Here is a 68154-nt window from a genome sequence, read left to right as displayed (position 1 = left end):
TAAAAACGGCCCCCGTTGCGTATCCGTCTAAACTACCCAATACGCGAAACTCCGCTCGGATCTGCTCACGTCGGGTACGCGTTTACGTCATACGTGTGTCATATACTGTACATGCCAGCCCGGGAAGTAAGAAAGTAAGTAAAAAAGTAAGAGCATGTCTGATTACATCGATCCAACGGACCTTCAAGCTGCTCTGTGTTTTAATGCAGTAGATGTGTTTTCCTGCTCACCCGCCCAGCTGGAGCTCCTCAGTTTGGTGTCGCCAAATTACACACGCACGCGCACGCCGCCTATTCAAGCCGCTCGTGAAACCATAAACCCGAGACTGAAAACAAAACTAGCAGCCGAACGGGTTTATTTTGCTGAGACGGACACTGCCTTTTCTCTTCTTCACCGAAACAAGAGTGAGTGTTACTTAATAAAGGCAGATTAAAAGAGTTTCGGTTTGCTCCTGCTCCTCCCTCGAGCACTACAGTACCTCAGCCGGTGTTCTGAAATTTCTTCCTACCTATAATTTCTTCCTACCCGGTGTTCTGTAAAGTTATCCTAGCAAGTTCTCATACAGACCGTTTTATTATTCAAAACAAGTCATTACAAATTATTTGACTCGGCCAAAGACTCGACCAATACGCACAAAACATAAAAATCGGCAAATGCGTGAAATTCTCACCGATTTTCTATCAGCCCAGCTGATCGGTGGGACAAAACTACTGTTGAATTTTCCTACCCTCCTGGATTTCGCGCATGCGCAGTAGGCTTGGTAGGATAACTTGACAGAACAACGGCGCAGATGTGCAGATCAGACAAGACGGAAGACGTTGCGCATGCGTGCAGACATAGCGGAGGCATTTATGCGTCACCGTATAGACGCAGATTTCCTCCTTGAAAACGGTCGTGTAGACGCGGAAAAAAGTGAGAACAAAAACGGACTTTTGCGTTTTTGTTTTATACCGTCCCCGTGTAAAGTGGGCCTTAGTCTACTTTTCTTTTTTGATTAATCTGGATTTGATATTGTAAATTTAAATGTGAATCAATGTATATTCATCGGACATGAACAAATGAATAAATCTTGAGTAATCTTGAGGGGCGTGTGTGTCCGGGGCGCGGTGTCGCGGGGGGGGATCGAACGAACCCTCCGATCCCCCCTGGCTACGGGCCAGTTGCTCATCCTACCAATGTTGAAAACTGGCCGGCAAAAGTGACGATGGTTCAACGTCGTATATTCAACCTTCTCTGACGGTCGACAGATCAACCTTTACCCACGGTGATTCAACGGTGATAAATCGACCCTCTCAGACGGCGGAGAAATCGACGTTTCACGGCGCCGTTTCAACGTTGATTTTCTGACATACGACGGAAACCGACCATTCTGACCAAAACTCTACGTCGTTTCAACGACCCTCTGCTATCGGGGCTAGTACCGTATGTTCCAGATGTTATTTCATAGTTTTGATGTCTTCAGTATTGTTCTACAATGTAGAAAATAGTCACAGTCCAGAAAAACATATGAATGAGTCGATGTGTCCAAACTTTTGACCGGTACTGTGTGTGTGTGTGTGTGTGTGTGTATAAATCATATTTGTTGTAATATCATTTTCCCCTGTTGTTTTCACACCAGGACCAGTCTAAGCTAATTAGACCTTCTGAAATAATGTCTGGGGAGTGTGAGGAACTCAGAACATCTGAAATGAGTTAAGATGAGCAGCACAAAATAGATAGATAGATAGATAGATAGATAGATAGATAGATAGATAGATAGATAGATAGATAGATAGATAGATAGATAGATAGATAGATAGATCAATTGATCTTTTGGAGAGTTCCCTCAGGGAAATTAAAATTCCAGCAACATCATTACAGAATAAATAGAGAATAGAAAATAGAAAAAGCTTCTGGATAAATTAAGTATTAACATATACAAATTAAAAAATGAATAAATATATATATATATATATATATATATATATATATATATATATATATATACACACATACACAGGCAGTGTTCGAACTATGCCGATATTTTTGGGGGGTCAGTTTTTTTCCCTTGGGGGGGGGGGTGCTTGAGCTTGTCTCAGAGCGCGGATCTCCAAACACATGAGAAGCCTATCTTACGCACATATCACGCGGACTCCACACCTGAAAGGAAGTGTGTTGGCACTGTTGGCACACTTCCTTTCTACTAGTTTGTGTCCCCAACCTGGCAGCAGCAGTCGTTGTCATATCGGTTTATTTTATCTTTGATGTAAACACAACACTTCGGATATGCAAATGCTTCCCGTTACACACGATTGCTATGTGAAGAAACATCATTTTGCCAATATTTTAGAGACCCCCCCAACATTTCCCAAATCATGTTTTCAAGGGATCTCATGTCTGCTTCAGGGGATCTCGGATCCCCCAAGTACCCCCGTAGTTCGAACGGTGTATACAGGTGTATATATGAAAAAAGTCCAGCAGGAGAGGTATTGCACATTATATTACACATTGTCCAGTATTGCTTTTTGTCAGGCTAGGCTACTGCTGCTCCTTCCCATCCTCTGTCCTCCTGTTACCCCTCCTCCCCCCAGAGAGGAGTTGTACAGTCTGATGGCGTGAGAGACAAAGGAGTTTTTGAGTCTGTTCATCCTGTATTTGGGAAGGAGCATTCTGCCACTGAACAGGCTCCTCTGGTTGCTGATGACGGTGTCCAGAGGGTGACTGGCATCGTCCATGATGTTCAGTATTTTGTCCATAGTCCTCTTCTCTGCCACCGTCACCAGAGAGTCCAGCTTCATGCCGACCACAGAGCCGGCCCGCCTGATCAGTTTGTCACAAGACACAAACGAAAGCATGTAGAATGCAAAAATGTGATATAACCTACTGCTCCCTATGTTCTAAATTAAAAGAAAAAGGAAATTTACATGCACTAACATAAACTTATAAAGGATTTGTTAGAAGTTCTGCATGGAGGCTCTGAATGAAGTATTGTACAGAATGGAATATTTTTTTTTACTGTTTTTTTTAAGCAGTGTTTAAAATATTAAAAATGTGTAGTGTGAGAAGTTTACTATGACCCATAAATGGAACTAAATCTGAAAACTAGGGGCCCGTTTACACGAGGACGCTGTCGGGTAAAAACGACTAAATATTTTATCGGAAGTGCCTTTCGTTTACACGGGGACGGTGTTTCCGAGGCTGAAAAACGGAAAAAATTGAAAACGTCTTCCAGAGTGGATAAGTTAAAAACAGCCCCCATTGCATATCCGTCTAAACTACCCAATACGCGAAACTCTGCTCGGATCTGCTCACGTCGGGTACGCGTTTACGTCATACATATGTCATATACTGTACATGCCAGCCCGGGAAGTAAGAAAGTAAGTAAAAAAGTAAGAGCATGTCTGATTACATCGATCCAACGGACCTTCAAGCTGCTCTGGCAGCTTTAATAAACGTCCAGGAGTCCTTCGAACATCTATACCGAATCTGCACATATACCGTTAATGAACAGAGGCGGGTATAGTATGCTCTTACTTTTTTACTTACTTTCTTACTTACCATAGCCAGAGTAGTCAAAGTTTTCGCGGCGCAGATGTGCAGATCAGACAAGACGGAAGACGTTGTGCATGCGTGCAGACATAGCGGAGGTCTTTCACAGCACCACCTAGCCGCCTGGCATGCACATCCAATTGAATTCCACACATTTATGCGTCACCGTATAGACGCAGATTTCCTCCTTGAAAACGGTCGTGTAGACGCGGAAAAAAGTGAGAGCGAAAACGGACTTTTGCGTTTTTGTTTCAGACCGTCCCCGTGTAAAGTGGGCCTAGTAGTGAATTAGCAACAAACTGGTAATGGTTCAGGTTTCACATATTGTTGAAATGTTCATGAGGAAGAAGTCCTGTATTTCTAGTGGGAAAAGGGTACGTTAATGGAACACAGGCATGGGGGGGAGACAGGTATACTGAAAGAACTGCTCAGAAATTCTTTGTGAACAGAACCAACAGAACCAAGACCATTAATGTTGCGTGATCGTCAGAAAAATATCTTAAACAATAACAACTGTCTTGAAAGAGACAGAGTAACACTCACTGTCACCAGAGGTCTCTGTCTCACTTTTCTCCTTTTTCAAGTTAGATTAGATTAGATAGATTGGATCAATGAAGTTTTATCTAATCTATCTAATCTAATCTAACTTGAAAAAGGAGAAAAGTGAGACAGAGACCTCTGGTGGCAGTGAGTGCTAGTCTGTCTTTTTCAACCTGGAATGGAGAAAATCTTTTTAAGAGATCATGAAATATTGTGAAAGATAAAATTTGATTTTGTATATTGATGTATTTACTTTTAAAACAGAAAGTTTTTGTTTGTTTTTTAGAGAATTCTCTCTAACACACATGTTTTACACACACACACACACACACACACACACACACACACACACACACACACACTTGGGACTACGTGAGCTTTACTAACAAGCTCATTTCTTCCTTGCCTAGCTTGAACTCTCATGATCTAATTTTAGGTGGTGATCTGAATTGTTACTGACCCAGCCTTAGACTGATCAAACCCTAAACTTTTGACTTTCTCTAAAATGGCTACGACCTTATCTGTATTTATGAACCAGGTGGGGTGCATTGACCCCTGGCAGACCCTTTTTCCTTACAACAAAGAACTTTCCTCTTTTTTCCCCCATGCACACAATACATATTCCAGAATCGATCATTTTTTCATAGATAAGACTTTTCTCTCCTCAGTTAAGAACGTTGTATATTCAGGGTCATTACTGAATACTCTAAGTGATGATAAAATACTCAAAGTGACAATATTTTTATGTGTAATTTGAGGGAAATGTTGTCAGTAATTTTTGGAATAAATAAAACAAAAATGTTCAATTTCTTCAAACACAACTGTAAATCATAAAACGAGAGAAACTGATCATTTTGGTATTTTTTTTCTTTATAATTGTTTATTTTTTATATATTTGTGTGGGTGGGTGTAGGTGTGTGTGTGGGTGTATTCCTCTTTTCCCTCTCCACTGTAATTGTTTATTTTTTATACTTATCATCACTTATGGTTCTCAAAGGTGATGTGGTGTGTGTGGGGTGTGTGTGGGGTGTGTGTGTGGGGGGGGTGAATCAGGGGTGAAAAGTCAAAAAAGTATGTTCATATCACATGTTCAGTCCTTTTACTCAGTGTCTCCTCATAACTAGCTGCTACTTTGTAGCCAAGCTACAAAGCCCCTGTTGGTCCGTCAAGCAAGGTCTTTATTCTGCTCTGTTCCAGAGGTGCAGTATAATAATCAAATTAGGATATGCAAATAATTATGAAACTCTGGAGCTATATATACATAATGGCATCTTCAGATATAAATCACTATATTTTATAGATAAAAATCTAAAACTACTTTCTCTTCATTCTAGTGAAACGAAGGAAAGGCCTGTCTCACCTGGACCCAGCTGTGTGTCCTTTCAGAGTGACGGCTCAATGGTGCAGCCTCTCCGTTTTACAGATGGAGCATCCTCTGTGGAAAGGTATTCCTCTATCTTCCTCTCACTCAGTTCTCTGAATATCTGTAGAAATAACTCCCGACAGGGCAATTCTTGTTCGCTTCAGTATAAAATGTGTTGTGCTAAATTTTCTTGATTAAATGACTGGTATCATATTCGAAGTTCATATGAACCGTTATGAACGTGTGTTCTAGTCATATCACTACTCATAACAAGCCCAAAATAATTCTACCCTAATAACTTCTGGGTAGAAAAGGAAAAGTTTTTCCAGAAGGGAATCTGCCAATAGCCCTTGGTAAACTCCAGGAGGGGGTGGGGGGGGGATGGGGTTAGTGGTCGGAGGAGTCTCTGTGTTGTCTTCCGTTAGATCAGTGCAAAACCCAAACCTAACCAAGTAGGTCAGGGAGCAAATGTCCAAAACATTTATCTTGCAATTGGGCAACTATTGCTCCATAGGAGGGTTAGAGATGGTGTCCCAGTGGGTTCTGAGTGAGATTCTGTCAGGGAAAGTGAACAGCACGTGGATGCAAATGCAGAATGTTTATTAATGGTGAAACACAGATAACACAAAGACCAAGCAACACGAATGAGGCAAAACCATAACAGGAACATGGTACACATCAGGGTGGAGAGACTAAAGAACGACAGTGTGGACAGTCGTGACTTAAATAGTGTTGCTCATTAACCAAAACGTGAAACAGGTGTGGTGCAGTGCCTGATGGGAAACATAGTCCAGTGCTGTTTTCAGCACTGCCATGATAGAGTTGATGTTTTTGCCCTGAGCCACAGCTCATCTCTCTCTGTCACTATCATTGCCAGAAAAATAGGAACCACCAGTTTGTTAAAATTGTGGTGGTAACCCACCATGTTTTCCCTGGTGCAGTACCTCATAGTTGACTTCCCCAACCCACCATGTGACCTTGAAGGGCTCTTGTTGGTTGGCAGTAATCACAAGTTATTGCAAGCTAGAGTTGGGGGTTCCAAGTGTTTTATCTCCTGGTACAAATGAAGAGTTTGGTTCCAAAACACTCCAAGCGCCATTAAAATAAATTGAGTTTCTGCTAAAATAAGCTTGGCATTTGATCGCAATTCAAAGTTCCAAAATCAATTTTATACAAAATGTGATATCCACCACATTTTTCTGCATTGAATATCTCCTTTCTTTTCAAAATATGACAAACGCCACTACTGATTTTCAGCAGAACGTGTTATCTCTGCTCTCAACCAATCACAGCGCACCATTCAAATACGGAAACAGTAATAACCCCTCCCACCGACTGTCAACATCATGGAGAATCCCTGTCTTTTAGTGAGATTTTGAACTCGATAAATGAATAACGGTGATGGAATCAAACATTTCTTATTTTAATGTTTTATATTTTTATTCCAGTAGAGAAAGTGGTCCAGTGTTATTTTCTGATTTGAGCCCCTGATTCCTCCTGGGTGGAGATATGACACTGTATATATATATTGATGCACTGCCTAAAAACGCAGCTCCCGATGAGTGTGTAATGTGTGTAAAATAGATTGTTGCTTGTAGATGACGAGATGAATGTAATGTGGGACAATCTGTGGTCCAATAGAAGAGATTGTCCAAGTTCAGAGGCTGTCATATGTGATCAGCTCTACTTCTTGTTTCTAGTTATATTTAAAACTAAAAAAAAAATAATGTTTTTATTGATGTAATGGATATATCGCATTTTGGGGGAAAAAAACAATTAGTTTTTGAAATAAAATTTAAAAATCAAAATCTTGATTTGTATTTTTAATGTTATTATAGCTTCTTAGTGTTATATTAAAGTTTCAAACAGAACATCGTGGTTTTCCTGCAACTACTTTTTTGGGAAAGAAAATACCTTTTTCTCAAAGTTTCTTACAGTGGATTTATCGCGGTTTGGAACTCTTCAGATTGTCTCAACAGGAAACGCCCTTCATGTTGCCATTGGAGCCAATTCTCCCATGATAAGAGACTCGCGTGTGGAGTTCCAGAGGTTTATATATCACAGCTGTGTGGACCAGATCTACAGGATGTGTTCTGATATTAAAATTAAAAAAGTAATTTCCAATGTTTGTTTATCTACAGAACCCCAAAACAGGAACCAGAAAACAGCTGCAGAAATTTGATAGAGTCCGTATTCCAGGTGTGTTTGTATGTGTTTTGTTGTGTAATTAATATACACAATTTTTAATTTGAAATGATGGCAGTAATTTACAGTTAACAGTTTACAGTTACAGCAGCATTATGGGTAATCGGACAAAACTGCATTTCAGTCTGTTTCAAAATCAGCTTCTGACTTACAAAGTACTGATAATGGAGACTCCTTATCTACATGTGAAATAAACATTTGTTTACTGAAAATGTCACCATATTAATGATTACTCACAGTTTTAATTGATTTAGTTGGAGTGTTTGCTGTACAGGTCCCTGTGAAACAGCTGTACATCAGCTATAGAAATGTATTAGAATGAGAAAATAAATCCAGTTAACCCCTTCTGACCAGTCAGAATCCAGAATTCAACAGCAACGTGGTGTAAAATCAGGTTATGTCCCATTTTTATTGATTTATTTAATTTTATTGCTTTTTTTTAAAATCACAAGCTGGAGCACAAAGTCATCACATTGGTGAAGAATGAACTGAACAATTTAAAGAAGCTACTGAGTGCTGATTACCCAGCATGCTCTGAGAGGGAGGAGAAAGCGGAGGAGGAGGATCTGGACCGTATTAGAGAGAGTGTGCTGAAGATCACACTGCGTATCCTGAAGAACCTGAAGCAGAAAGATCTCGCTCACCAACTGCAGATCAGTAAGAGCTTTAGATTATTACAATATTCTCTCAGTTTAAAGGAAACACACTGGGCCACTGGTCGATATTATCATACTGCTGTTTATCCTAATGACTACAGTTATTTCAACAAATAAACAACTCCAAGATAATCCGAGTGTTTTGGTTCTTTTCCATAATATTTATGTATTTATTAGGAATGTATGACAGTTCTTTTTTTTAATCGATATTGACTTTCACACTGTGTATATTGTTTATACATGAAAATAATGGCCATCACATTGTTCTGTTTGTTAGAGCTGGCCTCTGTATATCAGCGAAAACTCAAATCCAGACTTGGAGATAAATTTAAAAGGATAAATGAAGGAATCTCCCAGCATGGGACATCAGTACTTCTGAATCAGATCTACACAGAGCTCTACATCACAGAGGGCTGGAGTGAAGACATCAGTGATGAACATGAGGTGAGACAGATTGAGACAGTGTCCAGGAGACCAGTAACAGAGGAGAAACCCATCAAATGTAATGATCTCTTTAAATACACGTCCATCAGAAGTGTGCTGACTAAAGGAGTTGCTGGAATTGGAAAAACTGTCTCTGTGCAGAAGTTCATTCTGGACTGGACTGAAGGGAAAGTGAATCAGGACGTCACCTTTATGTTTCCACTTCCCTTTAGAGAGCTGAATCTGATGAAGCAGCAAAACCTCAGTCTGATGAATCTTCTTCATCAGTTTTTCCCTGATATTAAGGACCTAGAAGTAATAGACAGTGATACCTACAAAATCTTGTTGATCTTCGATGGTCTGGATGAGTGTCGATTTCCTTTAGATTTCCAGAACAATGAGAGATTGTGTGATGTGACCGAGTCGGCCTCAGTGGATGTGCTGCTGACAAACCTCATCAAGGGGAACCTGCTTCCCTCTGCTCTCCTCTGGATAACCACTCGACCAGCAGCAGCCAATCAGATCCCTCCTGAGAGTGTAGACCAGGCAACAGAGGTACGGGGGTTCAGTGATCCTCAGAAAGAGGAGTACTTCAGGAAGAAGATCAGTGATCAGAGCCTGGCCAATAAAATCATCACACACATGAAGTCTTCAAGAAGCCTCGACATCATGTGCCACATCCCAGTCTTCTGCTGGATCTCAGCCACTGTTCTCGAAAGAATGTTGGGTGACGCAGAGAGTGGAGAGATCCCCAAGACTCTGACTCAAATGTTCACACACTTCCTGATCTTTCAGATCAAACACAAGGGACAAAAGTACCATGGAACATATGACCCTGATCCTCAGCAGACCAGAGAGAGTATCCTGGCACTGGGAAAACTGGCTTTCCAACAGCTGGAGAAAGGAAACCTGATCTTCTATGAGGAAGACCTGAGAGAGTGTGGCATTGGTGTTCGAGAAGTGGCAGTGTACTCAGGGGTGTGTACTCAGATCTTCAGAAAAGAATCAGGACTCCACCTGGGGAAGATGTTCAGCTTTGTGCATCTGAGCATTCAGGAGTTTTTGGCTGCGTTGTATGCATTTCTCTGCTTTCTTGACAAAAACTCAACAAAAGAACAAACTACTGCTCTGTCTGGTCTTTTCAACACATCAGAAATGTCTGACTTCCTCAAAAGTGCAGTGGACCAGGCCTTACAGAGTGACACCGGACACTTGGATCTTTTCCTCCGCTTCCTTCTGGGCCTCTCAGTGGAGTCCAATCAGAAGCTCATTCGAGATCTGCTGCCACACACAGGAAGCAGCTCTGACTGCCAGAAGGACATAGTTGAGTACATCAAGTTCAAGTTTGAACAAAATCCATCTCCAGAGAGATTAATAAACCTTTTCTACTGTCTGAATGAGTTAAATGATGATTCACTCGTGAAAGAGATCCAAAGTTACATGAGCTCAGGACGTCTCTCTGAAGCTGAACTCTCACCTGCTCAGTGGTCTGCTCTGGTCTTTGTGTTGCTGACATCAGATGAGGATCTGGAAGTGTTTCAGCTACAGAAGTTCATAAAGTCAGATGAATGCTTTAAGAGGCTGCTACCAGTCGTCCAGCAAGCCACAACAGTTCTGTAAGTAAAACCCTGTGACACTTTACGGGGTTTGGGAGACTGTTGGGATGGAGACAGGCTGATTACTTTTGCTTTATTCAAAGTAGATTGCCTTTCAGATTTTCAGGTATAGGTCATGAAAAGAATTTTCCCGACACCCAATTATTTTTGTTTAGTGATCGAAAGCTACTGAATTCAAATCACAGACTTCCAATTTTATTAGTTTTTTTTAAAAATAGAACAATTAATGCATTTATCTCCATGTGTCCCTAAATTCTCTGCTATTTTTTCCTGCTTCACCATGACCCAATACGAGATACTACATAATGCATCATGTGGTGGGCTTTCCCCGTTCATGCAAGGCATTGTGGGATACAAATTTGAAACAGGAGAGGAAAACGGAGGACGTGAGTGTGCGAATGAAATGTGAAAGAGCGACTACAGTAACGGAAAGTGAGAAGAAAAGACGTTACGTTGTATATGAAGGAAAGGAAACGCAGGACCAAACTAATAAATATGGGCGCTCAGCGAGCACCTCGGTGTGATCAGCTGTTCGTTTAGCGACAGAATGATGGAACTGTCAGTGCATGCTCAAAGGTAAACCTGTAGATGGCAGTAATGCAACACTGTGGATGCCAGCTGCCGTAAAACCCAAAAGAAGAAGAAGGTAAACCTGCGCATGCGCAGACGGACTTCCTCTGTCTGCTTGACTGCGCCAAGCGAGCGATTTCATGCACATTATCTGCTTTAATCCCCTCAAATTAAATAACTTCCCAGCCACAGAATGGCCTGATATTTTGTGGGATATTACAGAAATAAACATATATCACAATCACCACATTTCAGACGGAACTAAATTTCACCGAGTTTATGAAATTGAAAGGCCGTCTCGCTTTAACTTTCAACTTGCACTTTTCAGCAGCTTTATTGTTTCACAGTCTCACTCTGACACACACACACACACACACACACACACACACACACACACACTCATCACTGTTAATCAGTCCCAGGTGTCCCTTTGCCACTCACCTCCCGCACCTTCACTCTCCATTCCCAAACTGATGCTTGACCACGCCTTCACTTCCACAAACTCAGTTCTCTATTAAACTCAGGTTTTGGGAGGGAGAGGAGCTGTTCTGATTGCATTTCACAGCAATACACCAAACTGCTCGTGATAATTTATTCTTCCTAAAGGATGTATTCGGGATGCATTGTTATTGATACTGGTATGCGGTGGCTACAATTATCGACAGTCCATAATTATCGACACCTTTTCAGATTTACCAATAAAAAACAAATTTTACAAAGGTGAGTTTCAGTTCCAACAGTTATTATTGGTTAATTAATTTTTTTTCAGTTTGTTGTAAATATCTACCACATATTACAGTATCAGTAGACATTTTTTTTTTTTATTTTGGTTCAAGGAATGAGATGCGACCTTTGACCTGGATGTTAATGTGGTTACAGTGTCGATTGCCTGTTGACATTTATTATTAAACGACAAAACTAGAAATTAATACAAACAACAATGAATGATTAACAAAATGTGATCTACGAAAATCCTGAGAAAGTGGAACAAAAAGATTTTCTGACGCAGGTTAAACATTATCAGTTCATTTGTTTACAAACATGAGAATTACTTCCTCATTTACGTAAACACCGACATCCATATATTTATGGGTGATTCTTAGATTATGTGCACCTTTGGCCTTGTGAAGTTGAGTGAAAAAAAGACTATCCAATTTGAACTCACACAGATTCATATGTTTAAATAACCATTATAGTATTGAGATCCATAAGATTTCAAACTAAATTTACAAGAATAATTGTTATTTTTCACATTTTACCTGACCCGGAATAAACAACTGTCATTTCCACCACATTTCAATTAACAGAAATAAATAAACAGTGCAATAATTTAAACATCCCAGGATCCTTCTAGGACCATTAGTTTAACTAGTTGTACCAGTTACCAGTATTTACAACAATCATTAATTTCTGAATGATGTAAATTAACAGTTCTAAGGATCAAATGCTGAAAGGTACATTTTCCACAGCGTGAAATTCAATATTACTTTGAGGAGGTCCTTGTAAATAATGAATAATCTGTCTTGTTACATAAAGTAAGGCAAACCATCAAGAAATGTATATGTGATTTTAATATGAACTGACTAGTTTTTGGAAATTTTCTGAAAAATATGTGTGGTGATGGAAATGACAAGCTGTGATGGAAATTACATGGTGTTGTGGAAATGACAATGACTTAACACATAGAGAACATGTAGATATATTTATTAGAAAAAAATGTCAATCATTCAACTTCGTTTTACAACACCATGTGAAAAAACTGAGCACACCTGTCCACTTCAGTGTTGCGGTTAACATTTAAATTATGGCTTGTTCAAAAAATCTTCAAACTTTCACAGAACCGTAACAGTACATGCTGTAAATAACCCAAAAACAGGGGGTTGGCAGCAGTACTTCAAATAAAAGATTATTTCAGTAACTTTCGTGTCATAGACAACTGTTTTTTTGTTCTCAATCTGTGTGTGTGTGTGTACTGAGGAAATCAATGAACTCTTGACCTTAATTCTTAACAATACAAAAAACTTTTAACTGCAGTATAAACTACTGTATTTTGCAACTGTGTGTATGAGTATGTGTGTGAGTGTGAGTGTCTGTGTGAGACAGGGAGAGAGAGAGAGAGAGAGAGAGTGTTTTATCTCTGTTCAGAGCTCCATTTTATGAAGTGCCTCACAGATTTCTTTCCAAACGGGCACAAATTAAAGGAATATATTCACTTTCAAAATCTACACCACTCATTTATAATCTGAAATGTCATTTCCACCACATACTGTCTTTTCCACCACAGATGGCAGTGTGGTGGAAATGACTGTGGTGGAAATGACATTTCTACATTTTTTTCATGAAAAATGGATGATGGCTTCATTGATTAGCTTTGAATTGATAGTTAGCATTTCATGCATGCAACATTATTCTTTTTATGCAAAAATTGCAATCTTTTTCAAAACAACAATGGAACTACAGCATGTTTGGAAATGACATACAATAAATATATTTGCTGATCAAGCAATATTTACCTTGATTTTTCTTCAATAGTTATGGGTGGAAATTTAACTGGCCTCCATGTCCAACATGTGCTCTGATGTCACTTCACATTTCCATGGAAACTACCCAAACAATCTTTCACAATAACTTTTTTAAAGGGAAAGTAGGCATTGTGGTGGAAATGACGCCAATGGTGTGTGACAGGTACATTTTGTATAAAATATAATATTGACAGTGGACTTAAATGAAATATTACACTATATTTTATTTATTTTAGTCTTTCTTAATTTAACTGCATCAACATTTCTCATATAACTGATACTTTTAACCTTTTTTTGCATTGTTGAGGTTGGAAACTCTGGGGGTGTGACAAGGGAAAAACAGTGATTTTGCAACTTCCAGGGGGGTGAAAAGTATTAAATTGTATTTAAGAGGTGGTAAATTTTTTATAAGAGTTTATTATTATCTTTTTCACATAGAAAGAGGAATTTGTCCAAAATTGCTATTATTTTTAAAAATATGACCAGAGACTCTAAAAGTGCACAAATTCTAAGAATCAATCAGGAATCAACTCTTTTTTTTTTCAGTGGAAGTTTGAGGAATTATTCATGCACAATTTATGTATTGAAAGTCTTCTACTTTTGCAACGGCCAAAAGATCGTTAAGGTGTCGATAATTGTAGCCGCCGCTCCAGTCTGATACTGTGTTGAGTTACATGTACTTGTCAGGGTGCAGGCACTTCCGGATGCAGTCGCAGGGGAGAGCGGGTGCATCGCGAACTGTGAACAAATCCAAATCGGGAAACTAGAAACGTAGTCAGGGACGAGTAAGAGTCAGTCAATCGGTGAACAGGATATCACAGATAAGGCAAGAGGACGAAGTTGAAAGTAAACGTAAACAGAGTTCAATAACGGGAAGTCAGGCAGATAGTCAAACGGCTCAGTAAAGTCAGGCACAGGGACACAGAACAATACTTCACAAATACTGAGAGTGAGAGCTGAGCTTACAGTGGGGCAAAAAAGTATTTAGTCAGTCACCAATTGTACAAGTTCTCCCACTTAAAAAGATGAGAGAGGCCTGTAATTTTCATCATAGGTACACTTCAACTATGAGAGACAAAATGAGAAAAAAAATCCAGAAAACCACACTGTCTGATTTTTAAAGAATTTATTTGCAAATTATGGTGGAAAATAAGTATTTGGTCAATAACAAAAGTTCATCTCAATACTTTGTTATATACCCTTTGTTGGCAATGACAGAGGTCAAACGTTTTCTGTAAGTCTTCACAAGGTTTTCACACACTGTTGCTGGGATTTTGGCCCATTCCTCCATGCAGATCTCCTCTAGAGCAGTGATGTTTTGGGGCTGTCGCTGGGCAACACGGTCTTTCAACTCCAAAGATTTTCTATGGGGTTGAGATCTGGAGACTGGCTCGGCCACTCCAGGACCTTGAAATGCTTCTTACGAAGCCACTCCTTCATTGCCCGGGCGGTGTGTTTGGGATCATTGTCATGCTGAAAGACCCAGCCACATTTCATCTTCAATGCCCTTGCTGATGGAAGGAGGTTTTCACTCAAAATCTCACGATACATGGCCCCATTCATTCTTTCCTTTACACGGATCAGTCGTCCTGGTCCCTTTACAGAAAAACAGCCCCAAATCATGATGTTTCCATCCCCATGCTTCACAGTAGGTATGGTGTTCTTTGGATGCAACTCAGCATTCTTTCTCCTCCAAACACAACAAGTTGAGTTTTTACCAAAAAGTTCTATTTTGGTTTCATCTGACCATATGACATTCTCCCAATCCTCTTCTGGATCACCCAAATGCTCTCTAGCAAACTTCAGATAGGCCTGGACATGTACTGGCTTAAGCCGGGGGACACGTCTGGCACTGCAGGATTTGAGTCCCTGGCGGCATAATGTGTTACTGATGGTAGCCTTTGTTACTTTGGTCCCAGCTCTCTGCAGGTCATTCACTAGGTCCCCCCATGTGGTTCTGGGATTTTTGCTCACCGTTCTTGTGATCATTTTGACTCCACAGGGTGAGATCTTGCGTGGAGCCCCAGATCGAGGGAGATTATAAATGGTCTTGTATGTCTTCCATTTTCTAATAATTGCTCCCACAGTTGATTTCTTCACACCAAGCTGCTTACCTATTGCAGATTCAGTCTTCCCAGCCTGGTGCAGGTCTACAATTTTGTTTCTGGTGTCCTTTGACAGCTCTTTGGTCTTGGCCATAGTGGAGTTTGGAGTGTGACTGTTTGAGGTTGTGGACAGGTGTCTTTTATACTGATAACGAGTTCAAACAGGTGCCATTAATACAGGTAACGAGTGGAGGACAGAGGAGCCTCTTAAAGAAGTTGTTACAGGTCTGTGAGAGCCAGAAATCTTGCTTGTTTGTAGGTGACCAAATACTTATTTTACCGAGGAATTTACCAGTTAATTCATTAAAAATCCTACAGTGTGATTTCCTGGATTCTTTCCCCCCATTCTGTCTCTCTCATAGTTGAAGTGTACCTATGATGAAAATTACAGGCCTCTCTCATCGTTTTAAGTGGGAGAACTTGCACAATTGGTGGCTGACTAAATACTTTTTTGCCCCACTGTATATGGAGAAGGTGATAGCAGGTAGACTGAAGATAGGTGATGTTGTTAGAACTCTGGTGACGAGGGTCGCTGTGGATCTTGGGAAGTATAGTCCAGAGTGGCCATGTGTGGAGGCTGCTCTGAACTCAGGTTTTCAGCGCCGTTACTGACAGTACTCCTAAAAAAGTGTCCAGTCCCAACATCTGATACCATGTGATGTAAGTTGTAGCACTAATGAAAAGATTAACAGGAAATGACTGTTCTTGACGCACTAAAATGATGAACGCTCAAAGCAAATCAGATTGAAAACCATTAAATATCAGGAGGCAGAGCTATCACATCTTCCTACAATACAAGTAACGCAATAAAAACATCTTTATTGTGTATAAACAGTGTATTAAATAGAGAGGACGGCTGAGCTGAGCACACAGAGCAGTATTGGCGAGTAGATCATTAAAAATGAGCACAAGCCGCTGGGAATTGAACACATACAAAGATATTCTGAGTATGGATTATTAACGTGAGCGGGCTGAATAAATACCGTGTGTGTGAATTACTAATACACTGAGTACTGAGAGACACACTTCCTTTTGTCAGGGTCGATACCTTGCTAGAGAGTCATGGTTCAGTTCTCCCTCACACTATCGATTAAATATACTGTTTAATCATCAAAACTCATCAGGAGTTCATTCTGAACAGGATATGACAGCAACCAGCACAGAGTGAAACAGTCGTGACGCTGTGGTCGTGGTAATGCCGTGAATATTCTGTGTACAGCAGTGATTTTCTGTCTTACAGCACAAACAGTTTTGTGTTTGTGTTCATGAAGGGCTCAGTGTTTTATGAGTTCCTCTGATATTTTCAGCTTTCAGGTGGGGATGGGTCAGGATTTTCAAATATTCACATCATTAAAATATAAAAAATTGAATAGTTTGTCATCATTGTCTTTCAAAATATATTTTCCCTTGTTTTTACTAGCACCAGGTAAAGTTAACATTCAATCTCTCTCTCTCTCTCTCTCTCTGTTCGTTCGCATGTTGGGGGGGGTGTTGGTGGTGAATCATTCTTTAAAGAATGGTCGAATAGTATTTTTGTTTGAAATGTCTCTCCCTCCTTTCAGGCTCAGTGATTGTAACCTGACAGAGAGAAGCTGCTCAGCTTTACACACAGTTCTCAGCTCTGAATCCTCCAAACTGACTGAGGTGGATCTGAGCAGTAACCATCTGGAGGACTCAGGAGTGAACCAGCTTTGTGTTGGACTGGAGAGTCCAAACTGTAAACTGGAGAAACTGAGGTGAGTTCATCTCTCCTATTGGGTCGACTTGATCTGAAGAATTGCTTATTGCAACTGATACACAAAGAATAAAGAGGAAAATAATTACAGAAATGTTTATTTTTAGATCTGTATTAGTGCATCTCAAACAATTAGAATTTTCGTGAAAAAGTTCATTTTCACCGATATTCACTGAGCCTGTGACTCATTGTTTTATTGTAAAATACATCTGATTATTTTTTTTAAAAATATTGGAAAAAAAAGTATTTCAAACTTCAAAAGCGACAAGTAAATGTAATAACTTTGCAGCGCAGACTTGTGTCACTTATTTAAGCCGAGTCACATAAAATACTTTTGTTTTGAAATCGATAAAATAAATCACAATTCCACCTTACCTTTGAATAGTTTTAGACCAAACTGCGTATCATCTTTAGTGCTTTTAGGAACAGCATTTTCTTTCAGCATTTGTAATTCTTCCTCACTTACAGTGACAAAGTCTATTATTGCAGGTCTATTATTGCTTCCATGAGCTCAAACAATTCTGACATAACAGCCTCTCAAGTCAAGAAAGTCAAGACTCTCCAGATAAAGTGGCGCCTGGAGGGTCTCATATTAATGCACATTGTAACACCTTCAATGCTAACACACTGCACCTCAGAAATCATGCAAAAGAGCTTGCATCAAGAATGCAAGAACACAAGATTGACATGTTTGGTATCCAGGAGCATAGGAGAGTCCACCCAAGTGAAGAGCTTAAGTTTGAAGTAGTTGAAGGTTTTCACCGAGTCACATCTGTATGGAGAGAAATAATCACAAATTCATCCCAAGGAGGGGTTGGACTAATGCTCAGCATTAGAGCGAGAAAGTCCTTCTGAAGCATAACCTCTGTCTGCAACTGTATTTTAGTTACTGAATTTAAAGGGAATCCTACTTGTACAGTCATACTTTGTTACTGTCCACACTCTGGACTCAGGAGGATCGGTCCACCCTGACTAAAAGCCAACTAGACTATATCATTGTCTGAAGAAAGTGGTGGAACAGTGTAATCAATACTGAGGCTTATAACAGCTTCAGCACAGCGGGCTCAGACCGTTGGGTCATCAGTATGAGTTTTAGGCTCAGCCTACACCAGCCAAAGACAATCCCTGCACCAAAGATTGACTGGAAGGCCTTTGCGGGAGATCCTACACTCCAAGCCCAATATACCATCGAGGTAAGGAATCATTTTGAGGCTCTTGACCTTGAAGAAAGCTCCACTGACTGCTACTCCAGATTTATTGATGCAAACAGAGAGGCAATGAAGCTTTTACCAACTGTTAAAAGCATCCTCTGACCACCCTAGCATACAAACAGCGAGGAAGGCAGTCAAAGAATGTCAAGTCAAGTTTATTTGTATAGCGCTTTTAACAATAAACATTGTCGCAAAGCAGCTTTACAGAATTTGAACGACTTAAAACATGAGCTAATTTTATCCCTAATCTATCCCCAATGATGAAGCCTTTGGCAACGGTGGCAATGAAAAACTCCCTCAGACGACACGAGGAAGAAACCTCGAGAGGAACCAGACTCAAAATGGAACCCATCCACATTTGGGCACCAACAGACAACATGACTATAACATTAACAGTTTTAATATGAAGTCAGTTTTGTTGATGTTTTAAACTCTTCACTGATGGAAACTTGAGTGCAAAACTCTTCATGACAACTGCAGTCCTAAAGTTAGCAAGTCAACTGTAGTCCTCAGCCATAAAAGCATTACTGTAAGAGTCCAGAGCATCCTCCAGGTGTGACTTTCAACTGTCACATGGGGCCGTCCTCCACAGGAGCGATGTGATGAGACTCAAACCAGACACAGGGCACCAGGATGGATCAGGCAGGTCCGAGGAGCAGAAGAGGTTCAGCATCTCGATCCCAGGACCGATATGTAACTCAGAGGGACAGATTTGAGGGGGAGGAGAGAGAGAGAGAAAACACAGGTTGTTAGGTATGCCCAATGTCACCTCAATAAGTAGGAACAGTATACATATTGCACCGAGTACAAGCAGGGACTCCGGCAACTAACTATGACAGCATAACTAAAAGGGGAGAGCCAGAAGGTAACACAGGCATGAGGGAGCCCTGGGACATAAAGCAGCAGCCACTACACCATCAACAAACTCGAGTGAGCAAGCGAGTGGGGGACTGACAGCATCCATACATCCCAGTTTACCAAAACACTCTGTCTGAGGATCCTCCAGATCTACACCTTTACCTGATAAACACCATTAACACAAGGCTTGACTAAACAGATATGTTTTCAGCCTAGACTTAAATGCTGAGACTGTGTCAGATTCCCAAACATTACTTGGAAGGCTGTTCCATAACTGTGGGGCTTTGTAAGAAAAGGCTCCGTCCCCTGATGTAGCCTTCACTATACGAGGTACCAGCAGATAGCCTGCACCTTTTGATCTAAGTAGGCATGGTGGGTCATAGAGGAGCAGAAGTTCACTCAGGTACTGTGGTGTGAGACCATTCAGTGCTTTAAAGGTCAACAGCAGTATTTTATAATCAGTAATAAATTTGATTGGGAACCAATGCAGTGTGGATAAGACAGGGGTGATGGGGTCATATTTTCTAGTTCTAGTAAGGACTCTTGCTGCTGCATTTTGAACTAACTGGAGCTTGTTTATGCACTTCTTGGGACATCCAGACAGTAAGGCATTACAATAATCCAACCTGGAGGTAACGAAAGCATGAACTAGTTTTTCCATGTCATGTAGTGACATTCAATTTCTTATCTTAGCAATATTTCTGAGATGAAAGAAAGCTATCCGGGTAATGTTATCAATGTGAGTTTCAAATGAAAGACTGGGGTCAATAATCACTCCGAGGTCTTTTACTGCTGCACGCGAAGAAACAGAAAGGCCATCCACACTCCACAACCTGAAAAGAGTTTGGACATCCAAGTTATCAAGAGGGTTAAAAGCCAGGATATTCACAGCAGCCATTAAATCCATCCTGCTCTATGGCTGGGAGGTCTGGACCCTGACCACTCCCCTTACGAAGTCCCTGGACAGGTGTTATACAAGAATGCTGAGGGCCATTCACAATATCAACTGGCAGCAACACATCACCAATCAAGAATTGTATGGAGACCTCCCTAAGGTCTCAGAGAAAATAGCGGCAAGGTGACTCAGGCTAGCCGGCCACTGCTTCCAATATCCAGAGATCCCAGTATCTGTAATGGTATTATGGGAGCCCACACATGGCAGAAGATGCCCTGGGCGGCCACTCAAAACAGTGGTGGATGTCCTCAAAGAAGATGCTGGAGTGGTCGACACCACTGAATTGAGGACCCTAATGATGGATAGGGAGGAGTGGAGAGTCCATTATTACAGTGGTGCTTGAAAGTTTGTGAACCCTTTCTATATTTCTGCATAAACATGACCTAAAACATCATCAGATTTTCACACAAGTCCTAAAAGTAGACAAAGAGAACCCAGTGAAACAAATGAGACAAAAATATTATACTCAGTCATTTATTTAATTATTGAGGAAAATGATCCAATATTACACATCTGTGAGTGGCAAAAGTATGTGAACCTCTAGGATTAGCAGTTAATTTGAAGGTGAAATTAGAGTCATGTGTTTTCAATCGATGGGATGACAATCAGGTGTGAGTGGGCACCCTGTTTTATTTCAAGAACAGGGATCTATCAAAGTCTGATCTTCACAGCACATTTGTGGAAGTGTATCATGGCACGAACAAAGATTTCTGAGGACCTCAGAAAAAGCATTGTTGATGCTCATCAGGCTGGAAAAGGTTACAGAACCATCTCTAAAGAGTTTGGACTCCACCAATCCACAGTCAGACAGACTGTGTACAAATGGAGGAAATCCAAGACCATTGTTACCCTCCCCAGGATTGGTCAACCAACAAAGATCACTCCAAGAGCAAGGCGTGTAATAGTCGGCGAGGTCACAAAGGACCCCAGGGTAACTTCTAAGCAACTGAAGGCCTCTCTCACATTGGCTAATATTCATGAGTCCACCATCAGGAGAACACTGAACAACAACGGTGTGCATGGCAGGGTTGCAAGGAGAAAGCCACTGCTCTCCAAAAAGAACATTATTGTTCGCCTGCAGTTTGCTAAAGATCATGTGGACAAGCCAGAAGGCTATTGAAAAAAATGTTTTGTGGACAGATGAGACCAAAATAGAACTTTTTGGTTTAAATGAGAAGCGTTATGTTTGGAGTAAGGAAAACACTGCATTCCAGCATAAGAACCTTATCCCATTTGGGCCTGTTTTGATGCATCTGGGCCAGGACGGCTTGTCATCCTTGATGGAACAATGAATTCTGAATTATACCAGCGAATTCTAAAGGAAAACGTCAGGACACCTGTCCATGAACTGAATCTCAAGAGAAGGTGGGTCATGCAGCAAGACAACGACCCTAAGCACACAAGTCGTTCTACCAAAGAATGGTTAAAGAAGAATAAAGTTAATGTTTTGGAATGGCCAAGTCAAAGTCCTGACCTTAATCCAATCGAAATGTTGTGGAAGGACCTGAAGCGAGCAGTTCATGTGAGGATACCCAACAACATTCTAGAGTTGAAGCTGTTCTCTACGGAGGAATGGGCTAAAATTCCTCCAAGCCGGTGTGCAGGACTGATCAACAGTTACCGGAAACATTTAGTTGCAGTTATTGCTGCACAAGGGGGTCACACCAGATACTGAAAGCAAAGGTTCACATACTTTTGCCACTCAAAGATATGTAATATTGGATCATTTTCCTCAATAAATAAATGACCAAGTATAATATTTTTGTCTCATTTGTTTAACTGGGTTCTCTTTATCTACTTTTAGGACTTGTGTGAAAATCTGATGATGTTTTAGGTCATATTTATGCAGCAATATAGAAAACTGTAAAGGGCTCACAAACTTTCAGGCACCACTGTATGCCCGACTGAGGTCGATGTTGTAGTAGTAGTAGTAGTAGTATGGTGACAAAGCGATTGGCTGCCATTTTGCCACATCACTCGAGGTGATTATCATTCCAGGTGACTATCTCATGAAGGTGGTTAAGATAATGCGAATAGTGTGCAAAGCATCAAGGTAAATGGTGGCTACTTTAAAGAATCTAAAATATCACACATTTTGTTTTTTAACACTTTTTATTTTCAACATAATTCCACATATGTTCCATTTGTTATTTCATAATTTTGATGTCTTCAGTATTGTGTTTAATATAATATTATGAATAGAAGTGCCATGTTTTCCAGTGTGCCAAATAGCTTCTTAATTCTATATTGTTTTCTAAGATGTTCACCCTTTTTATTCTCGATCCTCTTTGGCAACATTTTACACAGACTTTCAGACTGCAGTATAACAGAGGAAGGATACACTGCTCTGGCTGAAGCTCTGAGACGAAACCCATCATCACACCTGCTAGAGCTGGATCTCAGAGGGAACGACCCTGGAGCATCAGGAGTGAAGCTGCTCACTGATTTACTCCAGGATCCAGACTGTAAACTAACAACACTGAGGTGATTCTTCTATAAACTAACACAATTATATAAATATTAAACATAAAGGAATGCTGTACAAAAACTTGGATCGTTTCTTTGAAAAAAAAAGGATAAAGTTGATAATTGACTGTAATTTATGGTTTATTCGACTGGTCCTAATTTTTTCCCAGTGTGTGACAGACATTGGGCACTATCATTTAAATTTAAAGAGAAGTCATCAGGAAATAAGCAAAAGCAGCCACACTGTTCTGGTTAATGTGGGTCTATTATTCTGGAAACACCAAGTACAAAAACATTTTACTTTCTGCAGTTTGTTGAAACATCCTGCTGCACAAGAGGCCTGTACTTGGCTAAATTCAGTTTTAGATGAAAACCCTTTACTCCTAAAAGAGCTGGATCTGAGCATGAAGGAACCAGGAGACTCAGGGGTGAAGAAGCTCTCAGCTCTACTGGAAGACTCTCACTGTAAATTTCAGAAAATTCGGTAAGTATTTTTATTTATGCATCACTGTCAGCTGAGTTTTACTCACAGAATGTTTTCTAGTGGGACCTGCCATTAAGGATGACCCAAGTATGCACAAATATATTTTTAATTATAGATTTGTTTTTTGTTTTCTATAAGTGCTGACATAACATAATATCCTGTGTTTCTCCAAAGAAACCTCATAGTCCTTCTAGAAACACCTGGGTTCTGTTCCATCACTGGAAAGTGTTAAGCTCCTGAAACTAGAAAGGAACAGAAGAGTAGAAATGATCAACACGTTTGACCTTTTCAAATAAATCACTTGATTTAACCACTGAGACATAACAGACAAGACAAATTAAAAGAGGAATAAATGAATAGAATGATGTTAAAAATAACCTCTCATGACCCCTTATGACCCAGATGAACCCAGAATATGGACTTCAGTGCACATGAAAATAAAATGTCTTGTGTTTTCCATAATATCTGCACAATGAAGTATTAAGATTGAGTATAAAGCTCTGTCTACATCATATTTCATATCTAGGCTGAATAAAAGTAATCTGACTGTGGAGAGCTGTTCAGCTTTAGCCAGCGTTCTCAAATTAAAGTCCTGCAGTGTGAGAGAGCTGGACCTGAGCAACAACAGTCTGCAGGATCCAGGAGTCACTCAGCTTTCTGCTGGACTGAAGAATCCACAGTCTCCACTCAGAACACTGAGGTGAAGGAACATCTGAAATGATGTCTAATCCTTCAGTGAAGCATCAATTCAGTATTTTAATCTCTGAGTTTAAACGACTGCAGAATTATGTGTCATTAAAAAAGCAGTACATGTTCTACAGACTTTAATGCTGTTAATACATTTCTGAGTCTCCATATACTCTGTGTCCAAGTCTGGCAAAGAGATCAGGAAAAAAATAACTAAACTAGAACACAATATAATTAAACAGCATGTTTTGATTAAAAAATAGATTATTAGTTTTATTATATTTAACTAAAAGGTGTTTAAGTGTGTAAAAGTTCTATTCCAATGTAAACGTCTAATTGTAATTCTAAGGTAACTGTTAAAGAAAAGAATGAAAATATTGCGTTCTTATTGAACAAATGAGATGCGATCTGTTCATTGTGCTCCTTCTTTCCTTCTGCAGACTGTGTAACTGCAGTGTAGCAGCTGAAGGCTGTGCTGCTTTGGCTGCAGCTCTGGAAGAAAATCCCTCACAGCTCAGAGAGCTGGATCTGAGCGGGAATAAAGCAGGAGACTCAGGAATAAAGCACATCTCGAACCTCCTACAGAATTCACACTGCCTCCTGGAAACACTCAAGTATGTCAATGTCATTTCTTAAAAACATGACAAAGTGTCATGAAATGCTTTTATCCTTCAACACTATTTCTTTTACTTTTGAAGTCGTGCTCAGTCAAGCACTGAATTATTATAATATCAGTTTTTAATGACAACCCAGTAATTTGTACACAATCCATTAAGTGACCATCTAGAGTTAATAAATTAACAAGAAAAAAGATTAAATTCTCAATTTGTATACAATATCACATCTTCATTAATTTATTTTGTACATAAAATCAGAGAGTTGTGTGTTTTTGTGTAGACTTTCAGACTGCAGTATAACAGAGGAAGGATACACTGCTCTGGCTGAAGCTCTGAGACTAAACCCATCATCACACCTGAGAGAGCTGGATCTCAGAGGGAACGATCCTGGAGCATCAGGAGTCCAACAACTCACTGACTGCAAAACTAACAAACTGACACTCAGGTGATTCTTGTACAAGTAAACATCATATTAAATAAACAAATAAATAAATAAATACTGTGAAAAGAACCTTTCTCTTCAAATCCCTACAGGTTGTTGAAAAGTGCTGAAGCAGAGGAAGCCTACAACCTTCTTACTCGAATGTTCAGTAAAAACCCCTTACTGCACACGGAGCTGGATCTGAGCTACAGAAAATTAAAAGTCGTCAGAGTGGATCAGCTCTCGGCTCTGCTGCAGGATCCACATTACAGACTGCAGAAACTTACGTAAGAAACAACTATATACACATCGATCTCTATTTTCTGTTTTCACTCAGTTGCTGTTTTTACAGCCAGAAGCGACTGTATCCTTGCGGACTGTGCCTGTGCTGATTGGAAAGCCGCTGACAGTGAATTGTACTCACCTTACAACCTGCCGAGTCCCTGCCTCTTCGAGAAAACGCTGTTTTCATTGAAGCCCAGGCTTAAATATTCCATTTCTTACAGCTCAGTTTTGTAGATATTCACTAATTATGTCACACGGCTTTTATAGTAGGCCACAGCACTACAGCCACATTTCACCTCAACTCCTAATTATACACAACTGACTCAATTATTTTAAACATTTTACAGATTTTATATATTTACATTATTTTTCAGAAAAAATAAGAATAAACAGGTCAGTTGTAACCACTAAATGTGAATCACATGAATTTAACAGGCTACTATTTCATTTATCAAGACAACGTGACATCACACATCAGAGCTGATGCGAATATCCAATGAGGGAGGTTTCTGCTGCACAGAACCATTTCTTTGTTCGCTGGGAAAGAGAAAGATTCGGCTAATCCAGTGCTAGGATTAGCTGTGCTATAATTAAGCACTAAATAAATAAACTGAAACTAAAGACATGTTGAACACCTGAAAGGCTCCCAAAACTTCATTAGATATTCTTCACGCATGTTTACAAGCAGTGGTGAACCGTTACTATTAGAGCTGGGACTTCAGACACCAACACAGCAACAGGGTAAAGGATTCTGTAAGGGATTAGCGTCAGGCTGCCAGGTCGCTCTGTTGTATGAAGCTGTCGATGTTGATTTTAACTCAGTAAATTCCACAGGGGAATAAATCCTTAAGTCTGAGTGAAAAATACTGTAGTGAGCGTGCAGTGTGGAAGAAGAGTCTGGAGACAGAAATCTTAGTTTATTGGTCGTTAGCCTGTGCTACTTGCTCTCGATAGCACTGACTGCTTTATTAGCTTTCGCTAACACTACTGATGAACGCTACACCGGCTGGAAGGTGACTTCACTGCTGCGCTGATGGCGCCGATTCATGGTTAAATTCGCGTTGGCCTTCAAGAATGCAATTAAAAAGCAATTAAAGAATGAAAGAAATGAAATATAACATTTGAAATGCTGATATGTTTGGGCTTCTCTGAACGACTGGAAGGCCCTGACGCTTCCCCTCTGTTTACAAGAGAAAACCACACGAACCGACATTGAAAAACTAGAAGAGTGTGCATGTAGAATGATAATAATAATAATAATAATAATAATAATATTGGCTAACTAACTTCTTTCTTTGATGTTCCGCAACATTTAATGTAACTACAAATTGTTTTTTTTTTTTTGGCAAATTGCTGTGGTATGAGAAGAATAACACTCCAAGATGTGCTGTTATAGAAAAATAATCAACTTCAGGGTGAGAACAGTAACTCCACTTCATCACACCACCTTTGGCCCTTTTCCACTACCCTTTTTCAGCTCGCTTCAGCTCGCTTCAGCCCGACATGGCTCGCGTTTCGACTACCAAAAAACAGCACGACTCAGCTCGCTTCAGCCCTGCTTAGCCCCTAAAACTCGCACCGTTTTGGAGTGGGGCTGAAGCGAGCCAAGCTGTGCCGAGTGAGGCTGGGGGCGTGAGCAGACACACCCCTGTGCACTGATTGGTGAGGAGGAGTGTCCTCACATGCCCACACACGCCCCGCGAGCGCGCTGGGATCTGTAAACACCGTAAACCCGGAAGAAGAAGAATTACGAATTACGAGAATTTCTGAAGCCTTATGCGCCTCGCCTCATCTATACGCTCTTGCCAGTATCTGTCCGCGTTGTCGGTGACAACAAGCCACAGCACCAAGACCAGCAACACTAACGACTCCATGTCCTCCATGTTTATTGTTTACTATTCGGGTCGTGAGACTACCGCTTAAAAGATCACTGATGTCACTGTTTGCGCTGCTTAACGACATCACCTGACGTCCACCCACTTTCGCTAACTCCACCCAATGTGTCCACCCACTTCCAGCCAGCACGGTTCAGCGCGGTTGTAGTCGAAATGCAACTCCAACAGCCCCGCTCAGCCCGACTCAGCACGGCACGGCTCAGCCCGACTCAGCCGCGTTTGTAGTGGAAAAGCGGCACTTGTGTGTCTCTCTCTCTCTCTCTCTCTCTCTCACACACTCACACACACACACACACACACACACACGCGCACACAGTGGTTTATTCTTTAGTTATTGACCTTAATACTGTAACAGTGTTGAGTTCACTCTAATAAAGGACTAAATATCTTTTCTGTCTCCCTCTGCAGACTGTGGAACAGCGTCAGTGAGAAATCCTGCACTGCTTTGGCTTCAGCTCTCTGTACAAATCCATCATACATCAGAGAGCTGGATCTGAGTGGGTGTAAACTGGGAGACTCAGGAGTGGAGAAGCTCTGTGATCTACTGAAGAAACACGAGTGTAAACTGGAGACACTGCGGTGAGTAACTCAGGCTACGTTTACATTACGTACTGAAAAATGCTACCGTAGCGCTAATCGACAGCAGAGTCCATCGATTTATGCTACTTTGTCAAAAACTGCTCCCGTTGATTATCGGTATGATTTTTGTATATCTCCTAAAGATATAACTCTCAACAAGTTACGTTACATATTTATTTACATTACAAACCAGGTCACGTGTACTGTCCGAGCTTGGCTTGCATGTTTTTATTGACGTTTTTAAAGTAGCACATTTTGATCTACCAATATTCTCCATCAAATAATGCTCCCAGTAGATACACATTCTATTTTACACCTCCAGTCCCTCCAAGGGCGCTGTCAGAGCATGGGGAGCATGTTTTGATACTCTATTCTCATATTCTGAAATATACATTTCAGATTCCAGCAAAGTCACTCCTGCAAGGTAGCATGAAATGATGGGCGTGGAAACGGAGCTAAAAAAAAATGGGCCTGCGCAAAGACGCAGGGTAGCACATCTCGATAGGTAGCACAGTTTGATAGAACAACGGTACATTAAAGAGAATCATACTGTAATTCAACACAAGTTTTCTGACAGTAACACACACTGGCTCAGCACTAGTAAACAGCTGTAAACATCTGTCAGCACTAATACTGAACAGATGATGAAAACGTAGTTTAAAAACTGTCGTTATTTTTAACAGTTTTAAAAGAGGCTAATCTCATCTCATTATCTGTAGCCGCTTTATCCTGTTCTACAGGGTCGCAGGCAAGCTGGAGCCTATCCCAGCTGACTACGGGCGAAAGGCGGGGTACACCCTGGATAAGTCGCCAGGTCATCACAAGGCTGACACATAGACACAGACAACCATTCACATTCACACCTACGGTCAATTTCGAGTCACCAGTTAAAGGACCCATGGCATGGTGGTTTGTTGATGCTTTAAATGGGATCGTGGAGGCTTCCGGATGTTATATCCGCAGCCTTTCTCGAAATGAACCCTCAGAACGTAGATATAGCCTCCTGGAAGAAAGCCCCATTTCAGCGCTTTTCCCAGTGCGTCGTTTTGCTAATGAGAAGCATGGAGGCGGGGAAGTGTAGAGGGTGGGGGCATGCCATGGGGGGAGGGGCTGCCGTCTGCCTCCCAAGCCAGCCGAGAGCGCTCCTCGTCGGGCACGGCCAGGCGGGCGAATGCCCTGGTCCATCCAGCCTGTCTAAAAAAATGGTACAACTCGAGCCCATGGTAAAACTGGGACTTTGTCGGGGTTTTTTCAGCCTGAGGCCCATGCACTGTAAAAAATGTAACTTGCAAAATTGTTGAGTGAAAAAAGGATTCGAAGTTGAATGAACAAATTTCCCATCTAATTGTTCAAGTAACTAAAAAAAAATAGTTGAGACGCCTTTCCTTCGCCACAAGTTCATAGGAATTGGAAAATTAAGTTAAGTGAACTTATATATTCAAGTGCTGATTGACACCCCTTAACCAATGCCACTGCGCATGCGCACTTCACAAGTTCGAAAGTTTCAATGGTCAGGTGGAGGGAGAAGTCCGTGGAAACTGACACGAGACGTTGTATAGGAGTATAGACTAAGGTTTCCTCAACAGAGGCCAGGGAATTCCCTCCTTGTATGTCGGTATTTGTTTCTGTTTGTGTTAATAATAGGCAAAGTGAAGTAGAACTTGTGTGTTGAGAGGTTTGTGTTAACTAAAAAATCTAATGCACACTAAATCTCATCTCATCTCATTATTTCTAGCTGCTTTATCCTGTTCTACAGGGTTGCAGGCAAGCTGGAGCCTATCCCAGCTGACTACGGGCAAAAGGCGGGGTACACCCTGGACAAGTCACCAGGTCATCACAGGGCTGACACATAGACACCCATTTACACCTACAGTCAATTTAGAGTCACCAGTTAACCTAACCTGCATGTCTTTGGGGGAAACCGGAGCACATGCAAACTCCACACAGAAAGGCCCTCGCCAGCCACGGGGCTCAAACCCAGAACTTCTTGCTGTGAGGCGACGGCGCTAACCATTACACCACTGTGCCACCACACACTAAATCATTGTTAAAAAAAAATAGTCAAGCCAACTTAAAAATGTAACGCAACCTGCTGCCAAAGGATTTTGAGTAAACTCAACTTAGAACCATGATGTGCCAACTTGCTCTTCTAAGTTAATTGCCATTATTATTTCAATTTATTTCAACTAAACAATTTGTTGGACTGAACTTCTAAAGGCAAGGCAAGTCAACTCAACATAAAATACTCTTCTATGTGAACTTAAAAGAGCACTTTGGGGCATCGTGGCTCAGGTGGATAAGGCGCCATACCATAAATCTGGGGACCTGGGTTTGATTCTGACCTAAGGTCATTTCCCAATCCCTCTCTCTCCCACTCATTTCCTGTCTCTACACTGTCCTATCCAATAAAGGTGGAAAAGGCCCCCCAAAAAGAATAATATTGGATAACAATGTTTTTTGTGCCAACTTGCTTTTCCAAGTTAATTGTAATGATTATTTCAATTTATTTCAACATCACAATTTGAGTGCACTGAACTTGCTAAATAAAGTAAGGTCAACATAAAATACTCATCTGTGTCAACTTCAAAGAGCAAGTCAGCACAACTATTTGGCCCAGAGTTGAGTTTACTCAAAATCCTTTGGCAGCAGGTTGCGTTACATTTTTAAGTTGGCTTGACTAATTTTTTTTTTTTTTACAGTGTGGTAAAACTGAGCAGTTTTACCATGGAGGAGTGGGGACTTTGCCGTTTCCTCCCCCCAACTTGCCCCTGGGAGAACCGCTGCCTCCACGGGCGGCCGGTACCGCTGGAGGGCCGCCCGCGCGACCTCGGCTCCCGACAAAAGATTGGATCTAGGGCTGACTTTCAATGGATCGCAGCGATGGAGCTGCTCTGCCACTCACGACACCCCGGCCCAGAATCAGGGAAAAATACCGCGCGCTGACGTCATTAAGGTGCGACGCGAGGAAATAAAATAAATTCAACAAATGTTTGGGTTTTTACTGAACAAACAAATAAAATGAACGAGTGACTTAAAAAAAAGAATGTGGGTGTCTTTGTAAAAACTGTTTTGATTGGCTATTATAATAGAGGTAGCACAGAGTACCTGGCTAACTGCAGGAAGCGGTTAGCTGCACAGCTAATGTAGCCATTGCAAACGCACCGATTTTAAAACACGGCAAAACGACGTAACAGTTATACACTTACTTGTTCGGTGTTTGTGGCTGATGCGGCAGGGATGCTTGGTACGGACCCAGGCTTCAGTGACAGTTGATGTGCAAAACCTGCCCTGTACTGTCCCAAGTTGTGGAAACATTCCTCAGGAAAATGCTTCCGACAAACATACACCGTCTTAGGTAGACTCGACGGCGTATTATTGAAGTAAATAAAATTAAGCCACTGCGTCTTCAGGGGCTCTCCCGTCGGCAGTAAAAACAGACTCTTTTCTGTGTTGTCACATCCATGTACAGCGCAATTTCCATGTTTCGCTCGCTTAGGTGATGCCATGTTGTGTCCTCTATGGTCTCCTCACTACAAGTGGGCGGGCAATCCATACAGTGGGTGAGAATCCAGAGGGGGGGCGTGGGGATCATCTCCCTTGCTGACGTAGTAAAGGGAAGAGCTTATCAACGCGCCGTTTTGATGCGCCATTCTCAAATGTTGGGCATAGTTTGGTTTACACATTATGAAATTTCTAGCCACTGGGGCGACTTAAGAAGGTCAGAGGAACTCATTTTAACGTTAAAAACCTCAGAAAGTGAAAATTTCATGCCATGGGACCTTTTAACCTAACCTGCATGTCTTTGGACTGTGGGGGAAACCGGAGCACCCGGAGGAAACCCACGCGGACACGGGGAGAACATGCAAACTCCGCACAGAAAGGCCCTCGCTGGCCACGGGGCTCGAACCCGGACTTTCTTGCTGTGAGGCGACAGTGTTAACCACTACACCACCGTGCCGCCCAAAAGAGGCTAATATTACCCAAAATAATATTTACATTTATTTACATTTACGTCATCATTCCATCCTTTACACTTCTATCTTACAAATAAGAAAAGTCACAGCAGCTCATGTGGCAGAGTGTGATTTGACAGATAGGAAAAAGACTTGATTTAGAGAAAAGACTGAACACGTCATTTATATTATAGAACTGCCACTTTATAGAAATTTCAGTGATCTAATTCACTCCTGCTGAGAATAAATTCACCAGCAGATGGCGCTCTCACATAGGAAGCTTGCAAAGAGCTGACATCAGAACGAAGTGTTGCCAATGAATGAATGTCCGTGAATGAGAGCGCTATCTGACCTGCTGCATCTTTGTGTATTCCCAACAGGTAAATACACTCAAAACATAATTCTGTAAACAGTAACACTTATAGGAGCGCAGATAGCGGCCTGTGTAATGGTTGTAATGGGATTAGCAATGAGTTTTCCTGTCAGTTGTTTGTGGTGCAGCGAGGGCGGCCAGTTAACGGTCACCAGTGAAGCCACTGAGTGTTTGGTACAAAATCACCTGTCAGCTAAATGAGGAATGCAGTTTGGAGATGGATATGTAATGTATGAGGTTTACTGTGAAATGTGCTGGTAATGAATATGTTTACCGTAGCCTAAACATGCTAGTAATGAATAGTGCAGGTAGTTGGGTTTGGTTCTGTGTTTCCCTCAGCCCGAATGAACGAACGTTAGCTAGCCTAATGCTAATCGCGATTGCTAACTCTTAGCATTTAAGCATTACAGTAGAGGGAACTGGTCTGTATGTGGTTGCTGAGGGAAGGATATACCAAGACACGATTGTTCTTTAAAGTGTTATGTGTCACACTATTTCTGTATCTATTTTATTGTTATTCCCTGTTGAGTGAGAAATGTAAATTGAATGGCAAGAATATAAGCGAGACACATGCTGTTCCGTGGTGGGAACGTTACAAATGCGCGTGCAGGCACAGGAACACACACACTCACTCACTCACTCCGCGCGCACACACACACACACACACACTCACTCCGCACACACACACACACACACACACACACTAGATCTTCTCCCAGTAGACACTAAGATTGATCTGCATGTTTACTATGTAGAGAGAGACATGATTATTGATTGAAATGCAGACTGTTATTGTTGATGTAAGATGTTGAATTTGGTTACTGGTGAAATACTTCCTTTTAATGGAATACATGTCCATAGAGAGTGAATGCACACACAGTATTTTGTCTATTGTAAGGGACCAGAACGTGGCATATGATCAGTTGTATGTTAAGTAACACCTATGTTATTATTTACAGTTAGTATGGAATCCAATATGAAAGAGCTGACATCAGAACGAAGTGTTGTCAATGAATGAATGTCCGTGAATGAGAGCGCTATCTGACCTGTTGCATCTTTGTGTATTCCCAACAGATGATATTTCATTAAATATGTTACTCCAGACCACAGTGTCATTTTTTGGGACCCGTAACACTCACAAAATACACTGAATTATCAGTCTAGTGATTGGCATAAGGTCCAAATAAGTCAGAAAAAGGCAGCATGCAGCTTCAATAAGTGTGTGTGTGTGTGTGTGTGTGTGTGTGTGTGTTTTCTGGGGGGCAATGTAACCACTGAACAATACTCCCTTACTGTACAGTACATGAGATAACACTTGGATAAAAGGAAATCAGAATTTAAAAAAAAATTCACCTCAGGTCTCTTTTCTTTTTTTCTGTCCTGATGGACTAAATGCCGTTTCCTTTCTGCAGACTGAGGAACAGCATCAGTGAGAAATCCTGCACTGCTTTGGCTTCAGCTCTCTGTACAAATCCATCACACATCAGAGAGCTGGATCTGAGTGGGTGTGAACTGGGAGACTCAGGAGTGGAGAAGCTCTGTGATCTACTGAAGAAACACGAGTGTAAACTGGAGACACTGCGGTGAGTAACTCAGTGATAAAACACACGAAGTTTTATAATAATGCAGAACAAGGGCACCTGCTAGTGGGGGGACTGGTGAAGATAAACTGCCCTTTAGGTGTGAATGAGTGTGTAAAAGTGTGTGTTCATGGAGCCCTGCAATGGACGGTACATTAAAGAAAACCATCCTGTAATTCAACACAAGTTTTCTGACAGTAACACACACTGGTTCAGCACTAGTAAACAGCTGTAAATATCTGTAAACATCTGTCTGCACTAATACTGAACAGACGGTGAAAACTTAGTTTCAAAACTGTCGTTAGGGGGGGATGACGCACTGAGACTATCGCGAGACTCCGGGTGAGATCCAACATGGCGGCGCACTGAATACCGTTTGTAAACACAGGACTACAGAAATACTTTCAATCCAATTCCTTCCGCATAAACTGGATATAACATCTCAACAAGAACTGAACTGTCTACCTACCTTTTCCGATGGCCACCTCTTCATTCCGGGCAACATGACATCTGAACCGACCAAGAAACGTCCAACACGCGACTGGTCTACCGAGACAGACTCAGACACGGAGCACCACGCTACCACCGACAGCAATACTACAGCTATCTACACATCCATCGAGGTCAGTCTACTGGAATCCATCAACAACAAACTTAAAATTCTTGAACTCCTCCACGCAGATATTAAAGACCTAAAAGCAAGTCTAGAATTCTCTCAGTCACAGATCGACACACTTGTACTAGAAAACAGTGAACTCAAAGGAAACGTCACTAATCTATCCACCCAAATAACCCATCTAACCAACGAAAACAAAATCATGAAAGAACAAATATTAGACCTACAGTACCGTAGCATGCGTGACAACCTTATTTTTTCAGGAATACCACTACCAACAGCCACTCCCGACAACCCAGAGAAAGCAATCCAAGACTTTATGCAATCATCCCTAAAAATTCCACCGGAGACAGTTAACAGGATCACTTTCCACCGTGTCCACCATCTGACCTCCAAAGACAGTAAGAAACCACCTCCAATAATAGCCAAATTTGAACATTATAAACACAAAGAACTGGTTAAAAGCAATGGAAAGGAATTGAAAGGCACATCATTCGGACTAAACGATCAATTCCCCAAAGAAATCCAGGAACGAAGAAGAGCCCTCTTGCCCATAATGAAACAACTCGGGCAAGAGGGCAAACGCGCCACACTGTCTGTCGATAAACTGTATGTCAATGGAACAATCTACCGCAACCGTAATATCACTACCTGGCTATAGCAGCTCACTCGCCATTATCCATTTAGATTCAATTCACTCACCCCTCTTGCTTACATACTGCTGCTTACTGATGCTAACGTTAATAATATTGCCTATAATTGCCTTCTGCCTCTTTCTCTCTCTTCCTCAAGCTCACTCCATCTCTTTTTTCTCTATCTCTTTTTTGATCACTTTGCTTAATGTTATTTGTTTATATGTGTTAGCTACATGTATGTCTTGTCTATTTATGTCCATTATGCATTTAGGCTCAGCCAATACTGTGATTCTTATGTCTATAATGCTAAACAGAAAATGACTTCCATTTCATTCATATTTTCTACTTTTCTCCCTCCTCCTCCCCCTTACAACCCAAATACTTTCTGTTATACACACCTACCCCTTTCCCTCCACCTCTCCTCCTTAGCTCGTATCAAGGCCTGCACATACACCCTCACACACTCACAGCTCCACCTCTCATCTCACATTTTTATCTTCAAGACCATAACATGGCACCACTTACAATCTTGACTTGGAACATTCGTGGGATTGGGTCTCAGGCAAAGAGAGTCAAAGTCCTAAATCATTTGGAAAAACTACAAGCTGACATATGCCTCCTACAAGAAACTCACCTCTCAGATTTAGATTACACCCGCATCAAATCGGCACAATTCAGTCACCTATATTCAGCACATTACAACTCAAAACAGAGGGGAGTTTGTATTTTGATTAATAAAAAAATCTCATTTACTCATAATACCACTATCACAGACACAGAAGGACGTTTTATCATTATAAACATCTCAATTAAAAGTGCCCCTATTGCAATAGCCAATGTTTACGGACCCAACACAGATGATTCTGCTTTCTTTCAGAAGTTTTTTTCTTCACTCTCCAATCTCTCCGACTGTCCTATCATACTTGCAGGTGACTTCAACACAGTTTTAGACCCCACAATAGACAAATCTGATCACTCCCAAAACAAACGTATCTGGCAATCCACAAAAACAATAAAACAGTTCATGAGCGATTTTGGTCTTGTCGATAGTTGGCGGCTTCAGCACCCAGACTCCACTGACTACTCTTTTTTTCTCAGCAGTCCACCATTCTTACTCCCGCATTGATTTCTTCCTAACTAGCAACTCCATTATGTCAAATATCGCTGAATCCACAATACACCCCATAGTCATCAGTGATCATGCCCCTGTAACAATAAAATGGAATAGAACCTCTCCACAGTCATCTAGTAACAGATGGCGCCTGAACACATCCCTTTTACAAGACCCTAAATTTAACAGTTTTATTAGGAGAGAGTGGGCATGCTTTCTAGAAATGAACGATTCCCCTGGATCATCTCCTTCCCTTTTGTGGGAGACAGGAAAGGCAGTGCTTAGAGGCAGAATAATCTCATTTTCAGTACACAAAAAAAGGACAGAAAAAGAACAGGAAACTGAACTAAACCATAAAATTAAGCAACTGGAGGAAATTAACGCGACCCACCCATCTCAAGAAACACAAAATGAATTAAGAAAGTGCAAATCCAAACTAGATGAAATACTTAAACACATACAATTTATGATCCGTCGATTAAGGCAAGAATCCTTTCATCACAGCAATAAATCAGGTAAATATTTAGCAAATCAAATTAGACGCAACAAAGAAAAAGCAACAATTTCAGCCATAAAGAACTCAGCAGGGAAGCTAACCAGCTCACCTGAAGAAATTAACCAAGTTTTCTACAATTTCTACAACAAACTATATTCTTCTGAAATAAACCCCAACCAGGAATCCATTGACTCATTTTTCAATAATATCAATTTACCACAACTAACCGAAACGCAAATAAATAAACTGGAATCACCTATTATTCAAGAGGAACTGTTTTCAGCTCTGAAACACATGCCTAACAATAAAGCACCAGGACCGGATGGATTCCCCGCTGAGTTCTACAAACAATTCTGGTCCATTTTGGCTCCACTATTCATCAGGATGATCAATGAATCAAAAGAAAATTCAAAACTACCAGCTAGCACTACCTCAGCAACAATTTCACTCCTCCTCAAGCCCAATAAGGACCCAACAATTCCATCTAGCTATCGACCAATTTCTCTTCTCAACGTTGACAATAAAATAATCGCCAAAGCTTTAGCACGTAGGTTAGAAGAGGTCACCCCATCCATTATCCATCCGGACCAAACTGGTTTTATCAAGGGTAGAATCTCAACCTCCAATGCTCGCAGATTATTTAATATTATACACTACTCCTCAACCATACAAGAAAATACCATTATAGCAACTCTAGACGCAGAAAAAGCATTTGACAGGGTCAACTGGAATTTCCTGTTCTCCACATTAGGGAGGTTTGGTTTTGGGGAATCCTTCATTAATTGGATCAAAATTCTATACACATCACCTTCAGCTACAGTAATCACCAATGGACTAACATCACGTAGTTTCACTTTGCACCGGGGGACTAGACAAGGATGCCCACTCTCTCCTTCACTATTTACCATCTTCATTGAACCTTTAGCCGCCGCCATCCGACAGAACTCCCTCATCAAGGGAGTTCAAACTCCAAATTTACATCACAAAATTAGTCTCTATGCTGATGATATCTTACTTTTCTTACAAAATCCCCCAACATCTGTACACGAAACTATTGAACTGATCAACACATTCTCCACCATTTCTGAATATTCTATCAACTGGAACAAATCTGCAATCCTCCCATTACATTCCAACAGCTGGGATGTGTCGGCCCACTCATCACCTATTCCCCTATGCACCAATTATATCACATACCTGGGGATAAGGGTTTCCCCCAAGCTCTCAGAGTTGTTTGGTCTAAATTTTACCCCCCTACTCAATTCAATAACTGATGACCTCCAGCACTGGATGAACCTTCCACTATCCATCATGGGCAGGATATCGGTTATCAAAATGACAGTTTTACCCAAAGTTAATTATTTACTTTCAATGATTCCTATTCAGCCTACCCAATCCTGGTTTAAATCACTAGACTCTACAATCATTAAATTCTACTGGAAAAACAAGACACCAAGAATCAAACTGACCACACTTCAAAAACCTAAAATACTAGGTGGTCTAGAGGCGCTACACTTCTACCATTATGCACTGGCCAACCAGCTTCAATACATTTACAAATGGATACATCCCACCTCACTTGAATTCACCTGGTTAGACCTAGAACAAACCATTTGCAAGGATATTCAGATCTCAGACTTACCTTTCTGCAGCCAGTCAGTCAAAAAGCATCCATCTTTCAAAGCTCCAACCATAGCATCAAGTCTGACAGCCTGGTGGAATAAAAAACCACTCAACTTTCTCACATGGATAGGCAAGGGTATCACTCATCTTCATCATATCATCCAAGACAATAGACTGGTCTCTTTTCCCTATTTGGTCCAGAAGCATGGCATTGAGGGTAAACACTTCTTACAGTATCTTCAAATTAAATCAACTATTCAAGCAAAATGGAATATTCAGATACCTAATTTAGACATCCCCCCCCCCACAAATCTTGGAACTGATTAACATCCCCTCCCCTCAAAAAATCCTTTCCAAAATATACAAAATTATATCACAATCCGAAAAAACTTTAAGCCTTCCATACCACAATTGGGAATCAGACCTGTCCATTACTCCTGATGCCGGCTTCTGGACCCAAATCTGCAAAAATATCTATCTAATGACTAAAAATGCCAATCTTCAACTAATACAGTACAAGGTACTCCACAGATTTCACTACACTGCACAGAAACTGGCAAGAATGGGTTTTGGCTCCGACACGTGTTCCCACTGCATGCTAAACACCCCGGACACATACATCCTGGCATTGCACCCCAATCCATAGGTTCTGGATAAAAGTCACAGACTCGCTCACCTCTATCCTTGGCCATCACATCCCAGCAACTCCTTCCCTCTGCATACTAGGAGATACATCTTCAACCAACCTTAACACCACAGACAATAAATTTCTTCTAGTAGCACTAACTGTCGCCAAGAAAACAATCCTCATGAACTGGAACTCAAAGAACTCAATCCACATTACCCATTGGAAAAACCTGCTAGCAGATTATATATCATTGGACAATCATACCTCTCCCAACTTACTCCACACTCAGAATACACACTCCCCTTGGTCATCTTACCTCACCTTTTTACAGACTTGACCTGCCCCTCTGTGCCTGAGATCCAGTCCCAACGCCACACTCAAATATCCTTCCATAATCGTTAATACTTAGCCATACATATTAGGGAAGGGAGGATGGAAGCTGGAATCTTTTATCTCTGTTTATGTACTTCATTTATTAATTTTTCCCACCACTCCCTCCCTCCCTCTGCTACCGTCTTCCCTCCCCCACTTCATCTACTCTTGTTATACCTGGGCTTCTGGGATGGCGTGGTCAGCCCCATCCTGTCTGGCTGTCAGGTGGGACTGGCGTTGGTTGGTGCCATTGGGAGGGTTGATGGGTCAGGGTTCCCCTCCGGGTTAGGGTCCCGAGGTTCTCTCGGCGCCCCGCCCACCCCACGCATGCACTTTGATACCTACCTATTCTTGGTATTGCACAGCGTGCCTTATCCTCTTTTAAATGCTCTACACATTAGGAAGCACACACCATTTGTCCACCTTCAATAAGAACAACATGATAGACTAGGGCAGGGGAGGAGTGCATGTGGGAAACCTCTGCAGGTGCTTCGCTGCACTCCTTGCCTCTTTTAATGCAAATACATCTTAGAGGAGGCTTATATCTTTGATTACATAGGGTGTGGGGGGCGTGTAGGTGGAGATCTGGGCAGGTTTTCACCCTGCATGCCCTCTTCTTTTAATGCAGTACATTTTAGAGAAGGCACACATTCTTGTCATATACAGTCATATATAGGATAGGTAGGGCGTGTTGTGCGGAGGTTATGGGGGGCTGGTGTCGGTGTGTGGGGCGTCCGGGCCCGGAGCCCTGCCTCATGCAGTACCTCCCCCTCCCCTCTGTCGTCCCATCATGATTTAGCTTGGGCAGGGGCGGCTGGCACCATAGCCATGAACAGGTGCTCAGGTAGTCATCGTAATTAACTATTAAATAACTATTATTTTTAGAATTACTATCTATAAAAAATTTACTAACACAAATGATTAGCAAATAAAATAATACTCCCCCCCCCCACCACCACCACCACTCTCCTTCATTATGATCCAGTTTCCTTCTCCCTGCCCCGACACAGACCAGCACTGCTTATATACACTCACTCTCTCACACACACACACACACACACACACACACACACGTGCTCACTATCACAAACTCCGCTCCCCCCCAACATATACACACTGTCCCTCCACCCATAACTCAAGGCCCAAAACCCCTCCAAATCCCCCCCACCTACCCTCCTCTATCTCACATGCACATTCATTACCCCTAACCAACCCCACCCATCCTCCCCTATTCAGCAATATAGCTCTTGTTTATCTTTGTCGAATTTGTCTCCATGTGTTCTGTTACATCTCTTTAACATATTAGTAGTATTGTCCAGCCTTTGAAATTGTTGTTAATGTTACGTCAGTGCTTCTGTTGTATGTCATGTGTATGTATTGATTTGTTTCATTCTGTCCTTCTTACTTTGTATTTGTTTGTATTTGTTAGCAAATAAAAAAAAAAAAAACTGTCGTTATTTTTAACAGTTTTAAAAGAGGCTAATATTACCCAAAATAATATTTACATTTTATTTACATTTACTTCATCATTCCATCCTTTACACTTCTATCTTACAAATAAGAAAAGTCACAGCAGCTCACAAAAATACACTGAATTATCAGTCTAGTGATTGGCATAAGGCGCGGCACGGTGGTGTAGTGCAGTGTTTCTCAACCACTGGGCTGCAGCGCATTAGTGGGCCGCGAAGCGACATCTAGTGTTCTGTGAATTTTTTTCAAGTTGAAGCTAATTTTTAATCTTTAGGGTACAATTGCTGGGTTGAATCTGACGTCACATCCACCTCATTAAGCTACAGTCTCACTACAGCTCGCGGTGCTTTGCGACGGGTTATTGATGAAAATGAGGCATTTTGATAGCGACATACATGCGAGCTAAAAGTTGTGGTCACACAGTCGGTGAACACTTGACTGTCACACCTTTGTGCACTTAAGCCTGGTGCAGCTCGAGCGGCCGCGTGCACTCACGGAGCGCGTTGTGCGCGTGATTGGGACCCAGTCGTTATGGGGAACACCTGACGCTGATTTGAGTGCAATCAGCACGCACAGATACGGAAGCTGTTTTCACAGAGGCTTTGCGAAGTGTTGTCATCATCACTGTCCAATTTGTTTCTAGCCATGTTTATAACACTGTTTAAATACCCTTTCTGTCTTGCTTAAAAAAAAAACACACACAACACTTGGAAGACGCTCTGGACTCTTACAGTAATGCATTTATATCTGAGGACTTCAGTTGACTTGCTAACTTTATGGCTGCAGATGTCATGAACAGTTTTGCACTCAAGTTTCCATCAATGAACAGTTTATAACTTCAACAACACAGACTTCCTGTTTAAACTATAATGAATTTCCTGGTTCCACAGTTATACTTTGTGACTCTATAGGACACAGTTATAGAAGCGAGTTATTTATACTCATGCTTTCTGTGATCACCCAGATGAGGATGGGTTCCCTGTTGAGTCCGGTTCCTCTCAAGGTTTCTTCCTCATGTCATCTGAGTTTTTCCTCACCACCGTCGCCACAGGCTTGATCATTGGGGATAGATTCGGGATAAAATTAGCTCATGTTTAAAGTCTTTAATTTTCTGTGAAGCTGCTTTGCAACAATGTCTGTTTGTTAAAAGCGCTATAAAAATAAACTTGACTTGACTTAAATATCACGCCTGCTAATAAACACTCTTCCTGCACTTAGAGCCGTCTATCGTGTAGTGTCCTGATCCCCAGATCTTTAACCCAGCCACATATAAAAAGTTGTTCTCCTCCAGGATCTTCCAGGTTTTCATCTGTGTGTCCGTGTAGAACGATGTCTGCAGCAGCAGGTAGTCTGAGATGTTGGGGAACTCAACGGATGGATAATTTTCCAACTCATAGGAAAAATCCTTCTTTGTTAGCGTGTAAGGATCTGATCCCATTGAGTGGGTTCTGTATCCACTTCTTGGTTTTAATAACGTGCTTGTTTGCTGAACACAAACATGGCAATGAGTTCTTGTGTGAATGGACCAGACTCCACTTTTGGATCATTAATCCCTTTGGGCTGAGAATGACCTGCATGCATGGGTTTGGCTTCTGGCACATCCATACAGTTTTAAATACAAAACCTACAATTAAAAACTGTCAGTCCTGTGCGCTGTGGCGTGTGCACCTGAAGGCGCGCATCGGGCTGTGCGAGCACCGAGTGAGCTCCAGCACGCGCGCCATGAACAAGACGCACCTGAACTCAATTAGCGAACTCTCTGTTTGGCTATTTAAGGACTGCACTGATGCAGTAGCATCGCGAAGTATTACACTACATTAAGTACGCATTACCGAGCCTTTCTTCCCGTGTTCTTGTTTTCCTGGTTTCTTGATTCTTGTGCCTTGTTCTCGGTCTCGTTGTGCCTTTGATGGACTGTTTGCGCCTCGACCGACCCTTTACCTGTTTTCATGTTTCTGATCTTGCCTGCCGTTTTGGACTGTTTGCCTTTGTGTGTGTTTTCTGCACTTTGTGTATATATTGCACTGTATTAAACTGAACACTTCTGCACATACATCCGCCTCTCTCGCGTACCTGACAGAAACAGTTTGTTTTTACTGCATTTATTTAATTCCTGAGCTCCCAGCTGTAACAGGGAGTGACGTTGTGTTCCATTAATACACTTTACAGTAGATTATTAGATTCTAAGAGAATAGATGAGCCAAAATAATTGGGGATCTTTTTTTAATGGGCCCCGACTCGTTACAAATATGAATAGGTGGGCCTGAAAGTAGAAAAGGTTGAGAACCCCTGGTTTAGTGGTTGGCGCTGTCGCCTCACAGCAAGAAGGTTCTGGGTTCGAGCTCTGTGGTTGATGTGGCCTTTCTGTGTGGAGTTTGCATGTTCTCCCCGTGTCTGTTACCCCTTTAGCACCAAATCAGTTCCAGGGCTGGTTCGGGGCCAGTGCTGGTGCTGGTTCACAACTCGTTCAACTTGCGAGCCAGCTGAGAACCAGTTTGCTTTTCCCTTGCTCGCGGTGCTAAGGGGAGCCACGTCATTACGTCGCTGTATACGTCAGTTACGTCGCTGCGTTTGCATAAACCTTGGCGCAAACATCGAAGCAACAACAACACAGAGAAGAAGAAGCAGCAGCAACAACAACAATAATGGATGACTTCGCGTTTGTACAGCTGCTGCTTCTCGTCGCTTAAAAATAGTGACCTTTCGCAGTCTTGCTGTTGTTGGTGGTCTTAACAACCCCCCCCTGCTGACATAAGCGGTTCTTTCCTCTGGCCCAGCAGAGAGTTGGTGCTAGCCTGGAACCGGTTTTTCCGGCCCCAGAGCCAGTTCTTTGTCAGTGGAAACAGAAAACCCAGTTCCAAACTAAGCACTGGCCCCGAACCAGCCCTGGAACTGCTTTGGTGGAAAAGGGGCATCAGTGGGTTTCCTCCGGGTGCTCCGGTTTCCCCCACAGTCCAAAGACATGCAGGTTAGGATAACTGGTGGCTCTAAATTGACCGTAGGTGTGAATGTGAGTGTGAATGGTTGTGTGTCTCTGTGTGTCAGCCCCGTGATGATCTGGTGACGTGTCCAGGGTGAACCCCGCCTTTCGCCCGTAGTCAGCTGGGATAGGCTCCAGCCCACCCGCAACCCTGCACAGGATAAGTAGTTACAGATAATGGACGGATGATTGGCATAAGGTCCAAATAAGTGAACAAAACCAGCATGCAGCTTCAATAAGTGTGTGTGTGTGTGTTCTGGGGTCAATGTAACCATTGAACAATACTCCCTTATTGTATGAGATGACACTTTATGCTGTTTCCTTTCTGCAGACTGTGGGACAGCATGAGTGAGAAATCCTGCACTGCTTTGGCTTCAGCTCTCTGTACAAATCCATCACACATCAGAGAGCTGAATCTGAGTTGGTGTGAACTGGGAGACTCAGGAGTGAAGAAGCTCTGTGATCTACTGAAGAAACACGAGTGTAAACTGGAGACACTGCTGTGAGTAACTCAGTCAGTGCGTTTACATGCACATCCAAATCGAGCTGCTGTCGGTAATCGAGCTAAGGGTCCCAGCAGGGGTGCCAGAGAAATCCAATCCTACGTGCACACAAGGAAATCGAGCTATTGAGTGAGGTGCATTGTGCACCCGAGCCACAGGTGGCGCTACACACCCCATCGTGTTGGTACACTTCCGGTTGTCGTCATGAAGAAGAGCTATTCAAGAGTATAAACAAAGTTATCAGTTCCGTGTTCACAAGAAGTGTTTGTATGTACGAACAGAAGTGTTCCTAATAAAATGGCCACTAAGTTGAAGTTAATCTGTAATGGTGAACATTTTAACTGTTAGCCTGCTAACATGCTAATAACTTACCAACTAATTGGAAATGGGTGCGTACATGCCCAGACACAGGTGTTCCTAATAAAGTGGCGGCTAAGGTGAAGTGTCATGCCGACCGAGGCTGTTGTGTTTCCCGCTTGTGGTCTTGTCACTTCCGGAAGGGGCAGTGCTGAAGTAAGCAGCTCGACTCCGTAGCTCGATAGGGTTTACATGCACTAAGTAGCTCGGCTACAGTCGCATAATCTAGGTCGCGTAGCTCGATTACGAGAAATCCAGTTCGGTTCGATTTCAGCTGAGCTAAGGTGTTTCCATGGCATTTAGAACTTCGATTTCAGTCGAGCTACGGCAGAAATTCGCTTTTCTCTATGTGCATGTATGTATGTATGTGCTGAGTGATGAAACACACTAAGTTTTATAATAATGCAGAACAAGGGCGCCTGCTAGTGGGTTTTTTTTTCTTTTCGTCTTTATTGTCAAAGGATAAAAATACATATCCTAAGGTACATAAGCATATAAGAAAAAAGAAAAAAAAAACTTGTACGTATACCAAGTTAAGCTAAATGTTTAAAAAGTAGCCTATTTACAAAGGTATTTTTAAAACGATCAGTATTTACATTAGGCATTACATATCTTGCTCCACGGAGATTATATTTGCTTTTTTTTTGACGGGGAGATAAGGCTTAAGCGGATGATTATCAGTCGACAGTGCTTTCTTGTCTATTTTACAATCTTGTTTTGCTAAAAAAGTTTTAATACAGATAGGCTACGATATGAAGCGGCGCTTATGACCTCTATCTAGAAAATTTTGAACTACATTAAGACTAGATTCATACGCACCATAAACAGGTAAGGCATATGTAAAACAAGGCAAAACAAGGGATAAAAATAATCAATTTCTAATTGAGTACACTGTTCCTTTCTAAGCGTTCTTAATACATGCAGACATTTGTTCACCTTAGTCAATTTAGTCTTTGTGTGTAATGTAAATTTAAAATCACTCTGTAACGTAACTCCTAATAAAGGTAAGCTACTGCATTGTGGGATATCACTAACAGGCTGATATACATAATTATTACATTTCTTCCGCACTATTAGTTCCTTACGTTTACTAGTGTTACATGACGTCTGATTCTCATTAGACCATCTAAGAAACAAAGTGACTAAATTTATAGAAGGGTCTGCTTTGTTATAAACGGGAGACACTATAGTAGAATCATCTGCGTATTTGAAAAGTATAGGATTACCATTATAACGCATGTCAAGATCATTAAGGAAAATGTTAAAAAGGTGCGGTCCGCTGACACTGCCCTGAGTAGTCCCTTTGTTTACAGACTTCCAATTGCAACTGTGATTACTAGAGAAGATTCTTTGTTGCCTACCAAAAAGAAAACTGTGATACCAATTGATTATGTATGGGCTAAGCGCTAACTGTTTGAGTTTGTTTGACAAAAGATTATGCTTAACAGTCAAAGGCCTCGCTGAAGTCCATTGTAAAAACTCTAACGGCTCTGCAGTCAATGTCATCCAGGTATTTACACACCTGGTGCTGGACGGTGATCAGCGCATTGGTACAGTTACCTCCTTGTCTGTATGCGAACTGAGAGGGGCTAAGGCTAGCTTTGACCGTTTTCCTGGCGAAGTTCTCAAACACAACCTTTTCAAAGGCCCTCGCAATAACAGGTGTTACATTAATGCCTCTGTAATCTTTGTCCTCCTTCGGGATATCCAACTTGGGTAGCGGGTTGATGTTAGCTCTCTTCCAGGACTCAGGCCATTCGTACGTTGACAGTGATAAGTTCCAAACTTTAGAAATAACAGGTGTAAATATTTCCGAAAAGTCTTTCCAGATCCAGAACGGGATCTCATCCGGGCCAGTAGCAGTTTTCTTTAATTTCCCAAGAGCATTCCAGACCATTCTCTCAGATAATTCGGGAACCTCCACATCATCAGCAATTTGCATGTCGATTGGTCGCATGTAGTTGTCATCACAGCAGAGTTACCCAAAATAATCATTAAGACGGTCCATGGTATGTTCATCCAGAGCAACGTAGGTCGAGTTACGGCGCTGAGAAATAAAGTCTACATTTTTCCACCACTCGCGGCTCCCTAAGATTGTAGAAGGGTTTCTCCGGTTCTGGCTAATTACTTCCGAAATTCTGCTATTAATCACTATAAGGCGTTCTTTGTTGTTTGGAGAGAGAGAGATTCTTGATTTTGCTCTAAACATTGATCTTACGAGAGGAGTCATCCAAGCAGGGTCACGTGATGACATACACACAGATCTAAATGGCATATATTTATCCATCAGTGAGCGACTCTTTTCTTCAAGCCGACCGACTGCCTCATTTATGTTTGTTGCCTCGGTAACATCTCCCCAGTCCATATCCGCCAATGCAAGATACAGCGCTCGCTTGCGGTGTTCTCTACAGTCACGCACTAGCACTTTATGACGAATGGGCTTCAGTTTCCGACCCGCTGGCAAAACAAAGCCTTTGTGATCGGTTTTTATTAGCATGTGAATGGGATAAGCTTTTCCAAAAAGTTCCGGGCGGCTGGTTAGGCAATTGTCAAGAATAGCATCGCCCCTCGTGGGGAAATCAACCATAATGTCCCACCCTGACAAAGCCTTTAGTTCTTGCAAATCCAATCGATTGAGATCACCGCCACATACCACGACTATTTCAGGGTGTTTTTCCAACACTGAGTCAACAAAGCCAACCAAATAGCCCATTAGATCTTCATCACGGTAATTGTACTTTGGTGGATTGTAAAGGCCACAAATTAGCATTCGATATCCAGAAGGCAATACCAGAGTCAAACAGATCAATTTTTATAGCTTAGAACGATAAACGTCCAAAACTTTTAAATTTTTCCGTACATAGACAGACACTCCACCTTTTTTCCTTTTGTCCAAATCAGCCCAACCTCTATCACGCCTGTAGATTGCATACTCAGGAATATTCACAACTGCATCAGGCACATCGGTTGAAGGATGTGTTTCAGATACCACACACACATCGATATCCTGGTTTCTGAAGTGAGTTTCGAGAGCAACTGGTCCCCTTACACGGTTCTTTGTTTTCGCCAATCCACAATTTGTGAAAAGACAGTTAGGAACAGCAAAATCCGTGGCAGGAGCAGCACAGTTCGTTGTTGTATTTACTCGGGGAATGCAAATCAGACTGCTTCGGTTAATAGGGCGACATATAGATTTTACTTTAAGGCGGCGGGTTTCAACAACAGGGATGTTCTTCTGTCCAGCCCCTCTTCTGCCTCTGTATCGCAAAATGCCTAGTGACTTCAGTTCAGACAGGACGGTCCTATCAGGCTTAAGTGCCATATGCCTGAGGGACAGGAGTTTCGAACGGTCGTAAGCTGTATTCCCACTGTCTGGTCTTTTGCGACCATTTCCCATCTGCTTCCTCCCTGGAACGACAAGCTCTGAACCAGGGTGAGGCTGGACATCCATACAGATCGTAATATCTAGTAAAATGGACTGTTCCGGAGCCACCAGGAAAGTCAAGCCTCGATCACTCCATAATACAATCGCCCGTCGAACTCAATATTTATGCGAATAGGGAACTTGAAACCGGCTGTTTTGGAGCCACGGTGTTTCGTTTTCCTTAAATCTAGCTTTTAAAAGCTTGAAAGCAACTATCAATGTAATAAAAGTAAAGAACAAACACCGAGCTCTTCAAAACGTTGCGGCTATGTTGGTGCCTGCGCAGTGTTGGTTTGGTTTTTTTTTGGGGGGGGGACTGGTGAAGATAAACTGCCCTTTAGGTGTGAATGAGTGTGTAAAAGTGTGTGTGCATGGAGCCCTGCAATGGACGGTACATTAAAGAAAACCATTCTGTAATTCAACACAAGTTTTCTGACAGTAACACACACTGGCTCAGCACTAGTAAACAGCTGTAAACATCTGTCAGCACTAATACTGAACAGATGGTGAAAACTTAAATTAAAAACTGTTGCTATTTTTCACAGTTTTAAAAGAGGCTAATATTACCCAAAATAATATTTACATTTTATTTACATTTACTTCATCATTCCATCCTTTACACTTCTATCTTACAAATAAGAAAAGTCACAGCAGCTCACAAAAATACACTGAATTATCAGTCTAGTGATTGGCGTTGTTAACTTTCAGATATAATGCCGCTTTTCCACTACAAACGCGGCTGAGCCGTGCCGTGCCGAGTCGAGCTGAGTCGAGCTGAGCGGGGCTGTTGGAGTTGCATTTCGACTACAACCGCGCTGAACTGTGCTGGCTGGAAGTGGGTGGACACATTGGGTGGAGTTAGCGAAAGTGGGTGGACGTCATGTGATGTCGTTAAGCAGCGCAAACAGTGACATCAGTGACAGTGGCGGAACAAGTCAGAGCCGGGCCGGGGGCGGGGCAAATGACCGGGCCCTTTATTAAAGCTTATCATAACATCATTTTAGGCTACAAAATGTCCGCAACTGCGGTGTTTACCAATTTCAACACTACCGGGTGCAACTATGTTATTTAGTACATCAAGTCGTCCTTCAAACGAACATGTAACTCAGAAACAAAAAACATTAGGATACTGTACATGGCTCATAATAAAACATCAATAGCCTATACTGCGCACATTATTTGAAGGGCATACGAATGAGCGCTCAGAGGTTGCAACGGTGACAGGAAGAGTCAGAAATAAAAGGAGGGCGGTGCAAACCTCACTGAATGCACTGTGTTTACCAATTTCAACACTACGGGGTGCAACTATGTTATTTTGTACATTAAGTCCTTCAAACGAACATGTAACTCAGAAACAAAAAAACATTAGGCGACATACTGTACATGGCTCATAATAAAACATCAATAGCCTACTGCGCGCATTATTTGAAGGGCATACGACGAGCCTTGCGCTCCGCGAACTCGTCCACGATGCTCTGTATGTCACTGATTCAGTGATCTTTTAAGCAGTAGTCTCATGACCCGAATAGTAAACAATAAACATGGAGGACATGGAGTCGTTAGTGTTGCTGGTCTTGGTGCTGTGGCTTGTTGTCACCGACAACGCCAACAGATACTGGCAAGAGCGTATAGATGAGCCGAGGCGCATAAGGCTTCAGAAATTCTCGTAATTCGTAATTATTCTTCTTCCGGGTTTGCGGTGTTTACAGATCCCAGCGCGCTCGCGGGGCGTGTGTGGGCATGTGAGGACACTCCTCCTCACCAATCAGTGCGCAGGGGAGTGTCTGCTCACGCCTCCAGCCTCACTCGGCACGGCTTGGCTCGCTTCAGCCCCACTCCAAAACGGTGCGAGTTTTAGGGGCTAAGCAGGGCTGAAACGAGCTGAGTCGTGCTGGTTTTTGGTAGTCGAAACGCGAGCCGTGTCGGGCTGAAGCGAGCTGAAGTGAGCTGAAAAAGGGTAGTGGAAAAGGGCCATTTGACATACAGTTTTGCATGTTTATGATTTTTGTTGTATTTAATTTACTAAATCTGTATATGTTCACATATGTTTCTTTACACTGAATGACAAAGGTGAAACTCGTATTGTGAAAGGAGCGGAAGTGGATGTGGTCGTTCGAGGGGAGGAAGATGGAGGTTGCCATTAAAATGTGTCAATAAAACTTTTGAAGAGGGTCTTATTGTCATGTAACAGGCATAAGGTCCAAATAAATTCACAAAAGGCAGCACAATTAGTGTGTGTGTGTGTTTTCTGGGGGGCAATGTAACCACAATACTCCCTTAGTGTACATGAGGTAACACTTGGATAAAAAGAAATCAGAATTTAAAAAAAAAAAATTTCATCTCAGGTCTCTTTTCTTTTTTTTCTGTCCTGATGGACTAAATGCCGTTTCCTTTCTGCAGACTGTGGGACAGCGTCAGTGAGAAATCCTGCACTGCTTTGGCTTCAGCTCTCTGTACAAATCCATCACACATCAGAGCGCTGGATCTGAGTGAGTGTGAACTGGGAGACTCAGGAGTGGAGAAGCTCTGTGATCTACTGAAGAAACACGAGTGTAAACTGGAGACACTGCGGTGAGTAACTCAGTGATGAAACACTGAACTGAGATCACAATCTTTAATAGTTTTCTGTGAATCAGAGCTTTCCAGATGCACACGAACAAAACTGACAAGATCTTCATCTCTGTATTAACATCTGTGTTTGTGTTACATTCACGATGAGTTCATGAATCTCTTCATGTTCACACGTATGTCATTATCTCCCTGTCTGCAGGTTATCTTACTGCAGAATAACAGAGAGAGGCGGTGCTGCTCTGACTGCAGCTCTGAGCTCAAACTCCTCACATCTGAAAGAGCTGGATCTGAGAGGGAATGAACTAAAAGATTCACTTGCACAGCTCAAGGAGTTGCTGAAAAGTTCAGGAGGCCGGCTAATGTAAGTGAACTTAACACACACAGGACTGAATGTATATTTCCTCTAAAATATAATGTAAGAGCAAGAATGTCATGTCTGTTCGAGTAATGTAATGGGACAAATCAACAGAATGTACCGATGATAATCGTATTGACAGAAGCCGGGGCGCCGCTAGAAATCTTGGACCCTATGAAAGATTACAATTTAGGGCCCCCCGGTAAAATTTTCAAGCGCAAGCAGCTGAATTTGAAGTCTGTTTTTGGCTGCACTTCTACTTTACTATGCATGTGATCAGCTACCTAGCAAGTTTAGGTGATACAATTATTTGGTATATGAACATTTTAAATGCAGAACTGTCAGAATTAGACTGAATAGACTGTTGCCTTAAAATTAAAATTCCATGATATATATGGAAGATATATATATTTTATTTTATGAGCAACTATTATTAGGCCACTCAGTAGCCTATGGAGTTCCTTCAATCCAAATGTTTGTGTTGAGAGAAACTGCATGCATCACTGTATCAGTATGGACTTATAACATTCTGTATGCACATTATGGAGACTCCAGAGCCCTCCAGCAAACATCATCAATAATCAGGATTACAAAATATATTCCTTTGTTTTCTCCATTTATTGACTTATTGTATGTGATCAAATGTACGCCTTGACGAATAACTACACTAGTTTTTTGATACAGTTACAGAGTGCACTGCAAGAAATCCACTAAGTGTTTTTGGTTTCTTTTAGGCATCACACATTTATTAGAAAACACAGCAAATGTTCAAATATTCAAGTTAAATACTTAGCAACAGTATCAATAAATCCACACATGAACACTAGCAATGATATCGATGACCACAGCTAATGTGCAAAATATTCAAGTTAAATACTTAACAATATCAACAAATCCACACATGAACAATGGCAAAACACCTAGACTCAATTATACAATAAAGATACCTATGAAAAAAGGTGATTTTTTTTCCACACACAGTGTTCTCAACTTTCATGGCCTGAGGAGGGCGCTGGCTCTGAACTATCCATAATGTGCAGAATACAGAATCTGTTATAAATCCACTGAGATACTACTGAGACAGTAATGCATGCAAGTTCTCTCAACACATGAACATTTTGATTGAATGAACTCCATACTAAGTTACCTAAGAATAGTTGCTCATAAAAGAAAGAAATGTCTTTTCATTTTAATGTAAGTCTTAATAGTCTAATGCTGCTTACTGTAGCCTAGCAATTAAAATAGTTTTTAACCCTAAATCCTTTATTCATGGATTGTACTGCTCACCTCCTCCTAGGATTTGGGTTGAGGGCTGGGGTCCTATTCCTGAGGCTGAATCTGTGTATGTTGAGGGCACCTCATTAGTTTTGAAACCAGTTATTAGCACCAGTATCATGTACTGTAGGCTAGCCTAATATTTTACCTCACGTATTAGCCCAGTAGGCTAGTTTACTGCACAAGTTTAGCTAGTTCTATGCACAGTGGCGTGCACAGACATTTTGGGGGGCAAGTGCTCTGGGGGGAAAAAAGGGCACTTTTTTGCGCATGTGGAACACCTTGTTATAAAAGTCTGAGATTTAACCCTCCTCTTGTGTTCGGGTCGCCACTGACCCGTTTTAGTTTTTAAAGGTGTGAAACAACCACTTAATTTATTACATCAAGGCTTTTTGACTTTGCCAGGAATCTCTAGTTGAACAAGATAGAAAAAGAAATTTTTGTTTTCCTAAATCTGAAAATGGTCTAGCAAAAAATATAATACTTATGTGCAGTTGTTTCTGTATGCGACGGGCTACTTCACGACAAAATTACAGCTTGGGCTTAGAGGCCAAACAATACATTTTCACTCGATTCATGTGTTACCTGGCTGGTGGGGCAGGGGAAGAGCTGACTGTGACTGCCCGATGTGTTGTCTGCGCTACGACAAGGCTGTGGCTTCCAGGACGCTATGCTGCTGCAACCTCACATTGAATGCACTGCACGCTTGTTCACGTGACAGAGCAAGAGAGACAGAGGTCCGGTGTGTGTGCGGAGGGGGCACACATCGGGACATTATTTTCACACACGCTTTTAATGCTGCGGCTTTTCTAAAAGATCATGTCGACATTGGCCTCAGTAAACTGTAAAAAAAAAAATTCAAAAGGGCACTTTTTTGGACAGCGGGCAGAGGGGCAGGTGCTTGAGCACCACCTCGTGTCTATCTGTGCACGCCACTGTCTGTGCAGACCTTCTACATTACAGTCATCTGATCTTCCATGGCAATAAATGTGAAGTATTTAAATAAAATGACACTGCACTGCTGATTGAAAAGGCAAGGCAAGTTTATTTATATAGCACATTTCATACACAGTTGCAGTTCAATGTGCTTTACAGAGGTAAAAGCAAAACAGTTAACAATAGAAAATAAAATTACATAAAATAATTTTATTTTTATTCTAATATATAATATAAGAATTAAAAGAAATATAATAAGAATTAAACAATAGTAGAAATAAAATAATAAAATGAAGTAGAAGTTCAAATAGGGGGAGAAAAAGAAAAAAAAAAGAAACCAGCAGAATAAAATAGAATAAAGTTAAAGTAAATTTGAAACATGCAGAGACTGTAAAAGTAAAGATTATAAAACATGTAAAAAAGACAATATTAATTATTTAACAGAAAGCATCTGAAAACAGCTTGGTCTTTAACCTAGATTTGAAGCTGCCAACAGCAGGAGCATTTTTAATGTCTTCTGGCAGTTGGTTCCATAGCTGCACTGCATAGAAGCTAAAAGCTGCTTCACCATACTTTGTTTTAACAACAGGTTTTAATAGTAAATTTTTCTGTTGCGATCTGGTAGATCTGATTGGGTTAGGCCGCTGCAACATATCAGAGAGGTAATTGGGCCCTGTACCATTTAGAGATTTGTACACCAGCAGCAATGCTTTAAAGTCAATTCTGTAGCTTACTGGAAGCCAGTGAAGGGACCTTAGAATTGGAGTAATGTGCTCTGTTCTTTTTGTTCGTGTGAGAACCCTAGCTGCTGCATTTTGAACCAGCTGAAGTCGTTTGATGGTCTTTTTTGGCAGGCCTGTGAAAAGGCCATTGCAGTAATCAACCCTACTAGAGATGAAGGCATGTATTAGTTTTTCCAGATCATTTTTTGACACAAGTCCTCTTAGTTTGGAAATGTTTTTTAGGTGATAAAATGCCGTTTTAGTGATTGCTTTCATGTGACTGTCAAAGTTTAACTCGCTGTCAATGAAAACACCAAGATTTTTAACCATTTCTTTAGTTTTAATCCCTTTTGTGTCAAGAATAGTGGTAATCCTGAGTCTTTCATCTTTTTTTCCAAATAGAATTACTTCTGTTTTATCTGTGTTCAGCTGAAGAAAATTTTGTGACATCCAGCTGTTGATTTGATCGATACACTGGTAGAGACATTCAAGGGGGGCATAATCATTAGGTGATAAAGCAAGATAAATTTGGGTATCATCTGCATAGCAGTGATACAGAATTGAATTGTTATTGATAATTTGCCCAAGTGGGAGCATATAAAGGTTGAAAAGTAATGGTCCAAGAATCGACCCCTGGGGGACACCACAGGTCAAGAACATTGACGTTGAGGAACAATTTCCCATGGTAACAAAGAAGCTTCTATCTTTTAAGTATGAATTTAACCAATTGATAACTTTACCAGTCAATCCAACCCAGTGTTCAAGTCGATATAGCAGTATGTTGTGATCAACAGCATCAAAAGCTGCACTGAGGTCCAGTAATACCAGGACCGATGTTTTGCCTGCATCAGTATTAAGACTTATGTCATTTATAACTTTAATCAGCGCTGTTTCAGTGCTATGATTGGCACGAAATCCTGACTGAAAATTATCAAAACGGCTGTTTGATATCAAGAAGGCAGTTAATTGATTGAAGACAATTTTTTCAAGGATTTTCCCGATGAATGGTAGATTTGATATTGGCCTGTAGTTATTTAATACTGAAGGATCCAGATTATTTTTTTTAAGTAGGGGCTTTACAACGGCTTTTTTCAGGGACACAGGAACAACGCCAGTCTCTAGGGATGTATTTATAATTTGAAGCACATCTGTAATTATAAGATGAAGAACAGACTTAAAAAAGTTGGTGGGCAGAATGTCCAATTCAGATGTTGAGGAACTGAGATTTTGTACAGCTTTTTCAAGAGTCTCATAATCAATTAAACAAAATTCTGACATTGTGTTGAAGTTATCTATCTGTGTCATTGGTGATTGCAGTTTTTCAATTTTTTGCAACTGAGATATATTATGAGCAATATTCTGCCGTATTTTATCAATTTTACCTTTGAAAAAGGATGCAAACTCATTGCATTTATTAACTGAGAGAAGTTCAGGTGCTAATTGTGGGATTAGTTAGCTTCTCTACTGTTGAAAATAGCACACGGGCATTGTTCATATTCCTGCTGATGATGTTGGAGAAGAAAGACTGTCTTGCTTTACGAATTTCATAATTATAATTACAAAGCATCTCTTTATGGATTTGATGATGGATGTGAAGTTTAGATTTGCGCCATTTTCTTTCAGTCTTCCTACATTCTCTCTTTAGCAGTTTAACAGCCGGGTATTGCTTCCATGGTGCTTTCTGCTTATCATTGACTCTTTTGATTTTGAATGGAGCAATATCATCCATAATTTGGGTCATATTTAAATTAAAAATTTCCAGTAAATCATCTACAGAGTCTGACATTTTGGTTGAGTTCTGAGAGAGAGCTTGCTCAAAGAGAGCACATGTGTTGTCTTTTATGACTCTCCTACCCATAGTCGTTGAGCTGTTCTGAATGTGAGGAGACGTAGAAACATCAGAGAAAACAGAAATGATCGAATAAGGCAAGATCAACAACAGTAGTAGAAACAGTAAGACCCTTTGCGATGACGAGGTCAAGGGTATGACCACGAGAGTGGGTCGGCCCCTGTACATGTTGTACTAGGTTGAAGTTGTCAATCAGTGCAAGTAGTTCTTTGGCATAAGTGTTATCAGTATTATCTACATGCAAATTAAAATCCCCAGATATAATAAGACAATCAAACTCTAAGCAAATGACTGACAACAGTTCACCAAACTCTTCAAGAAAGACTTTGGCTGAATGTCTCGGAGGCCTATAAATAGTTAATAATAATATGTTAGGAGAGCATGTAACAAGTGCACATAAGTGTTCAAAGGACGTAAAATCACCAAGTGAGGATTGTTTACATTGAAAAGAGACTTTGAATAGATTTGCGATCCCTCCACCTTTCCCTTGTCGGGTAACATTCAAAAAATTTAAATTTGGGGGAGCTGCTTCAATAAGGGTGGTAGCACTATTTGCTTGATCCAGCCAAGTTTCAGTTAGAAGCAAAAAATCAAGATTGTGTTTGCAGATAAGATCATTAATTAAAAATGACTTGTTTAAAAGTGATCTAACGTTCAGAAGAGCTAGCTTTACAGAAAGTCTAGAAGTAATATCTGCTTGTGCACTCTGATGTTTTAAAACAGGAAGGAGATTAGATTGGTTTACCTCCAGGGTTAAATGTGCTCTATGTTTTCTATTTCTTATCAACACAGGAATAGAGAATGGCATAGGCACATTGGGTCCCTGCTGGTTTTCAAAACTACACCCATTTGCAGGGACCCAGAGTACATCAAACAAGACTTTCTAAATGTTCCATTTGGTTTGAGGGTGAAAGGATTGGAGATGACATGTATCTTTTGGATGGTGAAAAAGATTTGTAGCCAGCTGAAAGTCCTGGGCGAACACAATTTTGATGAACTGGGTACACTGCTTGTCGCGACAGATTTGGGCTGGAAAAAGAGAGTGTAGCCATTGGGAGCAATTTTTTCATGCTATTTGGGAAATCCATCCTGGGGGAAGATGGAGATGGCGAAATGAAGTCAGAAGAGCAAGAAATTGGTGAGTTCTTTGTAAAGCAGTTTGTCTCTGATTTTTGGCAGTCTGTCTTTGAATCTTGGCAGTCTGGCAGGTCAGATGTCTGTGTGTCCTTGATGACGACTTGCAAAGATGATTGTTTAGGCTTTGCAGAGGTATTGTTTTTTGTAACTATGTCAGTCTGCGACATCTTATCAACTGTTTTCCTCAATGCTGGCTGAGAAAAGATTGCAAGTCTGTACTGGTCTACTAAGACTTTGGCTCCAATCCAGCGGAGTTCAGTGCTATTTGGCTTGTAGAATTCTCTGCGATTCCAGAAAAGGTTAAAATTGTCTATGAAGTTCATACCAAATGAAAAACAAGCTTTTTCCAAGCCAGGTGTTAAGACTGAAGAGTCGAGAAAATGCAAAACTTCCTCTCGCTGGAAGTGGGCCGCTAATAAAAGATTGTATTCCAGTCTTATAGAGCTCAGAAAAAAGTTTTCTGAAATCATCTTGGACAAACAGCTGTTCTCTGAAAACATCATTTGCTCCCACATGCACAACAATACGTTTAATAGTTTTATGCTCGGACATGAGTTTCAAAATGCTGTCTTTGGTGTCAGAGATGGATGCATTTGGAAGGCAGCAAATAATCATCCCATGACCTTTTAATTGTCTTACAGTGGAATCACCAAGAACAAGGGTTGTGGGATCAGGTGGTGTTACGAGCTGCTTTTTGCCTCTTCCCACAGCTCTTCGATCTTGGTGCGATCTCTTTTTACGATGCGTTTGTCCGCTTGAAAAATCTTCTTCCACATCCCTGAGGCATTCAAATTTGTTCTGAAGCCTTATGGGCTGTGGATTTTCCATAGGATTGTAGATCCTATTGTAATTTGTAGAACGAGCTGGTGTTGAAGTAATTACTCTTCTGTTTTTATTTTTGGGCTTGCCACCCATCATTTGCCAGTTTTCTGTACTCACATTTTGCCCAGCTTGATTGATGATTTCATCCACTCGATCTGCAATGTCCTCGGTCTGTCGGAGTGCAATCTCTGCATTCTCAGCCACTGTTTCTGTACTCCTTTCCTGAGATATCTCTTTTAATTCGTCCGTCTTTGGCAGAGCATCAATCTTTGATTCCAGAATAGAAATCCTCTGTTCTAGTTCTATGCATTTTCTGCAGGATTTTTTGCCCCCTGGCATTTTGTTTTAAAAACTAACTTCTTATAAAGATGAAAAATAAAATGAAAAAATAGTGGAAATTAAATGAGAAAGTAAAGTATAGAAATAAAGATCAAGAAAGCAGGAGCAAAGCAAAGAAGCGTCCTCCTCGCTTGAGTAGGAGGAGCAAGGCAAGTTTATTTATATAGCACATTTCATACACAATGGCAGTTCAATGTGCTTTACAGAAGCAAAAACAGTAAACAATAGAGAAATAAAATTACATAAAATAAATTTATTTTTATTCTAAAACAATTAATTAAAAGAATTAAAAGAAAATAATAATTAAACAATAGTAGAAATAAAATAATAAAATGCCAAAAAGGAGAAAAAGAAAAAGAAACCAGCGGAATAAAATAGAATAAAGTTAAAGTAAATTTAAAACATGCAGAGAAAGTAAAGATTATAAAAAAATGTAAAAATATTAATTATTTAACAGAAAGCATCTGAGAACAGCTTGGTCTTTAACCTAGATTTGAAGCTGCCAACAGCAGGAGCATTTTTAATGTCCTCTGGCAGTTGGTTCCATAGCTGCACTGCATAGTAGCTAAAAGCTGCTTCACCACACTTTGTTTTAACAACAGGTTTTAATAGTAAATTTTTCTGCTGCGATCTGGTAGATCTGATTGGGTTAGGCCGCTGCAACATATCAGAGAGGTAATTGGGCCCTGTACCATTTAGAGATTTGTACACCAGCAGCAATGCTTTAAAGTCAATTCTGTAGCTTACTGGAAGCCAGTGAAGGGACCTTAGAATTGGAGTAATGTGCTCTGTTCTTTTTGTTCGTGTGAGAACCCTCGCCGCTGCATTTTGAACCAGCTGAAGTCGTTTGATGGTCTTTTTTGGCAGGCCTGTGAAAAGGCCATTGCAGTAATCAACCCTACTAAAGATGAAGGCATGTATTAGTTTTTCCAGATCATTTTTTGACATAAGTCCTCTTAGTTTGGAAAAAAACCATTCCCCACAACTGAATGAATAAAGCAAGATGATGTGTACAAAAGTGAACACTTTAATGGAAGGTGCAACAAGCTGTTCAACACAGCAATATGGCCAAACTGTCAGAATGGTATGTTAAACAGAAACAAAAAAGAGACAAGTGATTTGAGAATATATACTACGGAAGCCGCGAGAGGCCCTTCCTATAATCCTTTTTTTTTTATTCACCTTGTTATCCCAAGACAACATAATTAATTCAGGATCTCGAGAAAACAACACAACTAATTCGAGATCTCGAGAAAAAAACGTTATTCCGAGATCTCGAGAAAACAAAACAATTATTTCATGATCTCTAGTAAACAGCTGAGAAATGGTTCATTCAGGTGCGCCAAGAGACTTGTGATATGCTGACTTTGGGGCTATTTCTCATTCTGTATAGACGCAACTTTGGTCATTAGAATGTCTGGAATAATCGATCACCTAATAAGGCAATATTTTGATCAGGGGTTGAGACAGGGAGAGATTGCATTAAGTCTTTTAATAAGGGATAATTTCAAAATTAGTCCGCGGCACCTCCGCAGAAGACTGGCCCGGCTTCGTCTCCACCGACGGAGATACAGTGATCCAGCTGAGATCATGAAATAATTTTGTTTTCTCGAGATCTCGGAATAACGGTTTTGTTTTCTCGAGATCTCGAATTAGTTGTTGTTTTCTCGAGATCCTGAATTAATTATGTCGTTATCTCGGGATAACAAGGTGAATAAAAAAAGATTATATGAAGGGCCTCTCACGGCTTCCGTAAATATACACTCAAACAAAACAGCAATAAAAGAGGAGAGGGGCGACAGCCCGAGGAAAGCCCCCACAGGAGCGCGCATCATTTGCAACATAGGCTACCCAACTCAGTACGAGAACAAAACACTTAGTGTGTGCAGTAGGCTTCGTGTGCATTGTTCTGCATCGGAGGAAGGGGTAGGTGCCCTGTAAATCTTTGGAAAAGGTACATTTTATTTTCGGCATAATTGCTGCGGCATTACTGCTGCTAGCTGCTAGACAAAGAACGCGCCAGTTAATGTTTATTTTATTGTTGCATGGCAACACGTTCTGTTGTCTGGAATAATGTGGCTAAATAAACACCCATGCCACAGGGCCAGGGGGCAGTAACCAGGAAAGTTTGCGATTCCTGTCAATTCATCAAAATAGTAAATGCAGACATTTCTCCACTAATGATTCCCACGCTGCTCAGTTGCAAAAGTTGCGAGTGGTGAAAACCGGGACATATCCGTGTCCCGACAGACTTTTGTCGGGACTTGGGACACACAACCCCAAATCGGGACTGTCCCGGTAAAACCGGGACGTCTGGTCACCCTAGGTTAAAATGAAATCTGCTAGTCTATCATTAGCTAGCATGCTGTAATGGCATCGAGTGTCAGTGAATAATAGACTACCTTTCTTTGGGAAAAACTGAGTCACCAATTGTCGACCCTTTTTCTCCCTTTCTGCTGCTTCTCCTTCCGTTTTTGAAATCCGGACTTCATAATTTATCTCACCACCATCACACCTGCTCCTGCTTAGCAACTTCTAGAATGTTGCTCTGTTGCGCACACAGAAAAACTGGCAGCTGATCTGAGCTGCGCTAATAGCGGCGCTGTGCTAATAGCGCTGTGCACACACGGAGCTACACATTTCACTGTCCCCGCCCAGAATCAGACTGTACCATTAGTAAAAAGGGAGGAGGGGTGAAATGACAATATCATAAATAATTCAAGGATATAGCAAATCATAACCATGTATAATTTGCATATTTTAACAGATGAAATGAAATATTTTATTTCAAAAACTTACACAAGGCAATACTATTAAAATAATATTAATATCCCTCACAGGCCCCCCTGTCAGTGCCAGGCCCTTAGAATCGTCCTAACTCCCCCCCCAGCGCCGCCCCTGACAGAAGCGCATAGAATATCCCATCAGAACTCAATATCAGAATTCAAACATAATGCTAACAATCACTGCATGCTAATTGTTAGTTGTGGCTGTAATTTGATTGGAGTACACTAAGTACACTTTGAACTGAGCTGTTACTGTTCTACACAGAAATACCACTGCAGTTTTACTTTCATTTCAGCAGGAATAACAGCTTACACGAGTCCAACATGCTCTAAACTCACTCACTCTCACACACACACTGATCAACTGTTCATTCACATTTATTTTTATACTGTATTTACTGAAGTGCGAATGTGATTTAACCAAATGTGATTTATTTTAAATATTTTAATAAAGTGATAATTACAAGGGAAAACAGATATAGTTCCTGAGTAAGATAATTTATATTGATCACAATGTTTAAACCCGTCTTTTTTTTCTGTTTTCATCTTACAGTTATTAGACCACATGGGAGAAAATGAAAGCTCTTGGGTTTGATATTACACGTTACGTCCCTGGTATTAGAAATTCTGATCAGCAGCCGACTTTAGAAAGTGAGTCGTCGACACTGCAGCATGACCAAAGAGAGGGAAAAATGGAACTCGTCCCACAGTGAGGAAGCAGTGTGGACAATGTCTCCAGCGAGCCAGACCAGGGCAGGAGGGGGAACACAACAAAAGACTGCACAGAGAAAAGTCACACCAGTAGTTCACAGAATCTACAAAATAAAGGCTACACAAGCGTTCCCACCTCCAAACCACAAAACAACATGGACTAGAAAAGAACAAAAAAACTCCCTCACCAATACGGGCTACAAACATCCTGGTGACTGACGCTCAGATTTCATTCAGTCCATTTACTGAAAAGGAAGTTTGTTCTGGTTTCTGTTCCTTTCTTCTGCAAAGGAACTTTCAGAGCTGAACACAGTGAACGTGTTTGTTTAATAAATATCACATGGACAACTTCATTTGTAATGAAAGCACCGATAACCCTCACTCTCTAATCCCACACACACTGAAACACACATTATGGGAAGAATGTTAGAAAGTCGGACTCTGCTGTCGTTCTCATTCACACACATACAGACTTTTTGTTTTTTAATAAATTAATTTTGTTACTAAAATATGCTTATAATAATTTTTTTAAATATCTGGAATATTCTTCTGTGTCTTTACACTAAGGCTACAATGAACAATTTTTTTTAATTAATTTTTTTAATTAGTTGATTGCACTAATGATTTTTTTAAATTAATCTATTGATTTTTTTTTATTAGTCAATTAATCCTTTGGTGAGCTTATCAATAAATAATAGCCATAACTTCTACCTTTTTAATCTTTCAAACTTTTATTCAAATATTTTCTCATAAAAATACTTTCACTCTTCCTGAGACACAAAAATCAGTGACATTTTCACATGAACTCTATGAATGAAGGAACCATTTCAAACTAACTTTTACCTCATGATATTATTCATCACAACACTTTAGATTTATGCAGTGTAGGCCTCATTAGGAAAGATGTTGTTTACGATATCATGCTATTAATTACCGTAAATAGTGTTGAGTTGGATTTATTTCAACGGCTCGTGCTGATTGTAATCAGAAATGAACTTGCATTATTTATCTGTAAAAGGTTTGTTTATACTGACTGACAGTGTAATGTTAATGGAAATTACCTGCTTACAGTGAGGATAGAGCAGATGTTCATGACTTGGATGGCGACGCTGCTTTCCAGAACAAGGCTGAATTTAACTCCTTATTTGCATAATAAACAATAATTAAATAAATACTTACGCTGCTGTCTTTTGGTTTTGAAGTCAGAGAGCCACAGGACGTTTACTTTTGAGATATTTGTGCAGTGTTTGTGCTCCTGTAGAAGGTCATTTTAGTTTTACAAACCATGCAGAGCTCTATTTTATTCGGTCTCTGTTTAAAGAAATCCCACACTTTGGATGATCAGGTTTGAGTTTTCTGGGATAAAGTTTCATTTTCAGCATGCTCAGGGAGAAGGTCCTGGCTGCAGCCCGAAGAACGAGGTGGGGCATGTGTAGCTCCACCCCTAACCCCTGGGGCGTGGCTATACATGTAGCCCCACCCCTAACCTTATTCCTTACCGTAACCCTTGGGTGGGGCTCCACGTTCCCTGCCTCGTTCAAAATAATAAATTGCTGGGACAAATTTAAAAAATGTTATTTTTACCCAAGTTTTGGTAACAGAATCTTATGAGAAATGTATTAAAGGACTAATGCCTGAAGCTGGGGGGGGGGGCCCTCACGTGATGCAGCTGAGCTAGGAAGATGTCTGTTCCGGAGCTCCCACAGAAAACTCGGTTTTAACTTATAAATTACACCCGCTCTACCTCTAACTTCACCTGGTTGATGTAATATGGACTTGAGACCTCGAAACAAGACTCAAAGGTCGATTATTGATCACTTTTCCTCTCGGGAAGCAGCACATGAACCGAGTGCAACATGGCCGTGAAAGAGCAGCGTGAAGTGGAAGGAAGCCTCGCGATATTACAAGAGAGAAAACGTGGAAATGAAGCACTCTCCCAGAAGCTCGACGCCAAAACAGCCGAAATTAACCATTCTATCTCGGGGTTGAAAACGGTGATAGATGGGATGTGCTCACGCGTTACGGCAGAATGAATTAGCCCAGCCGAAGACAAGCTAACTGAACTGGATTCCCGTGTCCTCAGCCTGATAAAGGAGAAGGAGTTTCTCATGGACAAAGCAGACCAACTGGAGAATCAAAGCCCACGCAATAATGTCCGCATTGTTAACCTACAAGAGGGCGGAGAGGGAACAGATCCAGTGCGCTTTTTTACAGATTGGATCCCTCCGTGCTGGGACGACAGCACTTTCCCGAGCCACTGATTATTGAAGGAGCGCATCGATCCCCGACATCCCGCCAACCAACAGATAAACAGCCCAGACCCATCCTCATCCGTCTGCTCAACTACCAGGACTGTGATAAAATTCTCCGAACAGCCACTAAGAGATCCAGAGAAAAAGGTGGGCCGATCACTTTCAATGGGAACGCGGTGCTGTTTTTCCCGGATCTGAGTGCAAACCTGGTGAGGCGCAGAAAGGAAAACAACAACGTTAAGAAGGAGCTGCATGCAAAGAAGCTCCAATTCAGCCTTCTACAGCCAGCGATTTTGAGAGTCGTCCTGCCTGATGGAGAGAAGAAGTTTTTCAAGACACCCGAAGCGGCGGCATCTTTTCTCAGAGACTTCCCGGGAGGAGCTGGGTCCTGATTGACACCGGGGACTACAGGTGCAGCTCTGTAGCTCCGCTAATGCTGAGAGGAGAATGACATTTGTACAGATCCTCTCCATGAACTATCTGGTGACTTTTACAAATGCAACAATATCCCCGTCATAACTTCTTTATTTTCTGGACATTATGGACAGAAAAGGGAACTTAGCCTACTGTTCTGAGGCTGCATCTGATAGAACTTTTATTTACTTTTAAAGCAGGTGTTAAAATGTTTACATTTCAGTTTGCTTATATACAGAGTGATTATAAGGTTCTTTACAATTGAGCTCTGGGCCCGACAAGGTATTAGTTAGGCAAGATACATTTAGGCAGCGTCCAACGGAGGCCCCGGGAGGTGATTTTGGATGGGGCCGAGTGTTCAGGGGGTCGGCACTCAAGGGGACGGGGAGGCTTTGGTTTCATTCGTTTGTTTTTTGTGTTTAGTTTGATCAAAAGAGAGGCATTGTCTTTAAAACTTATTGACGACAGATTACAAGGCGAGTTACTGTCATACCTCTATATTTTTCACTTGAACAAGGTGGTGAAATTTGTCAGTTTTAATGTCAATGGTCTAAATGGGCTCGTTAAGAGGAAAAGGGTATTAACATATTTAAAAAAAAGACTGAAACGGATATAGCCTTTATCCAGGAGACCCATCTTACTGCGCAAGAGCACAACAAATTAAAGAGAGGGTGGATAGGCCAAGGCTTTTCTTCATCTTTCAGCTCTAAGGCGAGAGGAGTTGCTATTTTGATAAATAAAAAACATTCCCATCACTATTCAGGAAACGATCAGTGATCCATTAGGCCGCTATGTTTTAATAAATTGCCGGATCTACTCGGGACACTGGACCTTACTAAACCTCTATGCCCCAAACTATGATGACGTTTCCTTTATTCAAGACATTTTTCTTAAAGTATCAGGAGGCCACAAACATATTCTTATAGGAGGAGATTTTAATTTCTGTTTAGATTACATTTTAGACAAATTAGCAACCTCCATCTTTAAAACTAAGTCGGCCTCAACTACTCTATCATTCATGAAGGATTTAAACCTAACAAATGTTTGGAGGCAAATGCATCCTCAAACCTTAGGCCCTGTCCACATGGCAACGGATTCAGGTGACTCCGATACAATTGCTTATCGTTTAGGCCTGGCGTCCACACGGCACCGGCGTTTTGGGTGCCCAAAACACAATCTTTTTGAGAACGGGTTCCAGAGTGGAAAGATCTGGCAACGTTGCCGTTGTGAAGTCGTCTGGATGAGTAGAACGGATTTGTTTACGATGACGTCACAACCACATGACTGTGAGTGCTTCACGCTGGGTAGAAGTGTAACGAACTCGATGTGAGTTGTCAACAAATCCTATAACTTGGTTCATGAAACGCGCTTACAAAATATTTTCACTGTGAATATTTATTGTGTAATGGTGCAAAGTGAGAGAGAGAGAGACTCTGCCCTTAGGGCAGAGTCAATCCCGCCAGCAAAAATAGGGGAAAAAAGGAGCAATCTCACCTCTTCAGATGTTGGTTTAAATCCTACAATACATTCCTCAAAAAGGGCGTAGAAGAGCAAATTAATCCATCAACGTGTAGCATTCAATTTATTCCGGACCATTAAAGACGCCGCCTTCTGCGTAGAATCATACGTCATCCTCACCGCCATATTGGATAGGTCAAAGCGGAGAATAAAGATTCATGTGCTGCGTTTAACTGTACCAACAGGTTTGCCGTCCAAATGAGATCACATGGGATTACCTTTCACAGGTGAGACTGGAAAAATACTTTTCATTGTATTTGGTCATTATAATGTAATTTTATGAACAGATTTTCCTGATTTTGCGGCTAATATGAAGTCTCGCGCATAATAGTTTATGCGCATGCGTCCTTACTACTTCTATTGTTCTGGTGTCTCCGAAGGGACCGTCTTATAGCGCCCCTAGAGGTGTGGCATGTGTATTGCATCGTTTTCAGCAAGCGTTGCGTTGCCATATGGACCTGATATTTTACTGATCGTTGCCCATTTGGACGCGATATATTTTTAAATAACATCTCGTTGCCGTTGTCGTGTGGATGTAGCCTTAGACTACTCGTAACCACGACTTGAAATGAGCCAATTAGCCAATTGTTAAGTAAACAGTTCCATAATCATCACACACACACAGGCCCGGTAAGGAAGATGGGAAGCAAAACACAAAGGCAACAATGTAGGAATGGGGAAAAACCCCAGTACATTTATTTCACAAAATAAACTAAATAATTCAATAACTGAATAAACCAAGATGTTTCCCCTTTATCTTTTTAAATGTTAACTTAGATTCACTTGAAATTAAATAAATAATAATAAACTAAATGGATCAACAGAAATGTACCACTTTGGTCACCGCTTTTCAATTCCAATGGTAACTTTCAATTCGGTATTCACATCAAAGTCATAAAAAAACAACAAAATTAAAGTGCCCACCTCTACAGTTCGTTCCTGAGGTAGTATCACAATCAGTTTCTTTATCAATCCCCCCAGGATTCCGCGGGCCTTTTTTGTGATTGTTGTGGGCTAAAATGTCTGATGTTGCGGGGTTTTCCAAAAAATTGCAATGAAAGTTGCGGTGTTTTATAGGTTTTTGTTGCGATTACATTGCGGGAGGAAGTGAAAGTTGCAAGAAATTGTTGTGATTTTCTCTTTTTGTGATTAAAATTGAGTGATATATTAAAGTTATTAATGAAAAACTATTGATTAAAAACAAAGACACTGAGAAATGGTCCTATAAACAACTTTACCAATATAAAAGATTACCAGGACGACAAAAATGCAGAAAAATAGGCTTTACTTATCCAAATGCACCTGTTGGTTCAAAAGTTAAAGTGCATAGAACCTCACAGCACAACATGAAGTTACCTTAAAATATAATATAAATGCCTCAGCTTTCATGTAAGAAAAAAACTATTAATACTAGTACTGTGTGCAGGCAGTCTCTCCTGAAGACTAAATTAAACAATAATTATAAACTAATAAATGGCTCAGGCTTCATAGAAGAAAAAAAAACAATTTGAACAGAATCTCACAGTATGATGCTGAAGCTGCCTAAACAATGGAAAATAAAATACCATTTTGGCAAAACTGTTGGCATCCATTAATTTCTTGTATTAAGTAAAAAATAATGTAAAGTGCACACAGTCCTTCACTGTAAACATAACACACTTTCAGTAACAGAATTTAAGCCTACATAAACACTGACTCGCACATGCTGCTTCTCTTGAATGGAAACACGGAAGTAAGCAGTGTTTCCAGATACTGCTGACGTTTTCCAGCCCAAAATATGTTCAAAACCCGCCAAAATGCACTTGAAACCGCCTAATCTGGCAACACTGGAAGTAAGGCGGAAGGTAGTTTGTCAACGTCACCTCAAGGCAACGCCAACGATTGGTCAGATTTGTGGGAAAGTTGCGGTGATTGGATATAATTGCAGCACCGCCCTGAATTCGCGGGGATTGGTTGAATTTGCGTTGAAGTTGCAAATCGAAACATCGCGAAATCCTGGAGGCTCTGCTTTTATAATCCTTCTGCATTAGATAACTAAGATAACTGTCCTTTTCTTTTCTTTGCAAGTGCAGTTCTGTTGAGTCCCCAGATAGCAGAGGGTCGTTGATTCGACGTGGAATCATCGGCATGTTCTTCGACCTATACGCCGTCGAATTACCGTCGATCACCGACGTTGATTCAACACCGCTTTGCTCATACGAGTTTCCGTTGAAACGACATTGAAAAGTGGCTGGTGGTCGACAGAGAATAGACCCCCTTTCACCCTTTATTCAACTACGTATTTCGGTCGATTTATAGTTGAATTTTCGGCGATGATTCATCCAACTTTACTTCCTGTTTTATGTACAACAGGAAGGCTACAAATTAAGCAAAACAGGCTAAATTAAACTAGCTAACAATAAAGCATCGGGGCTCTTGCCTAGGATGAACACACACATGCATACTTCAACCATGAAAGTGAAACTTAATTTATATCAATGTGCGTAGGCTACGTCCTGTTTAATGTACAACAGGATATAAAAATGCATGCAACAATGCACCTCTCCTAATGTTTGTCAAGCTATCTAATGAGGCATAACTTTTAACATTTATAAGGAACAGAACACACTTGAACAAGTTCTTAGA

At 41.1% G+C, this 68154-nt stretch overlaps 1 protein-coding gene across 1 annotated transcript; it reads left to right on the top strand.

The window, feature by feature from the left end:
• Nucleotides 1–7448: 7448 nt before the first annotated feature.
• Nucleotides 7449–61890, top strand: LOC132888476 (NACHT, LRR and PYD domains-containing protein 12-like). Its single transcript, XM_060924522.1, has 17 exons — nt 7449–7480; nt 7573–7630; nt 8089–8293; nt 8570–10331; nt 17091–17264; nt 22595–22771; nt 23064–23237; nt 23764–23937; nt 24365–24538; nt 24822–24959; nt 25211–25249; nt 27551–27721; nt 33460–33630; nt 43890–44060; nt 50243–50413; nt 50613–50774; nt 61188–61890. The coding sequence occupies exons 1-17, from the start codon at nt 7449–7451 to the stop codon at nt 61192–61194; spliced, it is 3960 nt and encodes a 1319-aa protein (XP_060780505.1). The 3' UTR covers nt 61195–61890.
• The last annotated feature ends 6264 nt before the right edge of the window (nt 61891–68154 follow it).

The sequence above is a fragment of the Neoarius graeffei genome, chromosome 6 (assembly GCF_027579695.1).
Source record: "Neoarius graeffei isolate fNeoGra1 chromosome 6, fNeoGra1.pri, whole genome shotgun sequence".
Lineage (NCBI taxonomy): Eukaryota > Metazoa > Chordata > Actinopteri > Siluriformes > Ariidae > Neoarius > Neoarius graeffei.
This window is presented reverse-complemented; position numbering and strand designations above follow the sequence as displayed.

Coding starts and splice junctions, on each gene's coding strand:
- LOC132888476 (XM_060924522.1), top strand. CDS start 7,449: ATGATAAGAGACTCGCGTGTGGAGTTCCAGAG. Junction 27,722..33,459: donor TGTAAACTGGAGACACTGCG/GTGAGTAACTCA, acceptor TCCTTTCTGCAG/ACTGAGGAACAGCATCAGTG. Junction 44,061..50,242: donor TGTAAACTGGAGACACTGCT/GTGAGTAACTCA, acceptor TCCTTTCTGCAG/ACTGTGGGACAGCGTCAGTG.